The sequence below is a fragment of the Nicotiana tabacum genome, chromosome 17 (genome assembly GCF_000715075.1).
Source record: "Nicotiana tabacum cultivar K326 chromosome 17, ASM71507v2, whole genome shotgun sequence".
NCBI classification, from domain to species: Eukaryota; Viridiplantae; Streptophyta; class Magnoliopsida; order Solanales; family Solanaceae; genus Nicotiana; species Nicotiana tabacum.
This window is the reverse complement of record NC_134096.1, coordinates 136,558,140-136,630,228: the sequence shown is the minus strand read 5'-3', so window position 1 is coordinate 136,630,228 and position 72,089 is coordinate 136,558,140. Positions and strand designations below refer to the sequence as shown.

The 72,089-nt window shown below is 36.8% G+C and overlaps 6 protein-coding genes, 1 non-coding gene and 1 pseudogene across 10 annotated transcripts; 1 reads left to right on the top strand and 7 right to left on the bottom strand.

Annotated features, from left to right (window-relative positions):
- Nucleotides 1-6,465: 6,465 nt before the first annotated feature.
- LOC107799988 (uncharacterized) lies at nt 6,466-10,108 on the bottom strand. 4 transcript variants are annotated; one of them, XM_016623130.2, is made up of 4 exons: nt 9,751-10,108; nt 7,932-8,720; nt 7,643-7,690; nt 6,466-7,551 (listed from the first exon to the last, which is right to left on the bottom strand). In XM_016623130.2, exons 2-4 carry the CDS (start codon nt 8,547-8,549, stop codon nt 7,231-7,233), a joined length of 987 nt encoding a protein of 328 aa, XP_016478616.2. In that variant the 5' UTR covers nt 8,550-8,720; nt 9,751-10,108; the 3' UTR covers nt 6,466-7,230. The 4 variants fall into 4 exon arrangements, with proteins under 4 accessions (XP_016478616.2, XP_075091262.1, XP_075091263.1 ...); XM_075235161.1 differs by having other exon boundaries at nt 7,932-8,898; nt 9,894-10,100; XM_075235162.1 differs by having other exon boundaries at nt 7,932-8,860; nt 9,894-10,100.
- A 16,916-nt stretch (nt 10,109-27,024) lies between these two features.
- LOC142172133 (uncharacterized) lies at nt 27,025-27,678 on the bottom strand. The gene has a single exon (XM_075235910.1). The coding sequence runs from the start codon at nt 27,676-27,678 to the stop codon at nt 27,025-27,027; it is 654 nt and encodes a 217-aa protein (XP_075092011.1).
- Nucleotides 27,679-28,831: 1,153 nt separating this feature from the next.
- On the top strand, nt 28,832-47,007 carry LOC107799986 (uncharacterized). The gene is made up of 14 exons (XM_016623128.2): nt 28,832-29,317; nt 30,783-31,851; nt 34,071-34,289; nt 39,995-40,221; nt 40,936-41,010; nt 41,261-41,332; nt 41,410-41,508; nt 41,640-41,708; nt 41,784-41,898; nt 42,648-42,716; nt 44,862-45,204; nt 45,290-45,331; nt 45,502-45,619; nt 45,816-47,007. Exons 1-14 carry the CDS (start codon nt 29,198-29,200, stop codon nt 46,713-46,715), a joined length of 3,537 nt encoding a protein of 1,178 aa, XP_016478614.2. The 5' UTR covers nt 28,832-29,197; the 3' UTR covers nt 46,716-47,007.
- Nucleotides 47,008-47,826: 819 nt separating this feature from the next.
- On the bottom strand, nt 47,827-49,456 carry LOC107799985 (amino acid transporter AVT3C-like). The gene has a single exon (XM_016623127.2). The coding sequence runs from the start codon at nt 49,219-49,221 to the stop codon at nt 47,944-47,946; it is 1,278 nt and encodes a 425-aa protein (XP_016478613.1). The 5' UTR covers nt 49,222-49,456; the 3' UTR covers nt 47,827-47,943.
- Nucleotides 49,457-55,373: 5,917 nt separating this feature from the next.
- LOC107799987 (amino acid transporter AVT3B-like) lies at nt 55,374-57,123 on the bottom strand. The gene has a single exon (XM_016623129.2). It carries the CDS (start codon nt 56,848-56,850, stop codon nt 55,573-55,575), a length of 1,278 nt encoding a protein of 425 aa, XP_016478615.1. The 5' UTR covers nt 56,851-57,123; the 3' UTR covers nt 55,374-55,572.
- Nucleotides 57,124-61,237: 4,114 nt separating this feature from the next.
- LOC142172332 (U6 spliceosomal RNA) lies at nt 61,238-61,339 on the bottom strand. Its single transcript, XR_012701693.1, has one exon. It is a non-coding gene; the product is annotated as a U6 spliceosomal RNA (small nuclear RNA).
- A 346-nt stretch (nt 61,340-61,685) lies between these two features.
- On the bottom strand, nt 61,686-62,412 carry LOC107799989 (large ribosomal subunit protein uL11m-like). The gene has a single exon (XM_016623131.2). The coding sequence runs from the start codon at nt 62,394-62,396 to the stop codon at nt 61,851-61,853; it is 546 nt and encodes a 181-aa protein (XP_016478617.1). The 5' UTR covers nt 62,397-62,412; the 3' UTR covers nt 61,686-61,850.
- Nucleotides 62,413-65,771: 3,359 nt separating this feature from the next.
- On the bottom strand, nt 65,772-70,717 carry LOC107799984 (putative protein phosphatase 2C 47; annotated as a pseudogene).
- Between the last annotated feature and the right edge of the window lie 1,372 nt (nt 70,718-72,089).

Genomic DNA, 72,089 nt, shown 5'->3' with positions numbered 1-72,089 from the left:
GACTCCAATACTCTAATGTTGTACAATCTATCCTTGCACCGATCAATGAAATACTGGGGATCCTCATGTCGCTCACCCCCAAGGGCAGGAAGATGTAGTCTAGTCCATCTGTCCAAAAGTTTATGAGGATCAGCGGTTGCAACTGGCCTGGGCTCAAGTGTAGTTGTCGCCACTGGCAGGGCTCCACCCACGGGTAGTGCACCCTGGGTTTGATATACAGTAGTTGCATGTCCATGAGCCTGTGTGGTAGGGGTCTGTGCCACCCCGTCCGCCTGAGATGTGGCTGGGTCTGCCGGAAATAAACCAGCCTAAGTCATATTGTCCATGAATCGCAACATACGACCCAAGACATCATGAAATCCCAGTGCAGATGTGAAATCCACCGGAGCTGGCTCTGCCACAGGCACCTCACCCTATTCCTCAACAATGGGGTCCTCTGCTGGACCCACTGGCGTCATAACTGGAACAGTCCTGAGACGTCCTCGCCCTCTACCACGGGTTGGAGCCCTCCCTCGGCCTCTAGCAACTGGGGGAATAGATCTTCCCTGGTCTGGAACCTCATTAGAGCGTGTTTTCACCATCTGTGAGAGAATAAGAGAAAGATATTTAGTACTACATTAATTGCACGATGGAATATGAAAAAAAAACGTAGTTTCCTAACACCCTATAGCCTCTCGAAGATAAGTATAGACGTCTCTGTACCGATTCCCACGACTCTATTAGGTCTGCTCATAACTTGTAAGACCTATGTGAACCTAGTGCTCTGATACCATATTTTCACGACCCAATTTCACCTATAGGTCGTGATGGCGCCCAACACTACAGCTAGGCAAGCCAACCAGTAATTTAAAATAACCAAGAAAATAATAAGACACCAAATTCTACCAATGTGTGTGTCAAGACCTGGTGTCACAAATGTATGAGCATCTAGTAGATTATACAAAAACTCAAATATTGTCTGAAATAAAAATAGACAGAATGTAAATATAAGAAGAGACATTGGTAGCTGCAGAACGGCTCAGAAAGGTAGCTCACCACTATGCCTCTGGATAACGTGGGTGTAAGGTGGTAGGTCCCCCACTAGTACTTGCCTCAGGTCCTGCACAAAAAGTGCATCAAGTGTAGTATGAATACGTAAACAACGTGTACCCAGTTAGTATCAAGCCTAATCTCGAAGTGGTAGAGACGAGATGATCGACTTTGACACTCACTATGGGTCAATAATAATAATTAAAATAAAACTAGAATATCTAGATCAGCATGATTCACAGAATATAACAATAATTTATTTAACCAGCAGAAATAATTAAATTCCTTCAAATGCAACAATTCTCAATATATTAATTAAATTCCTTCAATTCCAATAAATTTTCAAATTTATCAATTAGTCTCATTTACAGGAATAACAATAATTCCTTAACAAGCAGGAATACTAATTCATTAAATTCCAAAGATTTTTAATTTATCAATTAGCTTCACAAGCTACAATAAACTATCAAAGTATCGTGTAATTATTATTATTAAGCATGATTTCTGCCGAGGTCGTACGGCCCGATCCAGAGTGTCGTGTATACTGCCGAGGAGCGTGCGGCACGATCCATAGATGTATCTATCCTTCTGAGTCATTCGGCCCGCTCCACAAGAAAGGAAGACATTTTCTTATGCACCTCCGGAAAGAGAGTATATTTATTATAAGATAAATTCAGGAGGAAGAATAATTTCTCTTAATAATTAATTAATTTAAACAGAAAATCAAGCATATGAGATTTTCATATATATATATATATATATATATATATATATATATATATATCAAATAATATTAATTAAACAAAGACTATAATTTACACAAGTAATTCATGCTTTGAGTGCTAAACTACCCGGACTTTAGCATTAATAGTAGCTACGCACGAACTCTCGTCATCTCGTGCGTACGTAGCCCCCCACAATTAGCAATAATTATTTAATTTAATCATCTATGGGGTAATTTCCTCCTCACATGATTAGACAAGAGACTTACCTCAATTTGCTCCAATTTAATCCACTAGAAGGCCCTTTCCTCGATTATCCAACTTTGATTGGCTCGAATCTAACCAAAAATAATTCGATACAATCAATAAAATTTATAGGAATCAATTCTATAAGAAAATATTACATTTTCAATAAAAATCCCGAAATTAATTAAAAATTCGTCTGTGGGGCCCACATCTCGGAATCCAGCGAAAGTTACGAAATCCGATAACCCATTCAATTACGAGTCCAACCATACCAGTTTCACTCAAATGCGACTTTGAATCGATACCGAAATCTCAAAATTTTGTTTCTATGAGATTTCTAAAAATTTTCCAAATTTCAATCTCAAAACACTAATTAAATGGTGAAAATAATGATATATTTGTGTATAATGACCAAATCCGAGTTAGAATCACTTATCCCAATGTTTTTCCTTAAAAGTATATCAAAATCGCCTCTCCTCAAGCTCCAATTCGTCAAAAATGGCAAATGGGGCGAAGCCCCCCTGTTTTTATAACTTACAAATTTGTCTAGGCTGACCTCAATCATGGAGTCCGATCCTGGACCTCGATCATGGAGTCTGATCATGGAGTCCGATCATGGGAGTCTGATCATGAGAGTCCGATCATAGAGTCTGATCATGGACCTCGATCATGGGCCTCGATCTTGGGTTCGATCTTGGGCTCGATCACAACCCAGAATTTCCAGCAGAAGAGAAAAAATTGCACCAGTTGTTTTAAGTCCAATTTTTGATCCGTTAACCATCCAAAACTCATCTGAGGCCCTCGGGACCTCAACCAAATATACCAATAAGTCTTAAAACATCATACGAACTTATTCGAAATCTCAAATCACATCAAACGGCAGTAAAATCACGAATTATGCTCCAATTCAAGTTTAATGAAACTTAAAATTTTCAACTTCTACATTCGATGTCGAAACCTATCAAATCAACTCCGATTGACCTCAAATTTTGCATACAAGTCATAAATGACATAACGGAGTTATGAAAATTTTCGAAACTGTATTCTAACTCCGGGATCAAAAAGTCAACTCACCGATCAAACTTCCAAACTTAAATTCTTGTTTTAGCCATTTCAAGCCTAATTTCACTACGGACTTTCAAATAAAATTTTGGTCACGCTCATAAGTCCAAAATCATCATACAGAGCTGTTGGAATCATCAAAATTCTATTCCGGGGTCATTTGCATATAATTCGACATCCGATCACTATTTGAACTTAACCTTTTAATTTTTCATCAAAATTTTATATCTCGGGTTAGGGACCTCGGAATTTGATTGCGGGCATACGCCCAAGTCCCAAATCACGATATGGACCTACCGGAACTATCAAAATACTAGTTCAAGTCCGTTTGCTCAAAATGTTGACCAAAGTCAACTCAATTGCGTTTTAAAGCTCTAATTCACATTTTAATCCACTTTTTCACATAAAAACTTTCCGAAAAATTTTGCGGATTACGCACGCAAGTCGAGTAATGATAAATAGTATTTTTCGAGGTCTTAGAACACATAATTAATTATTAAATTTAAAGATGATATTTTGGGTCATCACAAATATCATGTTACAGGAATTACTACAATTTTCATAAGATTTGTTTCCAAAGATATGCCCTTCAAATTAAGAAGAAATACGTGTTCTCCAATGGAAATGTGTATCGATCATTTTACCTTTTAAAAATAAATTTTAGAATTATTATAAAATTAATTATTTTCAAATATAACGACAAATAAAGTTAATCAATATTAGAATTATTTAAATATGAATTCCACTTGAATAATGATATATCGAAACTAAATATACTCTTTCAAATATAATTTTGAGTCATTCTCCATACTAGCTTACTTTAGTATTCTTTTTGAATGTCTTTTCTCATTTTCAGGACACTTTGATTTTGTGTTCATCTAAAATTCATGGATTATTAGTTGTTTGCTATATGTGTGAAGTTCTATCCATTATTTATGTTTTCAATGACTATGTGTACAACTGAAACTAAAAAGGAAGTATGCTAACTTTATTTATTAAAAAAGTGGTATAAATTTTAAGTTGAATTATTAACTAATGATTGAGGATTTCTATGAGATATTTTTTTCTTAATTGAGTTAGTTATACGTACAATGTCAATATTAATGACTATTGTCAAGAACTTATACTTTTATTTCATAACTCAAACACTCATTGAGATAGGATACGCGCGCGCGTACCCTGAACGATTTTTTAATTATATTGAACGTATAGTTCTTATTGAATAAAAATTATAATTATAATTAAATATTTAAAACTTGGGATGAGCTATTATTAAGATTTGAATCAACAAAAAAAATAACTTTAACGTTAAGAACAATCCTAATTAACCAAAAAAGGACTTTGATTTAACTAATTTGCGAAAAATTCAAGTCATTCTTTTCAAAATTTATAATAAAATAGATTATAATATAATAGTAAGAGTCAAACTATTAAAAATGCAAACGTTAAAAACAATAAGAATGAAATATTAGAAGGCAAAATATATTCTAAGTTAGTTGCCATTAATTAATTTTCTTTCTGGTATTCATTTAAATAAATGATAACTTTTTATATTTTTCTTTGTACAAAATTACTTATTTTAAAATATAAATTTAATGTAGACATTTTTAAAACTTAACATTTGATAATTTGGTTTACATATTCTTCATATACACATATTATATTGATTGACGCTAACCACATGTGTAACGCACGTATACTAAAGTTAGTAACTATAAAAACATACTAGCAGAATAATGCATTCCCTGAATTTCCATGTATACTACGTATTGATTAAGTAACTCGAGTATCCGGTTGCGTCTTTACATTCTAAAGATGATTTTTTTTTTTGTCGTCGAATCCTTTCTTTCTACTTTTTTGACTCTGGACCATTCCTACTCCCTAAGATTGGGTCGTGTTGCAGGGCATAAAACGGATATCTGAAAATCGACCGTACCGTACCGAGTCGATTTTTAGGTTTTTATTAATAAAATCGTAGATTTTTATATAAATCTATAACCGTACCGATAATTAGAATATGTTTTTTATTTTATGAAAATAAACCGAAAAAATATCGAACCGTACCAAATAAATTTACATGTGAAAAATATATATGTTAAGTTTAAAAATAATAATTAAATTTTTCCTTGGGCCTAGGAATTATGGAAATTATTACAAGCCAACAAGTAATTAAAATCAAAATCCTAATTCCCAAACCTAACATGCTAGTCTTAATGGAACTAAATTATTTCTAACATATTCACTAACAAGACACAAAGTATTCTAGCGTGTTATGAGTAGCAAACTACAATGTATTGAATATGTTTCCTTTCGTATAATTTAGATTTATCTTTTTGAATATTTAATTTTCTATAGACTTTATTCATGAGTCTCAACTTAGTTAATATTTTTCTACTCGTGTGATTTATCTTTTCTTTGTCTTTGCTTAGTTTCTTTTACATTGCTATAGAGTAGTTGATGGATCTATACTCTGGCCATCTTTCATACTTTCTTAATTCATCATCATTTAAACAATAAAATTGTCTAGAGCGTTTTGCTAAGTTCTATAAAAATATGTATGTTATGACATTCTACTTTTACTAATGATTTTTACATGATATTTTTAAAAATACCGAAAATCAACCGAACTGTACCGTTACCGAAGAGAAACCGACATGATTGGGACGGTTTCGAAAAGTCTAATTTTGATTATGCATAATAGAATAACCGAAAAATTAGTATGGTATAAATTTTATAAAATAACCGGCAGAACCGAACCATTACACTCTTATCTCGCACATGGCCGTAATATGATACTTACTATCCTTCTCCTCTACTCTTTTGGGCGTCCTCTTTCCGACCCACTGCGCACCGACACATACTACTACTGCTACGTTGTGCTTTTCTTTTAACCACGATTCTTTATAACAAATTAGAATTATTATTTTTGCAATCCTTTTGCTAAAAGAAAATCAAGCATGGTAAGTGATAAGCATAGTATTATTATAATATTGTTACCACGAAGAGTTTATGTTTATATCGACATATGCTTTCTTTTGAGAGAGTAAATACCAATATGTTCATATTTAAGAATATGGATAAAGCTGCATACACATTATCCTACTCAGATCTCACTATGTATGATTACAAGTCGGATCTTTTGCTGTTGTATTCATATCTAAGGACCTACCTAGAATGTTGCAATTCTTTGATATCTTTTCATGTTACGGATTTAATAGAACTATTGAGTCAACCGCATACATTTCTTGAACATCTATCTCACATGAGAAAATACTTACCGAATAGCTCCTGATGCTTTGTTAACTCTAACATAGAAAGTAAAAAACTCCTACATTCTGTAAGAGTAGGACGAAAAAATTAAAAGCCAATCATACTAAAATTATTTGTTTGATGTCGTTCTCTTTCAGTCAAAACCTCAAACGATATACTTACTACATTTTCCAAAGAAACAAGAGATGTTGAATACACATGACAAGTTAGATTCCTTAGCAAGAACCAATACAATAATTAGATTTAAAAAAAAAAAAAAAAAAGTGGAAACGATTTACAAAATTTCAAAATCTTGTATGCAGAATTTTATGATCTTTTGTCATAGGACCTCAACATGAGTTAGAAATCCTCTGCCGGATTTTAGGCCACTAACGTCCATTAGAAAGTCTCAAGGCTAATAAAAGATCAAGGATTCCACCTGCTCCTTCCAATGTTAAATATACAAAAGCAACCCCTTTTATTCACATACTTCTTCAGAGTGCCTCAAAAAAGCAAACTTTCTCAGGCAGCTAAAGTCTCGTGCCTGGGCAGATAATGCTGAGTTCTAATGCTGCCATATAGTCATTATGGAGCTTGCTTTGTTTCCCCAGGGCCCTTAAAAGAACACGGGCAACTGCTTTTTCAAAAGGGAATGAAGGAATCATTTCTTCAGTGACTGTCAATTTCACTAAAACAACCACGTGAAGCTTCAGCTCGGAATATTTAGGAGAGAGGTCAATTCCTACTTCAGATGTCATTTCCCCGTCATGATCATTCAAAACTACTAATACACAGCTAATAAATGAATCAAATCTAATTCAAAATTAAAACAATCCAAAAATTAAATCACAAGCGACACTGGTACAGGCTGGAGAGTGGGACATATGGCTGCACAACAATGAGAAGACCATCGATCCCTACATCACTTACCCACCTTAATCTGTAGCTTGCTCATTCCGACATTAACCTTTTCCAGACCTGATTCACTCTTCACCTCTGTTTTCTTAAGATTTTTAAAGTTGAGCCACGGGTGTTGCAAGAACTGCTCAGCAGTTGGTCGTTTCTCTGGCTCAAAATCAAGAAGAGGACCAAGAAATTCGGCGAACTCATGGGCATCAATTTCAGAAAACCTAAACTTGTCAACTAGCAATTTATCTAGAGAACCATATTTCAGCCTACGGATCCTCTTCAGATCTCCGTGCCTGTCAAAGTAATCTTTGGATCTAGCCCCACCAATGGCTATCTGCTCCACCAGAAGTTAGTAAAAGAAAATTTCAGCAGCTATTTTCAGAAATAGTTCTTAAAGGCCCACAAAAGCAATATAATGTGCTAACCTTCCGAGGGATCTTCCCTAGAAGCTCCATCATCATAGCTAGATGATCCTGCAACCCACCAAATAATAACAAATATAGTCAAATAAAGTTTTAAAATAATTCCTCTTCAGGAGGTAAAATTGATTAGACATAATTCTTTCTAAGGCTAGGTCGACTCCGCCTTACACCCAAAAAAACAGACCTCAAATCAGAAAGTCGCAATACTTATTCCAAAAAAAAAAAAGAGAAATAGCTGCATTATGCAGTGAAAGAACAGTTAATCAAGGAAACATAAATGAAATCGTCTTACCTCATCCTCATTGAAACCTTGTCCACCTTTGGGAGTGAACATCATCTCACCAGTAGCAAGCTCAAATGCAATACAAGCAAAAGACCACATGTCAGCAGAGAATGAATATCCAGATTGAAGTATAACTTCAGGGGATCTGTACTGCCTTGTTTGAATTTCTTGCGCAAACTGCTTATCAGCCCAGCATGCATTTCCAAAATCCACAACCTTGCACCTCAAGTCAATCCCATCAAGGGATCTATTTGATTTTGGAGTCCCTCCTACCCCACCCATTGAAGCCCGTCTTCCAGATATCCTAGCTGCTGCTCTCCTTGCCCTTTGCTTTAGCTTTTTCTCAATGATATTCATTGTTACTCCTCCATTAGGGTTCCCCTCAGGCCTTTCAAGGATGGGAGTCATTCCGGATCTAATGGGATCTTTTGTGGCATTAATTGTAGAAAGTAAAAGAATATTTTCAAGTTTCAAGTCTGTATGAATAATTCCAAGTCCCCTATGCAAATAATCTAAACCAGTCAAAACACATTTGCATATTTCCCTAACTTTATTCATTTCAAGGCCCTTATAGCGATTATATTTGACCAGCCTCAATAAGCTATCGCCAAGGAATTCAAGAACCATGCATAAGTGCTGCCCGTTAGGGCCAGTGTGCCTAAAATGGTCAATAAGTCGTACAACATATTTACTATTCGATGGATCACCATTGGCAATCGCAGAAAGGACTTCAATTTCATGAAGAGCTGCTTGAGCAAATTGTGGTGCACTTTTCTGGATCTTCAAAGCAACATATTCCTAGGAGAAAACAAATATAGCAATGACGTCAGCTGCTTGAGACATTTTAGTGTGAACTAAATGGCTATTTATCACTAAAAAAGGCCAAGAAAAGAATCCATGAAGAAGAGAAACTGCACGTGCTTACTCTAAATAGAATGCTCTCATAAAAGGTTGTTCTTGAACACACACAGGGCTGCTGCTCATAGATTGATAATCAATCTTAAAAACTCACTCTACCATCCACTCAACTGACTCCAAATCAGGTCAAAGTTGCTCCCCGAGACAAATGCTTTTGACCACAAACAAAGTAACCTCTACTTTATATACAAATAGGCATCTTGACATCTTAAAGTGCATTATAGGCCAGCAGAGCATCACCTATTTCCACAATTCCATTTGTGGATAAGCTCCGTGTTAATGTCATGTTAACTTCTTTGAGTCTTCAGGATTAAAGGGGAAGAAAAAGCCCATCAAAACTCTTGACATGTTACTTGGTCAAATTTTGAAAAAAGAAAGTCCAGGCTAAAAATTCAATTTTATTATTTATCTTCCCCTGATAGCCATATAACCATCACAATAACTCCTTCATTTGAATCCAATCACCAAGTAAAAAGCAAGTCAAGTAAAAAAGCAAAGTATCAACACATTGTAGCAAGTAGTCACTAATCAAAAAATCAAAAGGCAATGATACTTGAGCAAGACGATATCCAATTAAATTAATCATCTGGAAAAAAAAAATTGAAACCGGGTGCAAATGATAAATCATATTGGTGTTCACCAACCTTTTCTCGGATCATTGATCATGAAAGAAATGAATATAAAAGATAAAACTAAAAACGAATGATAATGATAATTATTTAACAAAAATTGTAAGTAATAATGATAATTACAGCAACAAAACTACTAATACACCTCAATCCTAAGCTAGTTGAGGTCGGCCAAAATATTGATCAAAAAATGAATAAAAATAAGCATACATTCTGACGAATTCACAGAAAAACACCGACAAGAAAAATCAAAAGAAATAATGAAGATGATAAAAACTCACGGATGAACTGAGTATCTTTTACTAGTAAAAATTGAAGAAAAATTAGAGTTTTTCACAATTGTTTAAATTAAGTATTTATGGTTGGCTTGTCTGACAGCGATGTCCGGCGCCATCACGACCCTTAGTGGATTTTGGGTCGTGACAGCAGGACATTATGCTTTAAGACTGAATCAAACAATCCTGATCTGAAAATTCTAATAGAATGTTCTCTTCTTTTATGAAATTTGATTATTTTTCCGATTTAATTTCGAGTATATCAAATCAATAGTATAGCTCAAGAAAAGGTTGATAGAGAAGCAACAGAAGACGAGACAGTGCGTTAATGGGGGAACATATGTGGCCTTCAATACAAGTCTCTCTCCACTTTTTCCTCTTTTTCGCTTTTGTTTTCCCTGCTTTTAATTTTTGTAGCCTTTTTTTAATTCCTTTCTTTTATTCAGAGATATATGACTTTTTAAAACTGTTGAGTTAGATCATCCTTTGCTTTACTAATTTACCCAATTATACTTCAATATTCATCTTGTTGGGTAATGTTAGGTGACATTTGGATTTGATTTTGATCTATAAATAATTAACCAATATATATTCATTAGATTAATGAACTCTCAAACTAAGCTCACCCATTTTTAGCATGTAAGAACCAAATCAAATAATTAACCATTTCTCAAGCAAATAAGGATGAGACAAAGAAGCTATCTAGTTTTTCGTGTGTGTTTAGATTACCTATTAAGGAAAATGTCTTTAAATAATTGTTGTGTCAATTTTTATAAAAAACTACGTTGGACTTTTTCTTTGTTGAAGAGTATTTTGGTTTGCTTTATGAATGAAAAATAATTTTGTAAAACTAATAAAAATATTGGTTAGTATGTAGAATCTTATGCGTTTAATCTTCTTGGTACGTTTTCTACCTTCTATATAAAAAAATATAAAAAAAAATTAGGGCTTGAGTTACAAGATTTCAAATCATAATTTGCAAGTAAACTGCAAAATCAAATTTTAAAAAATTGTATATTGTTTATCTTTAATTCACCGTTTGACGAACGTATAATAGATTTATCGAGAATTAGCATGTTTTTTAATATAACATTGATACATATATCTTGAGTTTACCTAATATCAAATTTTACTTTAAATTTAAAATTATACTCGTTATCAACGATTTTTTGATTATATATTTATTTTAGGCATGCAGCATGCTTTAGCTTCACATTGAGGTACTATCACTTGAATGTTTGTCACGTAAAGGTAAACCAATATCAAGGGATATTGTTTATATTAACATAAATAAATGTATCAAAACGTCCAAGCAATTAAATAAGAAGAGTCACTTATGACCATTGGGGCAATAATCTAATGTGAAAGAAATGATGTTGCAATTCCAATAATGAGAGGATCCCGTGTGTAATATCCAAAAGGCTAAAACATTATATTACTATATTACGTTTATGACATTAATTTAGTCTAGTAATATATTACATAATTTTCTCTAAAAACAATAATAATGTTACGTTTATGATGTATTGAATTAACCAACGTCGAAGCACATATTGAGTTCTTAATATCTAGCATCTCATGATACCCACACAAAAATTACTAGAGCCCTCTTTATATTGAGAAAAATCGGTTAAGAGAACCAAAACAAATTTGATGAAATCAATAAAAATAGAAAATATAGGAAGATAAACACAAAGAGATTAATGAGAAATTGCGACTTATAAAACGCATTCTCTAATAACGACCTATAAAATACATTCATGAACATCGACTAATAAATAGTATTAGAGAAATGCAGACTTACAAGTGGCATTCAATAATTACTACTTACAAATCGCATTCTATAACTGCGACTTAAAAAATTGTACATTGTTCGTCCTCGATTCACCGTTTGATGAACGTACAATAGATTTACCGAGAATTAGCATGTAGTTTATTATAATATTAATACACAAATCGTGAGCTTACCTTCAAATTTTACTTGTATCTTTAAAATCATACTCATTATCAATATTTTTTTTATATTTAATATATAATATTGATTACATATTTATTTTAGGCATGCAACATGCTCTAACTTCACATTGAGGTACTATCACTTAAATATTTGTCGGTGTAAAAGGTAAATCAATATCAAGGGATATTTTTCATATTAAAATAAATAAATATATCGATGTTGTTGCAATGTTAAAACGTCTAGGCAATTAAATGAAAATTTTTCTTTGGTGCATTGTGGACCATTGACATTAAAATTTTGATATTCCTATATGAGAAGGGTCGCCTATGGGATTGGGAATAATTTAATGTGAAATAAATGATTATGCCATTCCAATAATGAGAGGATCCATTCGTGTAATATCCAAAAGGCTAAAACGCTATACTACTATATTACGTTTATGATATTAATTTAGTTTAGTAATATATTACATCGTTTTTTTCTCAAAACAATAAAAATGTAGTGTTTATGATGTATTGAATTAACCAATGCCGAAGCATATATATTGGGCTTTTAATGTCTTGTATCTCACGACACTCACACAATGATTACTAGATCCCTCTTTATGTTCAGAAAAATCGGTTCAGAGCACATAGTTAATAAATCGATGTTTGAGAGTGAAGACCCGCCCCGCCCCGCCCCGCAACCTGCTTGAATATTTTTTAAAAAAATTAAAAAATTAAACTGTTCCTGCCTCGCATAGGTTCAAACTCGCCCCGCGCCACCTCATTGCCATTCCTGAGAGCACCAAAGCAAATTTGATGAAACCAATAAAAAAGAGAAAATACCGGAAGATAAACACAAAGGGATTTATAAACGGGAGCAATTGCGACTTATAATTTGCATTATCTATTTGAGACTTATAAAGCGCATTCTCTAACAGTGACTTATAAAAGGCATCCTATAAATCGAATTCATTAAATGCGACTTATAAAATTGTACATTGTTCATCTTTAATTCATCGTTTTGATGAAGGTACAACAGATTTATCGAGAATTACCATGTTGTTTAATATGACACTACTGCACGGATCGTGAGCTTACCTAATATCAAATTTCACTTGAATTTTTAAAACCATACTCATTATCAACAGGTTTTTGTTATTTAATGTATAATATTGATTATATATCTATTTTGGGCATGGAACATATTATAACTTCACATTGAGGTACTATCACTCGAATGTTTATCAGCGTAAAGGTAGACCAATATCAAGGGATATTGTTCATATTAAACTTAAAAAAATAAAATATATTGATGTCTTTGCAATGTTAAAATGTATAGGCAATTAAATGGAACTTTCTCACTGGTGCATTGTGGACCATTGACCATTAAAAATTTGATACTCCTATATGAGAAGAGTCGCCTATGGGGATTGTAGAAATAATCTAATGTGAAAGAAATGGTGCTGCCATTCCAATATTGAGAGGATCCCTTCGTGTAATATCCAAAAGACTAAAACGGTATACTACTATACTACGTTTATGATATTAATTCAGTCTAGTAATATATTGCATTATTTTTTTTTTAAATAATTATTATTATATTGAATTAACCAATGTCGAAGTATATATTGAATTTTTAATGTCTAGCATCTCAATAATCTCATAATAGCCAGACAAAGATTACCAAAACCCTCTTTATGTTTAGAGAAACCGGTTGAGAGCACCAAAGCAACATTTGATGAAACCAACGAAAACCAAAAAATTGCGACATATAAATTGCATTGCCTGGATGGCGACTTATAAATTGATAGTAATTAGTAATTATGAACCGTTAAGAAATGAGAGCACAATAGAACAATATACTAATGGAGATAAAATATATATGAGGGGGAGTGATTTTGTTACTTCTTTTCTTGGTGTGTTATTCATAGGGTCAAAAGTTCCCTATTTATAAAGGCACAAATATATTCAAAGGTTATAAGTTAGTGTACTTCTTAATTGAGTACATGAATACAAAGTATGTTAAATGGACAGACAATGCATTCCTCTCACTCACATGCATTTATCTCATTTATAACACTCCCCCTTGGATGTCCATTTAAAAGATAATGTGTCTCGTTAAAACCTTACTAGGAAAACCCAGTGGAAAAAAGCCTAGTAAAGGAAAAAGAGTACACATATCTTGTAATACGCATTGAGTGCTTCCTCATTAAAAACCTTACCATGAAAACTCAATTGGGACAAAATCTTGGTTAAGGGAAAAAGAGTACATCGCGTATTATACTCCCCCTGATGAAAACTTTATTTGATATCTCGGAGACGACGCATTCCAATCTTATGTCTCAACTTCTCAAATGTTGATGTTGGCAATGCCTTAGTGAATAAATCTGCTAGATTGTCACTTTAACGGATTTGTTGAACATCTATCTCACCATTTTGCTGAAGATCGTGTGTGAAAAAGAACTTTGGTGAAATGTGCTTTGTTCTGTCTCCTTTGATATATCCTCCTTTAAGTTGAACTATGCAAGCAGCATTGTCTTCATATAATATAGTTGGAATCTTCGTTTTTAAAGAAAGACCACACAATTGTTGAATATGTTGAGTCACTAATTTCAATCATATACATTCTCGACTAGCTTCATGAATATCTGTTATCTCTGCATGATTGGAAGATGTAGCAGCTAAAGTTTATTTTGTTGAACGCCATGAAATAATTGTACCCCCACAAATAAATAGATAGCATATTTGAGATCGGCTTTATGTGGGTCAAACAAATAACCTACATCTTCGTAACCAATCGACTGTGAATCGGATTCATAAGAATAAAATAATCTTATATCAATAGTCCATCGGAGGTATCTAAAAATATGCTTAATACCATTCCAGTGTCATGTTGTTGGAAAGAAACTAAATCTTGCTAATAAACTTACTGCAAAAGTTATATCTGGTTGAGTATTATTTGCAAGATACATTAGTGCCCCGATTGCACTAAGATATGGAGTTTCATCACCAAGAATCTCTCCATCATTTTCATGAGGTGGAAATAGATCTTTATTTATATCAAGTGGTCTCACAACCATCTGGGTACTCAATGGATGTGCTTTATCCATATAAAAACGCTTTAGGATCTTTTCGGTATAAGTTGATTGATGGACAAAAATTTCATCTTTCATATGCTCAATTTGTAACCAAGACAAAATTTTGTATTTTCAAGATCTTTCATTTCAAGCTCTTTTTTCAAATAGTCTACTGCTTTTGGAAGTTCCCTAGGAGTTCCAATAATATTTAGATCATCAACATACACATCGATTATAACAAATTCAGATCCAGACCTTCTTATAAATACACGACCTTCTTATAAATACACAAGGACAAATTAGATCATTCTTATACCCTTCTTTCAGCAAATACTCACTCAGGCGATTATACCACATTCGCCCTGATTGTTTCAATCCATATAAGGATTTTTGAAGCTTTATTGAATAAGTTTCCCGAAAACTTTTATTAGTTTCAGGAACTTTGAGCCCTCCAGGGATTTTCATATAAATTTCGTTGTCTAATGTGCCATACAAATAGGTTGTGACAACATCCATTAGACGCATATCAAGTTTTTCATGGACTGCCAAATTTATAAGATACCTGAAAGTGATTGCATCCACCACAGAAGAATATGTCTCCATATAATCAATGACAGGTCTTTGCGAAAATCTTTGTGCCACAAGTCGTGCTTTATATCTAACGACTTTATTTTTATCATTTCGTTTTCGCACAAAAATCCATTTGTATCCCACTGGCTTTATTCCTTCAGGTGTTCGGACTATACGTCCGAATACTTCACGTTTTTCAAGTGACACTAATTCTGCCTGGATAGCGTCTTTTCATTTTTGCCAATTATTTCTCTGTCTACATTCATTGACACATCTTGGTTCAAGATCCTCATCTTGTTGCATTATTTCAACAACAATATTATAAGCAAAATTGTTGTCGACAATAATATTATTTCGGTTCCACCTTTTTGCCGTAGAGACATAAATTATTAAGATCTCTTCATTCTTATTATTTTTAGGTACATGGACCTCTTCTGAGATCTTATCATTTGTTATGTCACATGGCTCTTTTGAGCAATTACCTCCATATTATGATCTCCTAGATCATTTGCTCCTTTTCGCTTTCGAGGATTTTTATCTTTGGAACCAATTGGTCTACCACGTTTCAAGTGTGTCTTAGACTCATTTGCATTTATAGATTGTCCAACCGGGACATCAATTCGAATATGAGCATTAGCAGCTGGAATATGTGACTTAGTCACCCTTGGTAGGTTAGTGAATGCATCAGGTAGTTGATTTACAATATTTTACAAATAAATTATCTTTTGAACCTCGTGTTCACATTGAATTGTTCGAGGATCTAAATGAGATAGTGATAGTCCATTCCAATCTATCTCCTTTTGCAACTGCTTATTTTCTCCCCCCTAATATTGGGTATACTGATCCATCAAAATGACAATCAACAAATCTTGCTGTAAATAAATCTCTAGTTGTAGGTTCCAAATATTTTATAATAGAAGGAGATTCATACCCAACATATATCATCAATCTTCTTTGGGGTCCCATCTTTGTGCGTTGTGGTGGAGCAATTGGAACATATACTGCACATCCAAATATTCTAAGATGGAAAATATTTGGCTCCTGACCAAAAGCCAATTGTATTGAGGAGACTTTATAATAACTTGTGAGTCTGATCCGCACAAGAGCTGCTGCATGCAAAATAGCATAGCCCCATGCCGAAATGGGAAGTTTTGTTCTCATAAGCATTGGTCTAGCAATTAATTGGAGGCGTTTGATCAATGATTCCCCTAGACCATTTTGAGTATGAACATGAGCAACTGGATGCTCAATTGTTATCCCAGTTGATATGCAATAATCATTAAAGGCTTGTGACGTAAATTCACTAGCATTATCAAGACGAAATGTCTTAATTGCATAATCTGGAAACTGTGCTCTTAATCTTATTAATTGAGCTAGTAACCTTGCAAAGGCCAAATTGCGGGTTGATAACAAGCACACATGTGACTATCTTATAAATACATCTATCAAAACCATATAATATCTGAATGGTCCACATGGAGGGTGTATTGGCCCACAAATATCACCCTATATACGTTCCAAAAATGCAGGAGATTCAACTCCAACTTTAATTACTGATGGTCTAATAATCAGTTTTCCCTGAGAACATGTAGCACAAGAGAATTCTTTAGTTTGAAGAATCTTCTGGTTCTTCAATGAATGACCATGTGAATTCTCAATTATTTTGCGCATCATATTATAACCGGGATGGCCCAAACGGTCATGCCAAATAATAAAATCATTAGTAAACTGTCACGCCCCGAACCTAGGAGCGAGACAAGCACCCCGTGCCTCACCTAACCTGGCGTACCAAATTGCGACTAAGGGACTCTGAACACATAATGTCATACTTTGGCCATGGGGCCACCTTGCAAGACAATTTGCGAAGCAAAATATAAAACTGAATGGAAACTAGCACTAACTAAATATCAATATAAAGCTAGGCCGACAAGGCCGTCATAGCTACTACAGCTGACAAACCACCAATTTATACAAACCCAACATACTGCACTAACTAACAGGATATGCCTACAAGCCTCTACTGATAGATGTACTGTGATCGGAACAGGGCCCCGACCTACCCATAACATATATACAGATATACATAAGATGTACACAAAACTCTAGTCCTGGCAACTCCGAAAGACGTGGAGCTTACCGATCAGGCGGAACTCGGAAAACACCTACTGAGGAGGTCTACCCGTCTGTCTGTCTGAACCTGCACGCATGAAATGCAGCGCTCCCAAAAAAGGGACGTCAGTACGAAATAATGTACCGAGTATGTAAGGCAATAAAATAACTGAAATCTGAAACTGAACTGATAATATGATAACTGAAATTAACTAGGAGTCAAAGATGATCTGGAGATATACTTACCTGCTGATACTGACTCAACTCCTTCAATATAGTAAGTAAAATAATTGTACGGCCTTATAAGGCTCGGTATATATAACTGCTCTACCATAGTAGGCTCGCTTATAGGCGCTCGGCCATACTAGGCTATGTATCTCGACCATGCTGGGCTCGCTCATAGGCGCTCGGCCACAGTAGGCTCGGTATATAACTTTCCATCTGATCAGAGGTTGCCCAATAGGGGCCTGCCCATCGATTATAGCTCGATGGTAATGAAAATACTGTAATACTGTATATATAGGCTTGCTGCTCTCTTGACTGGAAGAAGACAATACTAAAATTGAATATAGAGTCTCGATAAGGAATAATATTGTAACTTATGAGACTAGAATAGTGTGAATAAATTCATGAATATGAACTTCTCTTTTTGTCTCATTACTAACACATGTAGCTACGAGATCATGCCAAAATGAAGAAAGGCTTAGCCTTAACATACCTTATCACAATCTTTTCAATCACCAAGTTGAACTCACCTCTTCGCACCTTAATCTACAAGAATGATAATAATACTATCGTTAAGTTACGAAAGGTACAACTATCGCACAACGAACGACAAACCTATTTTGTATTAAAACGGGCAGCATCTCCCCTATAATATGCCCTTCCTCCAACTTCAAGATAACACCAACAATACAAGGACAGAACAATAACAACATATATACATCATTTTCCAGCCCTATATACACCATCAAATACTACAAAACAGCCCAACACACCCCAATCTCTTCGTACACAAAACGACCACCGTAGTAGTGTCAAACGACCCGAAAATGTTATGACGAACGACCAGCCAACCACCCTACATTTATATGGTGTTTATAAACCCCCTTCCTCCTCCAAAACTCCACAAAATAGTAATAAAACACGCAGCCCAACAGCAACACAAAACAGTCCACAAAACAGTCCGCTACAAGTGAATAACTCGAACTCACGGCTTCCGATCACCATCCCGTGAGTTCTTACAAGTATAGAACGACTTACCATGAATTTACAGAAGAAAAAATGGATGAAAGAGAGCAGTAAAATCACCTTATTTGTTGGATAACTCAGCTCCTATCTTGGTTCTTCAAACTCTAAGTTTTACCTCCAATTGGAACTTGAAAGGGAGAGAAAATCAATTAGGGTTTGTGGGAAATTTTGGGAGGATTCTTTGCAGAGCTTATGTCTGGTTATTATGCTCTATTTTAAGTCTAATATATGAAGAAAATAGGCCCTTAAAAGGCCTCTTTGGACGACCCGAAATGGCCCATTTTTGGGCTTTCATTTAAGCAAGTAGGTGACACACCTACTTGTCACCTAGCAGCTTGCGCAGTATCGCAAAAATGCACATATCTCTCTCTACTCCGATGTCGTATTGACAAATAGTTTAATGCGTTGGAAAATAGACTCATAGATCTTTAATTTGATGGGTGGAACACACCATAACTCTAAGTATATTAGGAGAAAATTGCAGTTACATTTGATCCAAAGTTTCAGTAAAACTTATGAATGTAACTTGTGATGACTTTCATCGACTTTTGTTCCACAACTCGCTTGACTTAAAAACATAACACACGGATGTAATACGACTAATATAAATCATAACATAATCTCTTTATCATGTTAATCACCCTAGTCTCACCCCAAAGGTACATGTTATAACATTCCCAACTTGTCGACTTTCGATGAAACATTGTTTTATTCAATTGCTTTAGCTTCTGAACTATCCAACCCTCTTTGTACTTGTTGTTCATGATCTTCAATATTTGTAACCTCAGAGGTAACATGATTAACTTACTTTATATACTTTTAAATATTATCTCATTTTTTTGTCCTACATTAGTTTGCTTACGACGCATTTTTACATACGAAAATATAGGGTGTAACATCACTCCCCCTTGGGAACATTCGTCCTCGAATGTTTACTCTTGGAGACTTTGGAAACTTTTTCCAGAGTATCCTTCGTACACTAGGTTAAAACCAACCTGCACGTAGCCAGAAACATACTATGCATGCCACACATGGCCAATCTTTATAAATAGCAGCAATTTGCCTCTGACATAATCCTGTCTCGTAGCCCTGCTACATCTGGAACACACAAACGACCCTTGTATCTGAGAACCCCATCTCCCTTGAGCTCTAACAATGGCTTCTTCTGCTGCGGAACTCGCTCTCTCAACTCGACCAACTCTGGGTCCTCGTACTGCCTTTCCTTGACTTCAGCTATGAGGGATGATTTTGCAGTGTTTTGGATTACAACTCCACCATCCTCAGAATCTACTAACCGAACCCCCAATGAAGCCAATTGATGAATATCTCTAGCTAATTGTCTTTTCTCGGGCTCTACATGTGCTAAGCTACCCATAGATCGGCGACTTAAGGCATCTGCTACAACATTAGCTTTCCCTGGATGGTAGAGAATGTTAACATCGTAATCTTTCAATAACTCAAGCCATCGCCTCTGTCGCAAATTCAACTCTTTCTGCTTGAAAATATATTGTAGGCTTTTATGATCAGTAAATATATCAACATGAACACCATATAAATAATGCCGCCATATCTTAAGTGCATGGACAACCGCAGCTAACTCGAGTTCGTGGGTCGGATAATTCCTCTCGTGCTTCCTCAACTGCCTTGAAGCATATGCAATTACCTTCCCATGTTGCATCAGGACACATCCTAACCCGACACCTGATGCATCACAATACACGGCATAACCCTCTAGACCCTCTGGAAGTGTTAGAACTGGAGCTGAGGTCAACTTGTTCTTAAGCTCTTGGAAACTCCGCTCACAAGCCTCTGTCCATTGAAACTTAGTTTCTTTCTGTGTCAACTTCGTCAATGGTGCCGAAAGGGAAGAAAAACCCTCTACGAACCTCCGATAGTATCCTGCTAAGCCTAGAAAGCTACGAACCTCTGTCGGAGTGGTAGGTCTAGGCCAAGATTTCACGGCCTCAATCTTCTGAGTGTCCACCTTTATCCCTTCATCTGATACAATATGCCCCAAGAATGCTACAGACTTCAACCAGAACTCACATTTAAAAAACTTAGCATACAACTTACGATCACGGAGGGTTTGGAGTACCGCTCGCAGGTGGTCCGCATGCTCATCCTCTGAACGGGAATAAACCAGAATATCATCAATAAATACTATCACGAACAGATCTAAAAATGGCCGGAATAGGCTATTCATCAAGTCCATAAATACAGCGGGTGCATTAGTCAACCCGAAGGACATGACAAGGAACTCGAAGTGGCCATATCGGGTCCTGAAGGCTGTCTTCGGAATATCTTTTTCCCGAACTCTGACCTGGTGGTACCCCGACCTCAAATCAATCTTGGAAAAGCATCTAGCTCCCTGCAACTGATCAAACAAGTCATCGATCCTTGGAAGTGGATACTTATTCTTAATAGTTACCTTGTTCAACTGCCTATAATCGATACACATCCTCAGCGAGCCGTCTTTCTTCCGCACAAATAGTACTGGTGCACCCCAAGGTGAGGTACTGGGCCTAATGTAACCTTTCTCCAGCAAATCTTTTAACTGCTCCTTCAACTCCTTCAATTCGGCAGGTGCCATTCTATACGGAGGGACGGATATTGGTTGAGTTCCTGGAAGCAAATCGATGCTAAAATCAATCTCTCGCTCTGGAGGAATACCTGGAAGCTCATCTGGAAACACATCTGCATACTCTTTGACTATGGGAATAGACTGAAGTGTAGGTATCTCAGCATCTGCATCTCTAACTCGCACAATATGATAAATGCACCCTTTTGCGATCATTTTCCTCGCCTTCAGATAGGAAATAAACCTACCTCTAGGTGTTGGTGTATTACCTACCCATTCAAGGACTGGCTCACCCGGAAAATGAAATTTGGCTACCTTTGCTCGGCAATCAACTGTGGCATAGCAAGCTGCCAACCAGTCCATGCCCATGATAGCATCAAAGTCCATCATCTCTAGCTCAACTAGGTCAGCTGAGGTCTGACGACTACAAATTGTCACCGTACAACCTCGGTAAACCCGTCTAGCAATAATCGATTCTCCGACCGGTGTAGATACCGCAAAAGGATCACTTAGTATTTCAGGCACTATACCAAACTTCCTCGCGACAAATGGGGTAATATACGATAAAGTAGATCCTGGGTCTATCAAAGCATAAGCATCGTGAGAGCAAATGGTTAATATACCTGTCACAACGTCTGGTGAAGACTCCTGGTCCTGTCGACCCGCTAAAGCATAGATACGGTTCTGATTACCACTTGAACTGGAACCTCTACCTCTGCCTCGACCTCTACCAACCGAAGACTGAGACTCACGCCTTGAAGGATGCACGGACATAGACGATCCTGTTGCTGAACTCGCTGGTTGTGCCATTCCCCCAGAATCTCTATTTGGGCAATCTCGCATCATATGCCCCGGACGCCCACATGTATAACAAGCATCAGAACCTGCTCGGCATTGACCCAAGTGTCCTCTACCACAGATGTCACACCGCGGAGGAAATGACCATGTCTGCGCAGAACCTCGTTGTCGCTGCAAACCCGACGCCCGTGAGCTCTCACCTGGTCCTGACTGAGTATAGCGGTCATACCCGTAACCCTGTAACTGAGGTGGCGGAGGCCTAGGTGGCCGTCCGAAGTACTGGGTCCTATAACTACCCTGAGATTGCTCCTGAGACCTGGGAAATCTCATCCTCTTACGTTGCCCTTGCTCAGCCCTCTCTGTACCCTGCTGCCGACGCCTACCCCTTTCTATATTCTGGGCGAATGCCTGAATCCGGGAGATATCCATACTATCCTGCAATGCAGCGGTGGCACATGCCTCGGTTAACTCTGGGGCTAACCCTGCTATAAACCTGTGAATCCTGTCCCGCATAGTAGAAACTATGGATGGTGCATATCTGGCCAATGAGTCAAAACGGAGACTATACTCTCGAACACTCATATTACCCTGCTTGAGGGCTAGAAACTGATCGACTCGAGCCTGTCGGATCTCCCGCGGTAAGTACTGGTCAAGGAAAGCATCTGAAAAATTCTCCCAAATAGCTGGAGGTGTATCACGTCCCCTGGACCTCTCCCATCCCTCATACCAAAGGATGGCTATATCTCGGAGTCGAAAAGCTGCTAGCTCAACTGCCTCTTTCTCCGTGGCATGCATAACACGAAAGATCCTGTGAAGCTGATCTATGAAATCCTGTGGGTCCTCCCTCTGATCTGTCCCCGTGAACTCTGGGGGACTCAAAGCAATAAACTCTCGGACCCTTGAACTCCCAGACCCCTCAGAAGTTCCTGCACTAGCTGATGCCCTAGCATGTTGCTGGGTAGCTACCAACTGTGTCAACAAATGCACCGCACTCCTTAAGTCCTGATCTGATGGAAGTGGAGGGGGAACTGGATGTGCGGTTTCCCTAGGAATCTTCGTAGTTGGTGGAGGAGCCGGTAATGGCTGAGTAGGGGTCTCCCCTTGAGCCTCAGACTGGGCCCCATCTACTGGGGGTACCCTGTTGGTCCCCTCACCTACTACTGTATCTCTCCTCTGGCTAGCCGTAGTCTTTCTAGTCACCGTCATCTGTGCATGCAAACACCAACACATAAGTTTAATTCAAATTTCCTATAACTCAGTTCTATAACACGATTTAGATTTCAAAGAAGTGTAACCAACTCCTAAATGCCCTGTAGTTCCTTGCTTATATAATGTGGTGCACAACACATCTATAAACAAGACCCTACTAGACACGGCTTGTAGACTCCCTAGGACAGAACTGCTCTGATACCAAGTTTGTCACGCCCCGAACCTAGGAGCGAGACAAGCACCCCGTGCCTCACCTAACCTGGCGTACCAAATTGCGACTAAGGGACTCTGAACACATAATGTCATACTTTGGCCATGGGGCCACCTTGCAAGACAATTTGCGAAGCAAAATATAAAACTGAATGAAAACTAGCACTAACTAAATATCAATATAAAGCTAGGCCGACAAGGCCGTCATAGCTACTACAGCTGACAAACCACCAATTTATACAAACCCAACATACTGCACTAACTAACAGGATATGCCTACAAGCCTCTACTGATAGATGTACTGTGATCGGAACAGGGCCCCGACCTACCCATAACATATATACAGATATACATAAGATGTACACAAAACTCTAGTCCTGGCAACTCCGAAAGACGTGGAGCTTACCGATCAGGCGGAACTCGGAAAACACCTACTGAGGAGGTCTACCCGTCTGTCTGTCTGAACCTGCACGCATGAAATGCAGCGCCCCCAAAAAAGGGACGTCAGTACGAAATAATGTACCGAGTATGTAAGGCAATAAAATAACTGAAATCTGAAACTGAACTGATAATATGATAACTGAAATTAACTGGGAGTCAAAGATGATCTGGAGATATACTTACCTGCTGATACTGACTCAACTCCTTCAATATAGTAAGTAAAATAATTGTACGGCCTTATAAGGCTCGGTATATATAACTGCTCTGCCATAGTAGGCTCGCTTATAGGCGCTCGGCCATACTAGGCTATGTATCTCGACCATGCTGGGCTCGCTCATAGGCGCTCGGCCACAGTAGGCTCGGTATATAACTTTCCATCTGATCAGAGGTTGCCCAATAGGGGCCTGCCCATTGATTATAGCTCGATGGTAATGAAAATACTGTAATACTGTATATATAGGCTTGCTGCTCTCTTGACTGGAAGAAGACAATACTAAAATTGAATATAGAGTCTCGATAAGGAATAATATTGTAACTTATGAGACTAGAATAGTGTGAATAAATTCATGAATATGAACTTCTCTTTTGTCTCATTACTAACACATGTAGCTACGAGATCATGCCAAAATGAAGGAAGGCTTAGCCTTAACATACCTTATCACAATCTTTTCAATCACCAAGTTGAACTCACCTCTTCGCACCTTAATCTACAAGAATGATAATAATACTATCGTTAAGTTACGAAAGGTACAACTATCGCACAACGAACGACAAACCTATTTTGTATTAAAACGGGCAGCATCTCCCCTATAATATGCCCTTCCTCCAACTTCAAGATAACACCAACAATACAAGGACAGAACAATAACAACATATATACATCATTTTCCAGCCCTATATACACCATCAAATACTACAAAACAGCCCAACACACCCCAATCTCTTCGTACACAAAACGACCACCGTAGTAGTGTCAAACGACCCGAAAATGTTATGACGAACGACCAGCCAACCACCCTACATTTATATGGTGTTTATAAACCCCCTTCCTCCTCCAAAACTCCACAAAATAGTAATAAAACACGCAGCCCAACAGCAACACAAAACAGTCCACAAAACAGTCCGCTACAAGTGAATAACTCGAACTCACGGCTTCCGATCACCATCCCGTGAGTTCTTACAAGTATAGAACGACTTACCATGAATTTACAGAAGAAAAAATGGATGAAAGAGAGCAGTAAACTCACCTTATTTGTTGGATAACTCAGCTCCTATCTTGGTTCTTCAAACTCTAAGTTTTACCTCCAATTGGAACTTGAAAGGGAGAGAAAATCAATTAGGGTTTGTGGGAAATTTTTGGGAGGATTCTTTGCAGAGCTTATGTCTGGTTATTATGCTCTATTTTAAGTCTAATATATGAAGAAAATAGGCCCTTAAAAGGCCTCTTTGGACGACCCGAAATGGCCCATTTTTGGGCTTTCATTTAAGCAAGTAGGTGACACACCTACTTGTCACCTAGCAGCTTGCGCAGTATCGCAAAATGCACATATCTCTCTACTCCGATGTCGTATTGACAAATGGTTTAATGCGTTGGAAAATAGACTCATAGATCTTTAATTTGATGGGTGGAACACACCATAACTCTAAGTATATTGGGAGAAAATTGCAGTTACATTTGACCCAAAGTTTCAGTAAAACTTATGAATGTAACTTGTGATGACTTTCATCGACTTTTGTTCCACAACTCGCTTGACTTAAAAACATAACACACGGATGTAATACGACTAATATAAATCATAACATAATCTCTTTATCATGTTAATCACCCTAGTCTCACCCCAAAGGTACATGTTATAACATTCCCAACTTGTCGACTTTCGATGAAACATTGTTTTATTCAATTGCTTTAGCTTCTGAACTATCCAACCCTCTTTGTACTTGTTGTTCATGATCTTCAATATTTGTAACCTCAGAGGTAACATGATTAACTTACTTTATATACTTTTAAATATTATCTCATTTTTTTGTCCTACATTAGTTTGCTTACGACGCATTTTTACATACGAAAATATAGGGTGTAACATAAAGTCACTTACCAATAAATTTGGAAAAAAAGGTCTCTTGGAGTGTGGTATAATCCGGAGGAAAATGCGAGAAGTTTTTCAAGCACATACTTCTTTTCGCTTTTATTGTGGTAATATAAATGTATTCAACCTTTTCTTCATTAGTGGTCTCAATATGATAGCCATTTTGGCGAATATCTTTGAAACTCAACAAGTTTCTTTGAGACCTACTACAATATAATGCATCATTAACAGCCAATATAGTTCCTCCTGATAGTAATACAGTCGCTCTTCCAGAGCCCTCAATTAATTTTGTACTACTAGATATTGTTATGATATTGGCTTCTTTCATAATTAAATAAGAAAAATATCTCTTATCGTTTAATATGGTGTGCGTCGTAGCACTATCTAGAAGACATATTTTTTCTTTATTATTCATACGGCCAACTGGAGACTGTGAAGTTTTCATATTCTTCAAGAATAAGAAAAAAAATACATCATAAATAATATTGAAAAATTTAAGAACAAAAGAAACTACATTTATGAAATTAAATACTGACAACATAAAAAGTTTTTTTCAAAATATGAACTTCATAAAAAGATATACATTTATTCTTATAATTTTTTTCCAATAATAAGTCTTCAGTTATGATGCTCAAAGAAGTCTCCAGCTTCTAAGTGAGTAATATGTGCAAGACCTTCAAAAATATCATCTTTATAGGCAAGATTTGCTTCAACTTTATCATGATTATTCATAGGGCCCGCCTCAACATCATTTTGAAAAGTCAAGTGAATCTCAACTTTATTTTGTTTCCCTTTTATAGATGCCTGATAAAGTTTGATAAAATGTTCAGGTGTACGACAAATTCGTGCCCAATAATTTTTCATACCATATCGGTGGCAAACATTACCTTTGCCTTTTGAAGGATTATTCTGAGAACCCTTATTGTTCTCTTGTTTATAACGACCACCACCATGGCGATTATTATTTCGCCCTTTGTCACGCCCACGTATATTTATACGACCACGATAATTATTTTGCTTTTTCAGACTTTGGATCTATCGTTCCCAGATTCGCTTCTGGAAATGGAGATGATCTAGTGGGGGGGGATTCAGTGGGGCGGACTTCATGATTTTTCATTAAAAGGGCATTATGTTGTTCAGCCAACAAAAGGCATGAAATTAACTCAGAATATTTCTTAAAGCTCGTTTCACGGTATTGCTGCTTTAACACCATGTTTGAGGCATGAAAAGTAGAAAAAGTCTTTTCCAGCATGTCCTCATCATTCATAGGTTCCCCACATAATTTTAGTTGGGAAATTATTTTATATACAGCAGAATTATATTCACTTATGGTCTTATAATCTTGTAGCCGTAAGTGCATCCACTCACGACGAGTTCTTGGCAATACCGTGGCCTTTAGGCGGTCATATCGTTCCTTCAAACTAGTCCATAATTGAAATGGATCTTTCAAGGTTAAATATTCACTTTTTAACCCTTCATCGAGATGATTGCGAAGGAAAATCATGACTTTCGCCTTATCCTGACTTGATACTTCATTTCCTTCTTTAATAGTGTCACCAAGACCTTTAGCGTCAAGGTGAATTTTAACATCAAGTACCCATAGTAAATAGTTATTCCTAGAGATGTCAAGTGCCATAAATTCAAGCTTTGACAAATTCGACATAGTGAAAACTATCATAAAAATAAGTGAATTAGAATGACAAGAATTATTATCAATTCAGTACAGTACATAATCGTGTATTAATATTCTATATGTAAAATTATCAAACAAATAATTACGTACAGTGCGATGATAAATTAGTATTTAATATTACCCATAAAACTTTAGACATGTAAGTATATTTTCATAGAATAAATAAGTCGAATTAATATGTACTAGTATAATTCTACTCTACTTAGAATGCGTTTCAATAAGCTAAGTAGGCATAAAACTAGATGATATCAATTCCGACAAGTTTCAACATTCAATACGATTCATCTAATAGTTAAGTCGTTAATCTTAAATTCATTAATTAGTTTGTACACTTAGGTGATAAATTTATTGAAGACACATTTAAACCTTTTGTAAATTTTGCAAGAATTCCTTCTAAATGCATATTCTGTTAGAATATTTGGATGTGGGCTTAGTTAGTCTAATTATTGTAATTCAATTTTAATACTTATTTATTTATGTGTAGGATTAAACTTCTTCGTAGTTTATATAATGAAATAACAATTTAACCGAAACTTATTATTTTCATACAAATGCAATTATTATAATCATATTCAATACAAGTTATGCATATGATAATTAAATTGTAGGTTAAAGAAGATTCTAATAGGAACGTTATAAACATAGGAATGTATACCTGAATCGAAAAAGAAACTGACTACCTCTTTTAGGAAGAAGATAAAATTCGAATGAAGTAGATAGCCTCAGTTGGTTAGAACCTCGTGCTGATAACGTGTTAAGAAATGAGAGCACAATAGAACAATATACTAATGAAGACAAAATATATATGAGAGAGAATGATTTTGTTATTTATTTTCTTGGTGTGTTATTATAGGGTCAAAAATTCCCTATTTATAAAGATACAAATACATTCAAATGTTATAAGTTAATGTACTTCTTAATTGAGTACATGAATACAAATTATGTACAAATGCATTCCTCTCACTCACATGCATTCATCTCATTTATAACATTAATTTATAAATTTCACCCATCAATTGTTATTTATAAAACGCATTCCACAATTGCAAAGTGATAGTAATTAGTAATTATGAACATATAATCAATTGTTATTTATAAACCGCATTCCACAATTGCAACTTATAATGGCATTACGGAAGAGAGATTACCACGGTAAAGGCTACTTTTTGTCGGGAAAAAAAAATGCTACTATGTGCTTTGTGCTGTACGAAGCACAAAACCCATCAAAACTTGTGACATCACCTTTCTCGAATTGTCACTACCAAATCATCCTCAATCCTCCGCCTGTCGATCCCACCACTGCCCACTACCTCCCCCCCTCCTCCCGCACTTCCGGGCGGCGAATCACGTTGGATCTTCTTAAATCTCTCAAATTCTCTGCCCTAATTCACTATCACAATTCCAAATGATTCCGTAACGAGTCGCTTACTCACAGATCTAATTCAAATTTGTTAAAACCAATTGAATTAATTTGGATCAAAGTCCGAATATGGATCAGTTCGAGGCTTATTTTCGAAGAGCAGATTTGGATCAGGATGGCCGGATCAGTGGCGCTGAGGCTGTTGCCTTTTTTCAAGCCTCCAATTTGCCCAAACCGCTCCTTGCTCAGGTTCCCCCCATTTCTCTACTCCCCTCTTCTTTTGTATATCCACTACTTCTAGGGACAAGAAAGGAAATTGATCCTAGTTTTTGATGGATTACTAATTTATCACAATTCTGCTAGCTGGTCCTATGATATGAGTCGTTTTTCTGTGATTTGAATTGTTGTAAGTCCAGTTGCTATTATTACTTGTTAAACCATGTTTGCTTCGAATCCGGCTACAACATTCAGTGGGAGCATAATTAATCGACATGCAAGCTAGCTGGTTTAGGCACAAGTGTTAATTTAAAGAAAAAAGATTGTTAATCCAAATCTGCTTTAGTTTTTAAAATTCCTTGTTAAGTATTGATTGGGTTAGGAATTTAACTATATGGCTAAGAAGGAAAATTCGGAGTGTTTGTCACAGTCGATATCAGCTTGAGGCTGTTTTTCTGCTGCTTTTCCAATTTACAAGTGAAGGATTAACATCTATTAGCTTCAATTTACCCTTATCTCTTTGCACACCATTTCTTCCTCCGACACAGTAGTTCTAGAAACTGCATACTTAGTTTCTACCTTCATTCATGGCGATGTTCTTTATCAAAGCACAACATTTCACTTACGTGATGAGACATGTTCTTCACATGCCTAATCTGCCTACATATGGATCTTGTCATGCATCACTTGTCATTGCAATGACATGCCTTTCTACCTCTTCTTCTGTCACTTCATTTATTGTCTATGATTACCTGTTCGATGTGCTAGCTGCTGTGGAGTGGTCTCGAAGCATTTCGGTCAGTTGAGCTTGCAAACTCGTTGCAATGCAGCAGAAAAGGGGTGGAAAGACATGGTTCGGTTCAGCAAAAAAAAGAGAGGAGAAACTTGCAATTGTTGCATTAGATGAGTATTTAGCAACTCAACATAAACAACCTTAAAATGAGTAGCAGATATGAGATGCCTGAAAAGTTTATTTAACGAGTATTAGTGAAATGGCTATGCGGATTATAATTTTAGAAACCTCCACCTTATGTCTTGTAATACAACAAGGTGAATAACTGTCTGGTAACTTAGAAAAGAAGATAGTCTGTTGTAGAGTTGAAATTTAAAACTATAATTACCACTAAAATGTGTTAGAGCCACTTGAGAATGTAAAAGAAGTTGCAGCTTTATCAAAAATATGTAAAGAACTTGCAGATAGCTTTGTGGTTCAGGCTGTGAGAGTGGTAAGGCCCAGACATTACTGTTGTTGATATTTGATTAAGTAGTGCAACAACAATTATGATGCTTGCCAGAAGACAGCTCTAAAAACAGATTTCAAGATAATCGAGATATGGAAGAAGCTTTTAGTTCGTAAATAGTCCGTCTGCAACTCCTGTTGGATGTCTGGATCTATCAATTAACTTGTGTCTTCTCACTTGTTCTTGTAAAATGTCTGGATCTATCAATTTCCTAGTGTTTCTCAGTACAGTTCACATTCTCTTTCGCTTTTATGCAGATATGGACATATGTTGATCAAAGTCATACTGGTTTTCTTAGCCGCCAAGAATTTTTCAACTATCTTAAACTTGTTACAGTGGCGCAAAAACGAGAGTTGACCCCTGAAATAGTGAAAGCTGCACTATTTACCCCAGCTTCAGCTAAAATTCCTCCCCCCCAGATAAACCTTGCAGCTATACCAGGTCCTCGTCCAGCGAATAATGTTGGTTCTGCAGTCCCTCCAGTCAGTGGTGCTCCAGTGCCTCCAGTTAGTGGCGCTGCTCCATTAACAGCACCAAGTTTTGGCATTAGGGGTCAACAGGGCTTACCAGCTCAGCAAAGCCAGTACGTGAGGCCTCCTCGACCACCCATTCCGAGCTCCACTTTTCAGTCTCAACCAGGTGTTTCTGGTCAAGGAATGCCAGGTGCAGGTACCATGGCAGGTTTTAGTCCTGCCAATTCCTCTGGTTGGCTTGCTGGTAATGGTGGTTCCCAAGCAGCTGTTACTTCCCAAGCTCCTAATGTAGGTATCAGTTCTAGAAGTCAAGATGGATTTGATCATGCTTCTCCACAGCAGAACCAACAAAAGACCACTTATTCGGCACTACCAGGTTCATCTAAAGCTGTTCCAGTCTCAGGAAATGGATTTGCATCTGACTCGCCTTTTGGAGATGCCTTTTCAGTAGCATCAATTCAACCAAAACAAAACTCTGCACCAAGTATATCTTCTGCTAGCAGCTTACCAGTCTCACCATCCATCGTCACTGCATCTGCAGGGCTCCAACATCCAGTAAAGGCCCACTCAGTTGATTCACGAGTTGCACTTCCACAGCAACCAGTAAACCAGCATCAGCAAGCTCAGTTGACCGGGAGACCAAACCAACAGGTCTTAGTGCCAAGCTCTGCTGCAAATCCTAATGCAGCCGGAAATTCTCTGTCTGGTCAGTCTCAGCTTCCTTGGCCAAGAATGACTCGGTCTGATTATCAGAAGTACAGCAAAGTATTTATGGCTGTGGACACAGACAGGGATGGAAAAATTACTGGCCAGGAGGCAAGGAACCTGTTTCTAAGTTGGAAGTTGCCTCGAGGTGTGATTTGTTTAATGCAATACTGCCTTGATCTAGTTATGAAATACCATGTTCCTTCTGGTTGTTTTCATTCTGAGATAGATCATAGATATTATATTTGGCATGTCAAATATCTATCGCTCATTTCGTAACCATCAACTGAATGTGTTATATATTCTTTAGTCATTAAGTGACTTGGGACATCAAATAATTGTTACTGTTCTTGCAGTTAGAAGCCTTAGATTTTGATGATTAGGACTCTGGGACATGGAATGACTCTGCGGTAGCTTGTAAATTTCAGAAAGTTCCTCTATGAGTTCTGTTCTGTTTGTTTCTTCTTTTTGGAAAGCGCAAGCCCTTAAAGCCCCCTTAATCTTCTAGAACATGCTATTTTCCCTTCCACTCTGGCAGCTGTGTTATTCCACCATTCCATAGCTTCATGTTTAGTCTCTTCGTACAGCTCTAAAAGTTGAGGTTGAAGTAGGAGGCAGTTGGGTAGCCTTGGAGCTCTTGGTTTATTAACTAGAAATAGACATTGTCTATGTAAGTGTTGCTTGATACCCTTATTTTACTTAAATTTTAATTAGCTAGACACTTGAGAGCTCAGTGGGTATGTTAGGTTCCAATTAAAAACTGTGCAAATGTCAAATGAAGCAGCTTCCAGTTATGACTTAATAAGTAAATGATTGATATCATCTACTTTGGTGTACATTTACAGGCTTTTATAAAATTGGTTACTTCTTTTGAACTCTAATCCTTATTTTGAAGAGCTTAAACCATATAAATTATCTAGTTAATCATGATTTCTCCCTGTGAAATTGGGTATTTGAAGTACTTCTAATTGATACACCATATTAATCAAATAGTGCAACTTGATTAGGTATCACTAAATCTAGACAGTAATCACCCAATTTAGAAGCCAATACGTTTTTATGGCTATGAGACAGAAAGTAGTTCACTTTTTTAATTATGATATGATTGTTACTTCACTCGGCAAGTTCTTGCATTTAAAGGGTTGCAAAAAAATATTTTGCCAATATTAGTTAGTTTTAGGAGTTTTCTTTTGCTTTATTGATTTTCAACATCAATAGTTAGCTGCATACTGCTCCTACCGTCCAATTTTATGTTGTGTTGTACTTTGGCTTATTAGTCTACTTGTAGAGATAAACCAGAATAATGTTGTACTTTGTCTATGAAGTGGGTTGTGTACATACTCCATCTTAGTTGTGTAAGATTGAACCATTCAAATATTTGAGCTGCTGATACTTGTCAGTTGTTGACTTATATATTTTCTTTTCTTGGGATAGAAGAAAACAATGTTGTGCTTTGTCAACGAAGTAGATTGTGTTGGAGTGTTAAAAATTTAAGTTGTTGGTTGGTCGTGTATACACTCCATCAGCATTTTCTAAAGTTGAACTGTTGAACAATTTAAGTTGCTGATACTTTAGAATTGTTGACTTGTATATAATTTTTTCTAGAGATAGACAAAAACAGTGTTGTGCTTTGTGAACGAAGTGGGCTGTGTCGGAGCATTGAAAATTTCGAGTTGTTGATGATTATCAGTGGTTTATATTACAGACAACTTGATGTAACACTCAATACTGAACTCGCAAAAGTAAAAGACGTTGGGATTTTCTTTTATCATAGGATGATTAGGGGGCTTGATGTAACACTCAATGTCGGAGCATGTTCTTTTAAAAACAAAGTTATGAAATTCTTGGTAAGGTAGTATTGCAGCAGACTAGTTGAGTAAGAAGATGGATTTCATCACCGAGCATACTTCTTGCCGGCCCTAATATTTTCTTGCTTATAAGGGCTTTGCCTCTTTGATTCTTAGGCTTCTGGAAACTTTAGTTTTTATTCAAACATCTAGTAGCTTTGCTAAAATTTGGAATATGTGGGGACACTTTACTTCTTAATAGTTCTGGTAGAACGCATCGGGACTCTTTACCTCTTAATAGTTCTGGTAGAATGCATCGTGTTATGTTTCGTCGGGGTTATGCACTTCATACATTCATCAGGCAACAATTTTCTTACAGGCGTTTTATTTGCCATGAAGTCATGTGAGCTTTGGTCATTCGTCCTTTAAGACATTGTTGGTGCAGTGTATTATGACCTGTGGGTCTGTGGCCTTGCATCTTTCTTGCTCATGAGATCTCATGTAGAATTTTCTTTCTGTCGCCAAGCTGTTGGTCTTTTGGTCCTTTGAGACAATAATATGGTATGCTTTTGTTTGTCAGAGGTGCTGAAACAGGTGTGGGATTTATCTGATCAAGACAATGACAGCATGCTGTCTTTAAGGGAATTCTGCATTGCTCTCTACCTGATGGAGAGACACAGGGAAGGTCGACCTCTTCCTTCAGTCCTTCCGACCAATCTTATTTTTGACGAGTCATTATTGCCTGCTTCTGGTCAGCCTACCCCATCACATGGTGCTGTTGCTTGGAGACACACACCAGGTAAATTTATTTCCTCCCATTTATAATATTTACTAGTCTCTCTGAACGTGCAACGCACGTTTATCTTATATCATTATTGTAAAATTTGTATTGCAGAATACTGAATTTTTCTCATATGCATACTTTACAATTTTTTCTTAGTTATAATTTGGACACACATTATTTGCAATTCAATTTTTATTTTATAATTTTATCTATTATTTTATAAGGGTGAGGAAGAGGGTGTCTATTTCCGAGAACCAGTTTGGGTTTATGCCGGGGCGTTCGACTACAGAAGCCATCCACCTTGTTTGGAGATTGATGAAGCAGTATAGGGAGAGAAAGAATGACTTGCATATGGTGTTCATCGACTTAGAAAAGGCGTACGATAAAGTTCCGATGGAGGTTTTGTGAAGATGTTTGGAGGCTAGAGGTGTACCTGTTGCCTATGTTAGGCTGATTAAGGACATGTATGATGGAGTAAAGACCCGAGTAAGGACGATGGGTTGGGACTCAGACCATTTTCCTGTTATGATGGGGTTGCATCAGGGTTCGGCACTCGGTCCTCTTTTGTTTGATCTAGTGATGGACGTACTGACGTGCCACATCCAAGGGGAGGTGCCGTGATGCATGCTATTTGCAGATGATATTGTATTGATTGACGAGACGCGAGACGGTGTGAACACGCAATTAGAGGTATGGAGGCAGACCCTGGAATCTAAAGGTTTTAAGTTAAGCAGGACCAAGACAGAATAATTGGAGTGTAAGTTCACTGGCGAGACTCAAGGGGGGAAAGGGAGGTGAGGCTGGACTCGCAGGTCATCCCTAGGAGAGGGAGTTTTAAGTACCTTGGGTCTATCATTTAGGGGGATGGGGAGATTGATGAAGATGTCACACATCATATTGGGGCGAGATGGATGAAATGGAGACTTGCTTCCGGTGTTTTATGTAACAAGAAGGTGCCACCGAAACTTAAGGGTAAGTTTTACATAGTGGTGGTCAGACTAACGTTGTTGTATGGGGCTGAGTGTTGGCCAGTCAAGATCGCTCATGTCCAGAAGATAAAGGTAGCAGAGATGAGGATGTTGAGATGGATGTGCGGGCGCACCAGGTTAGATAGGATCAGAAATGAGTTTATTCGCGGCAAGGTGTGTGTGGCTCCTATTGAGGACAAGATGCGGGAAGCGCGGCTTAGGTGGTTTGGTCATGTGAGGAGGAGGAACACAGACGCCCCGGTGAGGAGGTGTGAGAGGTTGACATTGGAGGGCCTACGGAGAGATAGAGGTAGGCCAAAGAAAAGGTGGGGAGAGGTGATTAAGCAAGACATGGCGCAATTTCAGCTGACCGAGTATATGACCCTTGATAGGAAGGTATGGAGGTCGAGGATTAGAGTAGTAGAGTAGGTAGTCTAGAGTGTTCATAACAATAGTATTGGCATACAGTCTCGCTTTTTGTGGGCAGTAGGTTTTTATGACTAACCGTTGTTTTCTTTCATTGTGGATTACCTTATTACCTTGTTATTTTTATTCTGCTTTTATATGGTTTTTTGGTACTGTCCCTTCTCGTCTATATTTTCATCAATGTGGTGCTTATGTTTTCCTGAGCCGAGGGACTATTGGAAACAACTTCTCTATCCTCACAAGGTAGGGGTAAGGTCTGCGTACACACTACCCTCCCCAGACCCCACGGTGTGGGATAAGACTGGGTATGTTGTTGTTGTTGTTGTTGTAATTTTATCTATTATTTCAAATCAATTTTAAATAAAAAAAATTTGAACCTAAAAGTTTTGTTTGAGTATCTCAAAGGAAGTAATGTTTCACTCACAAAAGTTCTAACATCTTCTCTAAGTGAAATTCTTGTCAAACACAATTTCAACTTCAAATTTAACTCAAAATACTAATTTTTCTAACGTCAACCAAATATTGTCCAAATAGAATCATTTAAAATGAATAAGTTATCAATATATGCAGTTAACAATCGTAAAATGAATTTCTTTTTTGTTGGTTAACATTATAGTATGAAGTTTTCAGTGTCATACAATAACCAATAAATAAATAAATCAGAACTCATAAAATTATGCATAAAAATTGTCAAGAAATGAATCACAATTCAAAGAAAGACTAAAGTTTTTTCCTGAAACGACATAAATATTGTCATTTCAAAATCAAAACTACCACATTCTCCCTCAAATTGGAACAAATACTTTTCTAACTCTTCAATAGACCTAGTTAGTGTCAAGTCGATAAATGTATCTTACCTCAAGAAAGCAAATATAGATCGAATGGTTCTTCCTTGAGCTGTAATGCCTCTTTCTAACCAAAATAGTAGTGACTCAGTGGCAGAATATTATCAGTATGTTTCTATTAAACGACATCTACGTTTTTACCACAGCTTGCATAAATATTGTCGCTAAATATGTCGTAGAAAATTTAAAAAATAATCTAAAATAGTAAAATTTTGCAAGAGAATTTCAATGAAAAATATGGCAAGAATGTAGATGATGCTTTTCAAGAAAACTATCTTGAGGATAGTAATTTTCCACTCTATGGAAATGGTTTATTGAAAAATCGATACCCAGGATACAAAGCCTACTAAAGAAATTAAAGTTGCACTCTTTAATTTTTTTCTATCACAAAAACCCAACCAAAAAAAAAAAAGAATTTTAGAATCGGAATATAAGATTTCAGAAACTCAATCAATGAAAGATGCTTATGAATGCCGAAGTTTTTGCGGAGTTGATAAAGCCATCAACAAAGTCTGGAGGATGATCCCAGCTACTATTTTTGGTGTTTATGGAATGAAAGGAACCACAAGATGTTTTGATGGAATTTCAACTCCAACACACACTTTGAAGGCTATCTGATTAACCAACCTATACAGCTGGTGTACTCTTCCCCCTGTATTTTGTTAGCTCCTTAAACTTAGCTTAGCAACCATTGTACTGGAGCTAACAGCCTAACATTATCTAATCTGCATCTACTTGATGCCTTTCAATGATATCTCTCTTGCTTCATAAAAAAAATGATTTCAGAAAGAAAAATGAAAATATTCTTCAACATTAGTAGAAGGAAAATTACACAGAATGTGTTTAAGTAGAAATACTATTGCCTAATGTTGAAACCAATAAGCCGTTACACTTGAATTACATTCAAATCAGTAAGAAGTACTATTACCTACTGTTGAAATTAGTTTACGTTGGATAAGTTTGCCCAAGGAGTAATGAAATCATTCGGATTCTTTTCTCATAGTATATTTTATTTACTTCAAATGGGAGCCTTTAAATAAATAAGGCTTTGGTTTTTAAAAGTTATTTTGGTAATCTGAAGGAACACAACCCTTCAAATCAAGGCATTAAACTTTTTATAGTAGTTCTTTTGTAACGGCCAAATAATTTGTTTAAAATTAGTTACTAATGAAAGAACACAACTATTTAGAAAAGACACGATATGCATTAATATTTTCTTGGTATTTATTTAATTATTATTATTAAATATAAATATATATTATTAAGGGCATTTTAGTAATTCAACTTTTTAGTTTTGGGCTTCCCACTTTTAATATAGTATAAGATAGATTATGCAGGACTCATGACCAGTTGTGCACATATATGTGTGGGTAACATATTTATTAGCAAATAGAACAGCCGATTCTTTGATTTGAATTATATTTAAGTATATAATATTCCACATGCAGTATATACATGCATCTAATGGGGTCTTGAGTAACTCCATCCATAACCTTAGGTTTTGGACCGCATACTTAGACTCTTTCACATGATATCATAGTCAAACCTTTGGTAAACCCATTCTCATACTCGTTAGTCGCATTAAAGTCCTTATAAAAAGTCTGCATTCAAGTCATAGTGTGAAGCCCAAAAATCAAGTCACAATTACCGAGGGTGCTGAGTTGTGTATAATATCCCACATCTTATATATGGGCATCCGAAGTGGTTTATAGAGGTCTTGTGCCAATCAGCCATAACTTTAAGGTTTTGAGTTGGATGCTTCTCTGCATAAGCATTATAAGCATTTCATCTAATGATAACTTTGTATATGGAATGTGTCCAATTCATGATTTACAAAAACTCGAATTACAAAATACGAGTAGCTATATTTTGGTCAGTAATAGTATTATTTGGTTGTGGAGAAACTATTTTGAGGCTATCATTTACTCGAGAGCATGTCAAAAAATATCTCCTGTGTAGTGGTAGTTATGTTGGAATGAGAGGAGAGATTAAGAGCTGTCATTTTTTTTCTTCACATATCTGGGAGTTCATTGTATGGCCAGTTACAGTCTGTTGTCATCTTTGCCGCTTTCAGTAATATATTAGCCACCAGTGTGTACTTATGTGGAAGTTCTGGTCCTCGTGATCAGAATCTGGGTTTCTATAACGTTCGTATTGAACTACATGATTAGGTTGGCTAGTTGAAGCAATATTTTGATTTTATATTCATATCGAGCATCTCTTAGCTAGTTAATTAACCATTTTAGCTCCAACCTCTCTTTCTCGGGTCCCTTATCAATAAGCTTCTTTCTGGAGTCTTAAATGGACCACATAATCCAAAATGATGTAGTTATGTTACTTATAATCATTATGGATTAAAACATATAAAAACATCCATACTACAGTTGGTTATATCATAATTTTGGTTTAAATTTGTCTGGGCAATACTCCCTTGTAAACTTCCTCTATCAAAATTAAGTTAATCCTTGTTCCTTTTTGGTCTTTCTTGAAAAGTAAGTGCTTTTACTCCTATTGTTTGGAACCTCATATGGCATCTTTTCAGCTAACTACGCTGTTGTTTTACATTCCAGATTGTTTTTGTAGATTCAATTACACCTTATTCAAAGATTTTACGTTTTAGCTCTTTGTAGGTTAAAATGGTTCTATCTCGTTTAAAGTCAGGAGAATCATCAAGAATATTATGTGTAGAATATTCTGAATGACTATAATATATCACAAAATATTCTTAATAATTAGTACTCCCTTCGTCCCAATTTATGTGTCATTGACTTGGCATGATATTTAAGAAAAGAAGAAACTTGTGGTTTGAAATGAGCCACACACATTTGTATGGCTATAAATCATCTCACTAAGGGTAAAATGAGAAATTTAAATTTAACTTTTTTCTAAATAAAGGTGACATTCTATTTGGGACATACTAGAAAAGAAAATGTCCCACATTGGCGGAGGGAGTATATGCTATTCTTGAAAAGTTAACAGAATCATTAAGAATATCATTTAGTATATTTTTAAATGATTGTTTCATAATACCAAGAATCTCAACTTTTTATATTTTTGTAATAAGAAGAGTGTTGTCCCTATATTTCTTCTCCCTTTTGGCACAATTAATTGGGACTAAGGTTGTATATTCCATTGAACAAGTACAAATATTAAAGAACTTCTAATTTCTGGTATATTTCATTGTCTTTTCTACTGATTGATGTACAAACGTCTGTCTATGTGTGTGTACATATACATTTATGTAGTTGCTGTTGCTGTACTGTAGCACATAATACAAACAAACCATAAAGCTAGCTATGCTGAGAATATAGTTTGACCTGAAGCAGAAAGTTTTGGCTTTATCACATCTTTTTGAAGAGAATGCAGCAAATGGTAGAAAGAGAAATTATAGTTTGAATTTTGAACTGAAGCAGAAAGTTTTGGCTTTCCCTCCTGTTTCTTACCTTTTCAGTTAGTCTCATGATTCCTTTTTTTTTTCCAGCTTCCCAGCAAACACAGGGGCCAAGGGGTGCAGGACAGGTGGCTTCTGGTGCTCCAGGGAAGCCTCCACGCCCAGTTCCCATTCCCCAGCCCAATGAAGTTGTGCAGCCTAGTCAACAGAAGCCTAAAGTTCCTGCACTGGAGAAGCATCTTGTCGACCAACTTAGCCAAGAGGAACAGGATGCATTGAACTCTAAGTTCCAGGAAGCAACTGATGCAGAAAAGAAGGTGAAATTAAATTGTTCTTTCAGCTGCTATTTTCTGTCCTGACTCTTTATCAGTTCTTCCATTACTTTCGTCATTTTCCACGATTATCCAAATTTAAGTTTCATGAATTGGGTCTTTAACTAAACCATGAGAAAAGGAATGGTAACTTGACAATGGTCTTGAACAGTATGTATCTACTAGTGAAGTGTGTGAATACGACCAAAGTTGCAAGACTTGCAACAGAATGCAGTTCTCACTGCAGGAAACTTAATATGATTTCCTGGTCTGTTCTGTGTTCTTTTATTTCTACACCAGATCTGATACTCTGGAAGACAAATGGATACTTTTCTTTATGAACCAATTGACAAATGGTTTGTATGATGTGTTAAACAACAATGCTACCATTTTTGCTTCAGAATGTGAATTATATGCACGGTCTGGATAGTGTTTTGTCTGGCCTGTCATAATTTCCGTGGTTGATGGTCATCAAAGTTATAGCACTAACTTTTTGTTATTTCCCAGTGTTTAGACCAAAGCATATTTGGCAGTTACTGAATTTCCTTAATTGTAATTTGATGCTATGGAGAATCAAATGCCGATCTGCATGTTTGCATTTAACTTAATTCTAGTGAAGCCTCTTCTTTTGTCAGTTGATGCTTGCTTACTTCCAAGTGCTTGTAACTGCCAAAAATTATTAATTCAGTTTTTCTTTACCTCTATGCTATAATGTTGCAGGTCATGGAATTGGAAAAGGAAATTTTGGACGCAAAAGAAAAGATTCAGTTTTACCATGCAAAGATGCAAGAACTAGTGAGTGTCTATTCTTTATGCACCTCAAGTTCAATCAATTATATTTAGAGATCTATATATCTATGTGTCTTTCGTAATGCTTTAAGCTGAGGGTTAAATCTTACAAAGTCCTTCACTCTCCTTTTGGTCTGTTTTCTTTGAAGCAGTGAATGTTGAGTATTTGAGTGGTGGCGTGTCTTGTAAGAGCGGTATATGATTTTGAATTACGATACTAAAATGGTCTGCCTTCCGCTTTTGTTTCTTTTACCAGATTCTATACAAAAGCCGATGTGATAATAGACTAAATGAGATCACTCAAAGAACTTCTGCTGACAAAAGAGAGGTAAAAACTTATCTGAATATAGGAAACCACATATCTCCAATTATATGTTGTTTAACTTAAAATGGAGAATTTGATAGGTTGAGTTATTGGCTAAAAAGTATGAAGAGAAATACAAGCAGACAGGAGATGTTGCTTCTAAATTGACAATTGAAGAGGCAACTTTTCGGGATATTCAGGTATTTGTGGATTTTTTCGTCAAATGTATTGGTGTAAAGTTAACTTTCCTCTTCTCTTATTCTTTTTGTAAATCGTGTGAAATTGGCTGAGCTTGCAATTAAACGTTGTTATGTTGCTGAACCTTTTATAGGAGAAAAAAATGGAGCTATACAAGGAAATTGTTAAAATGGATCAAGATGGCAAGACTGATGGTATCCAGGTTGATATATTGTTTCACTAATGGATTTGATAGAGATATTAGAACTTTTCTGAATCAGAAGTTTTTCTTTTATAGGATCGTGCTAGCCATATCCAGACGAACCTTGAGGAGCTAGTAAAAGCACTGAATGAACGATGCAAAACTTATGGTTTACGAGCTAAACCAACTACACTGCTTGAGCTTCCATTTGGTAATTGTACAAGTCTTTGTGTATTTTGTTTAATGATATAAGTTTTCATTGGGTTGTCAGTAAAATCTAATAAAGAAGATTGCTTCGAAATATAACTCCAATCCCTTGTTATCTTTTTGCGCTGAGTTGTGACTGACTAAGTTATTGTTCGTGAGAGGAATTTTGATAATAAAGAACTGTTTCCTGGAAGAAATTGTGGATCTAGCGGAGATCGTTTTGTTCTTAAAAGTGCCATTTGAGTTTCACTTTTCTTGGCTAATAATATAATGAGCTGGACCGGGGGGCGAAAAGTATTTGCCATGAGGCACTTTAGCTGGTAATTCTCCTTTAACAGAAATTTAAACGTCACTAGTCAATCTCAAGCTGAAGCCTTCATTTTTTCAGCCAATTTGAGTGTGCTAGTTATTGGGACATTAGAAATAACTTGTTGCCGACCGTTTATGATTGGCTCTTTCGGCCAGTAATTCTCTAAAGAAACCTCCAGTTTAAGATACAAGGTCTTCCCTCTTTATACTTATGTCATGTCCATTTAGTTCATGATATGATGCTGATTTTTTCTTCGAGGATCCATGTGTGTTCTCAGTTGGTCAGTGATTTGTAGTGTCAAGTAGGTGGTGCGTGATGTATGACTGGCCATTGTCATAAGTGTCAAATTTTGTGTTACCTAAGCTCAAGGTGTTTCTGGTTTATAATTTTCATTGGTGTGGTTTCTTTCAAATGCTTTCTCATATTAATTCTATTTTCTGAAGGTTGGCAACCGGGCATCCAAGAGGGTGCAGCAGATTGGGATGAAGAGTGGGATAAGTTTGAAGATGAAGGTATGTTTTCGGAATTCAGCTTTATTTCTTCTTTGGGCCGCTTTTGGACGTGAGGGCTGTATACTACAACAACAACAACATACCCAGTATTATCCCACGGTCGAGTCTGGTCGGGTCTGGGGAGGGTAGTGTGTACGTAGACCTTACCCCTACATTGTGAGGATAGAGAGGTTGTTTCCAATAAACCCTCGGCTCAAGATATTATAAGTACCACATTAATGAAAATATAGGCAAAAAGGGACAGTATCAAAAAATCATATAAAAGTAGAATAAAACAACAAGACAGTAAAGTGATCAACAATGAAAGAAAACAACGGTTAGTCATAAAACTCCTACTACCAACAGAAAACGAAACTGCGTGCCAATACTAATGTTATGAACACTCTACACTACCTACTCTACTACCCTCATTCTCGACCTCCAACCTTCCTATCAAGGGTCATGTCCTCGGTCAGCTGAAGTTGCGCCATGTCTTGCCTAATCACCTCTCCCACCTCTTCTTTGGCCTACCTCTACCTATCTGTAGGCCCTCCAATGTCAACCTCTCACACCTCCTCACCGGGGCGCCTGTGCTCCTCCTCCTCACATGACCAAACCACCTAAGTCGCGCTTCCCGCATCTTGTCCTCAATAGGGGCCACACCCACCTTGTCGCGAATAACCTCATTTCTAATCCTATCTAACATGAGCTATCTTGACTGGCCAACACTCAGCCCCATACAACATCGTCGGTCTGACCACCACTCTGTAGAACTGACCTTTAAGTTTTGGTGGCACCTTATTGTCACACAAAACACCGGAAGCGAGTTTCTATTTCATCCATCCCGCCCCAATACGACGTGCGACATCTTCATCAATCTCCCCATCCCCTGAATAATAGACCCGGGGTACTTAAAACTCCCTCTCCTAGGGATGACCTGCTAGTCCAGCCTCACACCCCTTCCCCAGCCACACGCAGTCCTCACTCGAGTCTTTACTCCATCATACATGTCCTTAATCAACCTAACGTAGGGAACGGGTACACCTCTAGCCTCCAAACATCTCCACAAAATCTCCCTCGGAACTTTATCGTAAGCCTTTTCTAAGTCGATGAACACCATATGCAAGTCCTTCTTTCTCTCCCTATACTGCTCCATCAATCTCCTAACAAGGTGGATGGCTTCTATAGTCGAACGCCCCGGCATAAACCCAAATTGGTTCTCGGAAATAGTCACACTACTTCTCCCTCTTAGCTCTACCACTCTCTCCCAGACTTTCATAGTATGGCTAAGCAACTTGATACCCCGATAATTATTGCAATTTTGGATATCACCCTTGTTCTTGTATACGGGAACCATCGTGCTCCACCTCCACTTTTCGGGCATCTTCTTCGTTCTAAAAATGACATTAAATAACCTAGTGAGCCACTCCAAGCCCGCCTTGCCCACACTCTTCCAAAACTCCACCGGGATTTCATCCGACCCGGTCGCTTTGCCCCTGCTCATCTTACGCATAGTACCCTCAACTTCATCAACTCTAATCCGCCTACAATACCCAAAGTCACGACTCCCGGAGAGTTCCAAATCACCTAGTACAATGCTCCTGTCCCCCTCCTCGTTCAAGAGACTATGGAAGTAGGTCTGCCATCTCCGATGGATAAGCCCCTCATCCAACAAAACTCTACTTTCTTCGTACTTGATACACTTCACTTGGTCCAAGTCACGCGCCTTCCTTTCTCGCGCCTTGGCTAACCTGAACAACCTCTTATCCCCACCTCGGCCCTCGAGTTCCTTATACAGACGACTAAAAGTTGCACTCTTGGCCGCCGTAACTGCTAGCTTAGCCTCTTTCTTAGCCAACTTATAATGCTCCCTATTCGCCCTTTTCTCCTCGTCTACACTTTCCACTAGCTTCAGATACGCTGCTTTCTTGGTATCCACTTTTCCTTGCACCTCTCCATTCCACCACCAATCTCCCTTGTGACCACCAGAGTAACCCTTTGAGACCCCTAATACCTTTCTCGCGGCTTCCGTAATGCACTGCGCAGTCATGGTCCACATAGCGCTTGCGTCCCTACTACTCCTCCAAGCCCCCATAGTCACCAGCTTGGGCTGTATAAATTTATTAAATTCTTCTCACTTTATTTTTGGATCTTTGTCTTTTCCAGGATTCACCTTTGTGAAAGAGCTCACGCTTGACGTGAAAAACGTCATTGCCCCTCCTAAACCAAAGTCTTCATTGGTTCGTGAGAAAGCATCTCCTTTAGATGAGGATGCTGGAAAATCATCTGCTGATGCTGGCACTGATGCGAAGATAGATAAGGTGCCAAACCATGGACAAGCTAGAGAAGTTAGTGACACAGAATCTGCGCATGGACATCAACAAACAGCAAGAAGTCCAACTGATAGTCCGTCAAGAAGTAATGCAGTTGAGAGCCCGTCCAAAGAATTCCACGAGTCTATGTATGGGAAGGATGTCAATTTTGATGGTTCACCCCATGCTGGCCCAAGGTAATGTGGTCCTCTGCTTTTGGCGATTTGGTCTATTATGCTCTCATGTTCTCCAAGTAAAGAGTTCTAAGAATTTTCTGTACAGGAAGGACATTGGTTTTGATGGTTCACCCCATGCTGCCCAAAGGTAATGTGGTGGTTTTCTTCTTCTTTTGGGTGATTCAGTATACCATGTTCCTCTGTTTTCCAATGATGACAACTGTCTAGAATACTCAATTGTGAGGGGTTCCACCTTCTACTAACTATTGTACAGTTTCCTAGAAATCTGAATTTCTTCGTTTAAATTTATGAGTACAGTGAACGCTGGGGTACTGAATCTGTGTTCTCGGACAAAGGTTTTGATGAATCTGGCTGGGGTACGTTTGATACCAACTTTGACACTGATGCCGCATGGGACCTCAATTCTGTTGCAAAGGTAAATGGATGCGTTTTGCATTTTCTTTTTAACTTTTGCAACTGCCAGGTTAGATCAAGACTTTTGCATGTTGTAGCACTTCACTGTCTAGGCAACCTTTTACTCGTTTGCAGAATTACCATTTCGAAGAATACCTTTGACATTATTTTAAAGCTGAAACTCCACATCATATTGCTTAACTTTTTTGTTTATGCAGGACACAGATCGTGACAATCATAAGGAAGCTTCTCTTTTTGGAGCTGATGACTGGGGTCTAAGCCCTATTAAAACGGGGTCCAAACAGTCTATCGACACGCTCCCGAAGCACAGTCCATTCCTTGATTCTGTTCCTAGCACCCCAAGTTACAATGCTGGGTTAGACAACACTTTCCCGAAGCAAAGCCCGTTCTTTGATTCTGTTCCTAGCACCCCAAGTTACAATGCTGGGTTCAGTTATTCAGACAACACGTTCCCAAAGCAAAGCCCTTTCTTTGATTCTGTTCCAAGCACCCCAAATTACAACTCCGGATTCTCTCAGACTGATATGTTCTCGAGGCAAAGTCCCTTCTTTGATTCTGTTCCTAGCACACCAGCTTATAATTCAGGCGGCTCCCCAAATGCAGATAATATGTTCCAGAAAAAGAGTCCATTTGCCTTTGGGGACTCAGTTCCGAGCACACCTATGTACAGTTCTACAAACTCACCTCGAAGATCTAGTGAAGGATTTGAAGAACACTCCAACAGATTCTCCAGATTTGATTCCTTCAACATGCAGGATAGTGGCCCCTTTGGCACTCGTGACTCTCTTTCAAGATTTGATTCAATGCGCAGCACCAGAGACTCTGACTACGATCAAGGTTCATTCCAGCAGCGGGACTCGTTTGCTAGGTTCGATTCATTTCGCAGCACCGCAGACTCTGACTATAATTTTGGGCAATTTCCTCCCCGCGCGTCACTAACTAGGTTTGATTCCATCAGTAGCACCAGGGACACAGATCATGGTCATGGCTTCCCATCTTTTGATGATGCAGATCCATTTGGGTCAAATGATCCATTTAAGACATCAGTGGAGAGTCAGGCATCAAGGAGAGATTCTGATAGTTGGAAAGCGTTTTAATGGGGTAATGGAGTACTAGTACGAAGTCATTTTATATTCTATTTCATTTTATCTTTGGCCAGTTTGTTGTTTGTAGGTATTGTGGCTAGATAAAAATTGTGTGCGGCATGAGTTAGCATCGCGATAAGCTGTATTTCCTTGTATTATGTTATTAGCTTGATTTTTTATTTTTTTCCTTGTGAATTTTGACCTAGTCTACCACATTATTTTATCAGACTTCATGGTGGACAGAACTTTTGCGGATTCACCCATATTGAATGTATAAAACGTGCATAACGAACATTTTTTGTTAGTTGGTTTTGGAGAGTTCGTTTGGTTGAGAGTGGATTTGTTACCCAGGAGCTGAGTAATTTTTTTTTTTTGTGGGTATTTCCAAGTTCGTGGGATAATACTGGTTATGTTGTTGTTCCAAGTTCGTATTCATTCTTTGGCTTTCTAAACCGTGCACTTTGTGCTCAGTTGTGCTGCATTGCTGAAGTAAATGGAATTATGGTTGTGTAGACTGGTAGTAAAAGAATGAAGTGAATCTATTTTATTTTGTTGGTTTGGTTTTTTGTGTGTGTGTGTGTGGGGGGGGGGGGGGGGGGGGGGGGGGGGTAAATTTCCAACGTAGAATATTGCATTATACACCTGGCCAATTTAATATGTTAACATTGCATATTAAATGTGACTTCTTGATTGTGATTGAGAAAGTTTATACATATAGTATAAGTTTACTTTCTAACTTTTGGGGAAGATAAAGTTTATGCATATATAAGTTAGGATATGTAATTTGCTTTTCGCTGTCTAGTGTTTTCGTGCCTCTTTTATTTATTTGTTCATTTTCTGTACAAGTAAACACCCTCAGATTTCCTTATTGAGGAGAAGCAGTGGGTTTGTTTCCACTTCGTTTAATTGACAATTGAATCCTCAACCACATGGCTGAAATAGAGGGCATTTTTCCAGTAAGCCATTCTCCCCTTGTTCTTCATTCATTCGCAACTTCCTAAGTTGAGCATTATTATAAGTTAGTGAAACATTTTGTCGTTTTGGTAAACGGGCAATGCAAGGTTAGAGTCCATGTTGCTTTTAGAAGTGCAGAATCAAATTAACGTTATTACTAGTAAAGAAAGAACAAAAGTGAAACTTTTTTGCCATTAAGAATTGATTCAAGAGCAATTTCAGTCAATATATTAACCAGAGTGCATAATATGCATTTTATGAAATTCTATTCACAGAAAAGAAAAAGCTAAGCCATTTTTGCAAAGATCTTTATCAGTGTAGAAGAGGTTCCATAGACTGCAAAAACTGTGCCCATGACAATAAATGCAGCATCAAGAAACAAACTACACCAGCCCAATTCATTCTTGAATGCAATCAGATGAAACAAAGAAGGTAACACAAACCCCAGAACAACACACACACTGCTCCCAACAAGTGACATGAAATCAGCAAAATTGGGTACCATCAACGCCACAAAAGACACTGCTAAAACCACAAGCCATCTCAGCCACAAGCAGTAGCTACCTTCACAGAATCTCCTTTCCATCACTTCATAAACTGGATTCATCATCAGTGGGAAAGCAAAGAACAGGTCTATGCACAGGCCAAGTTGCACCAGGCTGCTTAGCAATCCCTGCCCAAAATTAGTAGTGATTATATCTTTGGTCTCTTCCCCAAATGCAAAGTAACCCAATGCTCCAAAAGTACCATATACCAATGCTACAAAGGCCACTGACAAACCCAAGATTTTCCCAAATTTTTCCTTGTCTCTTATCTCTGATTCCAAAGGCAAAATCATTGACATTCCTTCAAAAGCATACACAGCCACACCAACACCATAGAACAACACACTGAACCCACCAAACATCTCCAAATTAGGCCTGTTCTTGATGCAAATCATCACATCCTCAACCATCACTACACCTAAAGCTCCTAAATCAACAATTTCAGCAAAAATACTCAAAGGGGCTAAAAGGGTCAATGTAGGAATTGAATTCAACCCCAACTGAAAAGGCAAACAGCTCCAAATATACACTGATTTGGGTGAAAATCCAAATATCTTGGACTCTGGTTGTGTGATAGAATAATTAAACAAGTAAGCTAAAGTATTAGCAATAAAAATCATGTACCCTACTGAAAAACATGCTTGTGAGAGAACAATCATAGAATCAACAGCAAAACGACCTATTGGTCCACACACAGCAAAACCCAAGTCACCAAAAGATGAGATTTTGGGAGCTTCACATTGGGATTCAAGCTTACGCCTTGAATAAACAAGAAGCATCATACAGTAATAGGTAAGAACAGCTACTGAAATAATCAAGAGAAAACCCATTACCCATCCAGTTCTTTTGAAAGTGTACGGAAGTCCAAGAACTCCAGCTCCAACTAAAGACATGAAAATATTAGCAAAAGTCTTTGAAGGAGAAGACAGTTTTTGAGTCTTGCCCATAAGTGGTGTATCCTCTCTTGGGATTTTCAAAATATGGGATGAAGAACTTGCTTCGTTTGTCTTAAACCCCATTGTGTAATCCTCAAATCAAGAATTCAATCCAATAAACTGCGAGTTTTTAACAAACCCAGAAAAAGATTTTTAAAAAATTCTCGATTTGATTGAGATTGTGGGAGAAGCACTAACAGCAATAAGATTAAGATTGATAAAAATGAAATCTTTTTTCCCCTTTTTGCTGTTTGTGGGAATTTCTTCTTTGAGGTATGTTGATGGATTTTCCTATGCTAAATTTTAGTGTTTAAACGTGGATAGGATTTTAGGACTGTGTCGTAATGTGGTGGGGTCCTGCATATGTAAGCTACAACTGATTTGACCGGATAAAGTCAAAAATATATTCTTAAAAAAACAAATTGAAAGTGACATTTCACCTAAGACTTCTCTGTAACAAGTAACAACCATAGTCCGTCATTATAAACGTATAATATTATATTATAATATATATTCTTTATAACATTACTTTAACAACAAAAAAAAAAAAAATCAAAATAAACGAGACTGTTATCGAAAGGTTGGTTGTATATCTTAATTTTACTTGTACTTATGCTTGTCCCATTTGAATTTTGGGGTATTACCTATAATTGGAATGATAAAGAAAGTAATTATAACTAATACACACATCCCTTCACCTTTGTCTAAGTATCAACTTACCTTCCCAATTTGTGTGTTAGATTACATAAGCTTTCCAATTTGCAAGATTTTGTATAGTAATACCATTAAAATACCTAAAAGGAGGCAAATAGCTATTGAATATAGGAATTTACCATGTAAGATAATTGCTTAAATAACATCACGTCTATTTTCTACAAATATTTGGATGAAGTATTATATTGGATGAAATAGATACGTGTATTGATGCTTTACCGTGGCTAATTACTTCAACTTTTCAGATTCTATTTCTGCATATATAGTATGGTTTAATGTGTGCTTTTGGTTCATGAACTTATTCATATCTCATTCCATATAACTATAATGCTTCAATCCCCTGCCAGTCAAGGTAGATGTCACGATCCAAAATCTCACATGTCGTGATGACGCCTATTTCAATACCAGGCAAGCCAACAATCTAAATAAATCACCATATCTTTTAAATTAGAAAATAAAATAATTAAATTCAGCGGAAGAAATCTCACAAATACGAATATAACACTCCCAAAATTCGGTGTCACTGAGTACATGAGCATCTAATATGAATACAGTGTCTGACTGATAAAAATCACTGTCTGAAAGTATAGAACAGTATAATAACTGAAGGAAAGAGAAACAAGGTTAGCGGACGCCAAACATCTACCCTGATAATCTCCAACTGGTAACATCCTGAGGTCTAACAGTCGCCGTGTCCGGAAGCACCTGGATCTGCACACAAGGTGCAGAGTGTAGTATGAGTACAACCAACTCAATAAGTAACAAGACTAACCTCTGGGCTGAAAGTAGTGACGAGCTCCGCAGGTACAGTCCAATATAAATAATGGTACAAAATGTAGTCATGCTTTCAAGTTCAACAGTTAAACTCAGTACACGTGAAATAGATCAATACTGTATGATATGAGGAATATGACATCCTAGTAGAAAGACCTCATGTAAATACTGGTCATAAATTATTCGGTCACTCGATACAGTTTATGGCCAATCCAGCCCAGGGGTGTTCCAACCCGTATATATATACATATCGACTGGCAGTCAGTCACTCAGTACCGTATAAGGCCAATCCAGCCCTGGGGTAATTTATCCCCAAATGAAAATGATATGGACAAGATCCATGTCCAGGTAAATTCATTACAATATAAATAAGTAAGGCAAGTCCATGCCCTTGAAAAATTCATCACGAATATATATATGATCATCGTAAGTAAGGCAAGTCCATGCCCTGGGAAGTCCATCCCGAATATATATAATCATCTACACTCACTGGAGGTGTGTACAGACTCCGGAGTGGCTCATTCAGCCCAAGCGTGATATAAAGCCGATATGGCCAACTGCACGCGGGCAGTCCCTATCCGTATACTAATAAAGCCAATAAGGCCTGCTACAAGCGGGTAGCCCCGATCCATTATATAATAAAGCCAATAAGGCCTGCTGTAGGCGAGCAGTACCGATCCATTATATAATAAAGCCAATAAGGCCTGCTGCAGGCGGGCAACCCCGATCCATAAAATAGTAAAGCCTATAAGGCATGCTGCAGGCGGGCAACCCCGATCCATAAAATAGTAAAGCCGATAAGGCCTACTGCAGGCGGGCAACCCCATCCATAAAATAGTAATGTATAAAGCCTATAAGGATGCTGCAGGCGGGCAACCCCATCCATAAAATAGTAATGTATAAAGCTATTATGGCCTGCTGCGTCGCGCAGCTCAATCCCATAAATATTCTCACAATGGACAAATATTACTGAGTGTGAAATGTATATTTTGGAATAATTAATTCAACAGCAACACGACCCCATGGGTCCCAAAATATTGGCACGTAGCCTAAACATGATCTTTATTAGGAGCCTCAACTCAATTTCTCTAACACGTGGAGAATGTTCAGATAATAACATGATTCATTAATCTTACAACTGCACAGGATTTATTTAAGACACAATTTATATGGTGCATGTCCACATGCTCGTCACCTATCGTGTGTGTCACCTCCAAACAATTTATATCATACCAAAATCAGGGATTCATACCCTCAGAACTAAAGTTTAGAAGCGTTACTTAGCTCAAACCGTGTAATTCTTTACTCCGCTATGCCTTTGCCTTGTGAATTGGCCTCCAAACACCTCGAATCTAGCCACAATTAATTTGATTCAGTTAATAAAATTTATTGGAATTAATTCCATAAGAAAATGCTAATTTTCCATAAAAATATGAAATTTAGCTCAAAAATCGTCCATGGGGCCCACGTCTCGGAATCCGGTGAAAGTTACGAAATATGAACGCCCATTCAACCACGAGTCTAACCATACCAAAATTACTAAATTCCGATAACAATTCGGCCCTCAAATCCTCAAATTTATCCAAGAGGGTTTTCAAACTTTTCCAACTTAATTCACCAATTAAATGATAAAAACTGTGATGGATTTGGGTAATCTAACCAAAATTGAGTTAAGAACACTTACCCCGATATTTTCTCTGAAAATCTCTCAAAACTCGCCTCAATCCTAGCTCCAAATCGGTAAAAATAGAAAATGGGACAAAGTCCCATTTTCAGATCTTAAACATTCTGTCCAGGTTCACATTTGCGGACAAAAACTTCGCATTTGCGAATGAACAGTATTTTCGCAATTGCCATAAATTGTTCGCAATTGCGAATGAACAGTGTTTTCGCAATTGCCATAAATGGTTCGCAATTGCGAATGAACAATGTTTTCGCAATTGCCATAAATGGTTCGCAATTGCCATAAATTGTTCGCAATTGCGAATGAACATTACCTCACCAGAAACCAGCAAACACAAACTTCTCTCAAATGATCCGAAACCACCCTAAAACTCATCCGGAACCTCCCTGACACAAACCATATATGAATTTCAATCATAAAACATGCTACGGACCTGCTCGCGCACTCAAAACGCTGAAAAGAGATCGTCTTAACCCGATATTGACCATGGTCAAACTCTCAAATTTCTTAACTTTACTAGTCTCTCAACCAATGATCCAAACAAATACAACCAAGCCCATCGGGACCCGTCAAATCATATCAACAAGTCCTAAAATATCATACGGACTTAGTTGAAATCTCAAATCACATCAAATAACGCTAAAATCACAAATCACACCCCAATTCAATCTTAATGAAACTTAAGAATTTCCAACTTCTACATTCGATGTTGAAATCTATCAAATCAAGTCTGATTGACCTCAAAGTTTGCACACAAGTCATAAATGACATAACAGAGCTATAAAAATTTTCGAAATCGGATTCCGATATCAAAAAGTCAAACCCCCGGTCAAACTTTCCAAAAATTCAACTTTCGTCATTTCAAGACTAATTTCTCTACCGATCTCCAAATAATTTTTCGGACACGTTCCTAAGTCCAAAATCACCATACAGAACTATTGAAATCATCAAAATTCAAATCTGAGGTCGTTTTCACATAAGTCCACCTCCGGTCAACTTTTCTAACTTAGGTTTTCAAATATGAGACTAAGTGTCTCATTTCACTCTGAATTTTCTCCGGATCCGAACTAACTAACTCAATAAGTCATACAACAGCTATAAAGCATAAATTGAGCAGTGAACGGAGGAACGAGGCTGTAATACTCAAAACGACCGGACGGGTCGTTACAGTAGATTATATGAATTCTTATCATATTTTTCTATTTAATTCCATCTCATGCTAATATTATATAAATAAAATAAAAATGAAAAGTACTAGAATTTTTTCACATTTTCTACTCTTTCGTACGTATATTGTTGCATACCGGACAATATTTCGGGATCCATTACCATACTCCATCAGACGCGGATTTATAGTCCAATATATAAGGCACGTGAACCCATGGTCTCTCCGCAAAAAAGTATAGGCTAAATGGTGCACTTGGTTGAATGCTGGGTTATTTACCTAGAGAAATAAGGATCAATTTTCACTTAATACTTACTTTTTTATCCTTTCTTTAGTGGTGCACCCATGTTATAAAAATTGTAGATCTGCCTCTATACTTCATTAGTTGCCAATATCACTTTAATTCGCATCAACATGCCTCGTATTAATAATTAATTAAATAAAAAGTTGAAAATAAGGAAGATTTTCTATAATAATGGCCACATAAAAGAGGCAAGTGTGATATATGAAAGCATTTTTATAAGGAAGATTTCTTCTCTCTTTTTTTTTAATAGAATTTCCCAGGTTTCATGGGGTGTTGTATTTATTTCCAAAACATAGGAGGGGGATGTGAGCCTTACCTCCAAGGATTACAACACACTATATACATCAAACAGAGGTTGTTACATTAGTTTGCGCCTCTGTTAAAGTACAAGACATTTACTACTTAGCTAACAAAAAATTTGCTTTGTCATACTTAAGCCTAACAGTAGGCATCCGGTGTTTGTCAAGCACAAAAGAATCTTTAGTTCCTTTTGGGAGTTGTTGGAAAGAAATGTATACTTTGGCTTCAGAGTTAGTAGTCGCCAATTTTGCTAGAGAATCTGCTACTTCATTTGCCTCCCTGAAGCAATGCACAAGGCTAATATTGGCCTGGTTCATCATATGTGAAGTATCCTTTATGATCTTCTTCAACCTATAGTTGTTGGTATCATCCTTATAAGGAAGATTTCCACTCTCTTTTTAAAAGCATTTGTAATTGTCAAGTTTATCTTTCAATGAATTAAAATAACTAAAAAGCTAAAAAAGTTTATGGTTGGAACAAGAAAAGTAACATCTGCGTCACTGCACCAGAGAAAGATTTTGTCACAAACCTTGATAGAGAAGTTCAGTAGAGTGATATTGTAGTTGGAACAAAATCTGATGGCAGTGTCTAATGCAGCCTCAAACAGTGTTAGTTTATTTGTTATAAACTTGTAAGTGAAATTGGGTGTAGGACTATGTTGATTTTAAAGCATTATTTCATGCCTTCACTTGATATTTACTTTGTCATAAGTGGATCTCACCTTACCAACACGGGTTGTAGTGGAGTGGTAGGTACTCCTTCTTCCTTAAGCAGAAGTCTCGGGTTTGAACCCTCAGTATGGAGTCGCCTTTGCTAGGAAGTACTTCACCTCCAAGGTGGGACTTCCCGATGCGAATTGAGATTTAGTCGGGTTCCAATGTGGGTACCGGACACCGCTTCTCACCTTGTTCAGTATAAGAATAAACTCATGTACTCATGAACATTTATCAACTCATCAACTCCACATGATAACTTTCAACAAGCTAATGTGTTCTGCTTTGCTTATTTCTCTGCTGCTATATTTTCAAACTCATAAGAGCTTGAAATGATCTTGTATTTCTATCATAATCATTCCTAAGCAAAGATGGAGAGGAAACACAAAGAAGCTTCAACCTTAAACTTCAAAAGGGAACCAATAATTAATCAAAACTTCATTTCTAGAAAATAGAGATTATCAAATGTGGTCAATTCCCATAGCATATTATATATGCATAACATAACAAGTACCAAGTATTAAGAAGAGAAAACCAAATTGGCCAATTAAGCAATATAATGTCTTGCAATAAATAACCACATGAATATGAATCTCAGACCCCTCACACCAATCCTTTATATCATTTGTGAAAGGATAGCTTAACAAACTTATTACTAATAAGAACAAAGAGTGAGCTTACTCTTTGCTTAGGAATGAAAATAATCTCTTAAAAAAGTAATCTGAACTCAATCTAAACCAAGAGTTCATAATATACATCTTCTGAAATGCTATGGGAAAAACTAAGCCTTTTTTGCTAAGATCTCCATTAGGGAAGAAGAAGTGCCATAGACTGCAAAAACAGTGCCCATAACAATAAGAGCAGAATCAAAAGCCAAACCATGCCAGCTCAGCTCATCCTTAAACACAATCAGGTGAAACAAAGCAGGCAAAACAAACCCCAAAATAATACACACACTGCTCCCAACAAGTGACAAGAAATCAGCAAAATTAGGCACTACTAATGCCACAAAAGTAACTGCCAAAACCACAAGCCATCTAATCCACAAGCAGTAACTGCCTTCACAAAATCTCCTTTCCATTACTTCATAAACTGGATTCATCATCAATGGGAAAGTTAAAAATAAGTTTATGCAAAGGCCAATTTGAACCAAACTGCTGAGCAAACCTTGCCCAAGATTTGTAGTGATTATATCCTTAGTATCTTCTCCAAAAGCAAAATAACCTAATATTCCAAAAGCACCAAACATCAATGATATGAAAGCCATTGCTAAACCCAAGATTTTCCCAAATTTGTCCTTGTCTCTTGTCTCTGATTCCAGAGGCAAAACCATTCCAATCCCTTCAAAAGCATAGACAGCTACACCAAGACCATAGAAAAACACATTGAACCCACCAAACATTTCAAGAACTGGTCTGTTTGTAAGGTAAATCATCACATCCTCAACCATTACTACACCCATAGCTCCTAAATCAACAATATCAGCAAATATGCTCAAAGGGGCTAAAAGGGTCAGTGTTGGAATTGAGTTCAACCCCAACTGGAATGGGAAACAGCTCCAAATATACACTGATTTGGGTGAAAATCCCAAGATTGTAGGATCTGGTTTTGTGATAGAGTAATTAAACAAATATGCTAAAGTATTAGCTACAAAAATCAAGTAGCTGATACAAAAACCAGCTTGGGATAGAACAATCATAGCATCAACAGCAAATCTCCCAACAGGTCCACACACAGCAAATCCCAAGTCACCAAAAGATGAAACTTTTGCAGCTTTGAGTTGGGATTCAATCCTACGCCTTGAATAAACCAAAAGCATCATACAGTAGTAGGTAAGAAAAGCAACTGAGAAGAGCATAATTGAACCTAAAACCCATCCAGTTCTCTTAAAAGTGTAAGGAAGACCAAGAACTCCAGCTCCAACTATTGCTATGAAAACATTAGCAAAAGTTTTTGAAGGAGAAGAGAGGTGTTGAGTCTTGCCTAAAAGTGGTGTATCTTCTTTTGGGATGCTCAATACATGGGAAGATGAACTTGCTTCATCTTTCTCAAACCCCATAGTCTTATCTCCAAATCAAGAATCCAAACCAATCTAATGCAAGTTTTACACAAACTCAGAAAAAAGATCAAAAGTTTAGATTTGATATACAAGAACAAAGGTCAAGATTGAATCTTTTTCCTCTTTTCTTGCTCTTTGTGAATCTTCTAGAGAGATAGAAAACAGAGAGATAGAAAACTTGGAGTGTGGAATGGTTTTTTCCTGAGCTATATTATAGTCTTAAGGCAGCCGACGGCTGTGGGAGCGTGTTGAATATGTGGGGGGACCTGCGGAGCTGTAAGATTTCCAAATTGATCAGAGCAAGTTTAAATTATTCAAACACGGACAAAAATGAACAGTGACGACAATCGGATATAAATAAAATACATATTCAAATAGTACATAAATTTCTCTTATTTTAATTTTGGTCTGACGAGACCATTAAAATACCTAAAAGATGGGAACTTTAATTTATTGAATTTAGCCCTCAAGAATATTGTTTATATCAGACCAAGTATCCAAGTGAATTATCTCTCATTTTTTTCAAAGTTTTGTTTTAGCAATAAATATTCTAGGATAAGATGATCCTTCATTTAAATGTCTCTCAAATATTAAAAATATGCTCATATTTTTAGGGTGTTAGTTGATCACTAGTACTAATTCTTCTCCTGATTGTACATGTTATGACTTATGACTTGACTCTTACTTTATTCGTTTTAGATTTATTTATCTTTTACTTATACATGCTAAATGAAAGTCAGATTTGAAAGTCGAAAGGTTCAAGATTTTGATAATATGCTTCATATATAACAGACAATTTGCCAATGATTAGGGTAGAGTTGGTATACCCTTAGAAAACATGGCCTTAATTTAGACAAATTTAAATAAATAATAGAGATTTCTGTAATATAGGAAACATCAGAAAGGTAAGTGTTACATAACCAAAAATTGCAGGAGGATTGCTTTCACTTTTTTCTTCTTTTTTCGTTCTCTCTCTTAGGTTTGTGGTTGAACTAAAAAGATGATAAGAACGTTGCTTTCACTCTATCATGATTCATGAAAACTGGTAAAATGGTCTATAAAGGCTTCGCTAACAGTGACTTGTCTACCAACAATTATAATTAAAATAAGTAAAATGCTAAAAAAATTGTGGTAGGAACAAGAAAGCAACACCAGCTTCACTGTGGAGTGTGGATACGTTGCACCGTAGGATTAAAAAATGGTTTTATTATAAAGACCTAATACAATAAGATTTTTAGCAAGGAGAATCTAAATATAAGAAAGTAAATATATGAAGAAGAAAAAAGAATTCAGCATATAGTACATGTTTATAAAATATTTTTTTTCACCTATCTATAATATAATTTTAAAAAATGTATATTTTTAGCTATTCCCAAAAATAATAGCAGACAAAATGTATATTGTTTATATATACATGTTTTGTATACAAATTTTATATACTTTTTGGCTAGCAAATACAATTTATTTTGGCGGATTGACCAATTTTGTATTTTGCCCTATATTTTTTGGGCGAAAGAATATTAATCGTATATGTATCACTAGAAATTCACTTTTATTATAATCTTCCATGAAGTTCTTCTGCCTAATACCCATATAAACGAATCTAACTATGTATTTATGCTTTTTTATTGATAAGGTAGACACTAATTATGTATTTATGTTTAACCTTCTCATTTGTGTGCTCAAAAGTTTGCAGGATATATTCTACAGATGTGTTAAGCCATTAGTACTCTCCAATTCACGATAGCATTGGCAGGTAACATAATAATCCTAGAGTCCTACTTTACAGGACTTGTCGGGAAAAATATCTGGAGTTTTGATGGTAAAAACAAAAAAGTAGATTCAGTGATATTTTCCAAAAAGAAAAAAAGCATTCAAGAAAACTCACAGCAACTCATTGAATATCCAAAAGCATATTGAGAATTGATTTATTTTTCTCTTCTTTAGTGGAGTACTATTTTTTATTTAAATAATCAAGTAAGATTGCCTTTTTCTAGGTCATCGTTCGTTTTTTCAATGTCTTATCGTCAAATCAGCACCTCAAATTTTTTTTGGCTGATCACTTATCTTCCCCTTTTGGATAAGGGATTCTGTCCTTTCAGACTTTTGCTCTTTTAAACTCTTTTTTGGGACGATGGGGCGACTTGCCCTGGCTAAATCCTAAATATTGTCCTTTCCCATTAAGATACAAGAAAAAGATTGAGAAAGCAACTTGAGACCTTGGGGATAATGCCACTGTTCCTTTGCAATGATCTGGACACAATCCTTTTTTATGTAAACGTCGCTTAATTTTGCAACCACAAATTAGACTTGAATATTTAACACTGATGTTATATTGCACCCAATTTGTTAGTTTTGCAACCACAAAGGTAGCTTTTAGAGTCTGGAATATTTGACCCTGGTATCATATTGAACCAAGATGATCCCTGAAGTTTTTTTTTTTTAAAAAAAAAACCCTTTATAGCGTCAAAATGTATTACTAATATTCACCTTTGAACAGTTTGTGTATTCTTAGTTGAACTAATTTGCTTCATAAAATATAAGAGCATCGCAAAGATATGCGCCATTCAATCCATAACCTAGTCAAAGTCATGTCTCTAGAAAGGACTGGATTTGGCTTATTGCTTTCTAGCCAACTCCATTTTTTAAATTTTTTTTTTTGTTAACATGACAGAAATTAACAATGAACGGTAATCAGGAAAAGTACCATTTTTACGAAATACATAAACAACCCCTTTAAGATTTCTCCAATAAACATCAAGCCTTTTATAATGCACATCAACTAAACATCCTACTTAGTCAGCCCACCTCGCGCGTGAATTACAAGTAGCACTTTGTTGTATACATTTGGACCATAAATGCAACTCACTCAACAATTTCTTTTCTTAAATTTTCCATATGACATAAAAAAATAACGAGATAGGAAACATCAGCAAAAATTATAAGTCTAAACAACCAGCTTTCAAGATTTCAGAGAAACTGAGATGCACTTCTTTAGGGAACAGCTATCTTAGATTACAAGTCTGAGAAACAGCTTTCAAGATTTCAGTGGAATTAATACACCTCGGATTATTAACCTCAAGCAGGGTATATCATTCCTAAAGAGACAGAAACCTCATTCGCACAAACATGAATATGGACTAGCAACAACCACCGCTGCCAATAACTACTATCGGAAACATGCTACTTTTGCAAGCACAAAGGTAGTGTGTGTTTAGAGTCCTTTTTCCCTTCTTCACACCAGAAGGAAAAGTACTGACAAAAGTGGGTTGTTCTAGTGGTGAGCACCCCCCACTTCCAACCAAGAGGTTTTGAATTCGAGTCACCCCAAGAGCAAGGTGGGGAGTTCTTGGAGGGAGGGAGCCGAGGGTCTATCGGAAACTGCTTCTCTACACCAGAAGGAAAAGTGAATTTTACCATCTAACACCAGTGTTCATGATACAACAATACATTCTCCTGCTACCCAAAGTAAGATTTGCAAAATGCAAATCTTTCCAGGACTCTCTAGGTTAACAAAAACTAGTACCACATAAAACAGTAACTTCAAATAAAGCCATAAAACTCAAACTCAACCCACCACGTCTTGCTATCATAGCATGAAGAATCATTCCTTCATGCCCTATACTAGAAGGAAAATGCAAGACACATAAACATCAAAAGTCAAGATCAGAATTCTTCGTACCCAATTAAATACTTATGCTGACAAGGTCGGTCAATTAAAACCATCAGAGTTCTCTCAGTTAGTCTGCCTATCCTCTTCATATTGTTAAACAGAAGCCATACTTTCAGCTAAGGTGCTTAAATTTGTATCTGATACTATAAAAGAACTAGCAAAGTTCTGGCTTCAGCTAGTTTGGTTTTTTGTTTGCCTCTTACTATGATGCAAGTATACATAGTTAACGAACAACACTAATGGAAAATGGCAATCAATGAGCAAACCTGACAACTGGCTTACAATCTCCTGCCATGAAACTTAGATGCATAAAATGAGGAAAAGAATAGAATATGGCAAAGAAAATACACAGGCAGCTATGGTTTCAACAGCTTAAGGATGCTAAGAGAACAAAAGACAGACATCAAGCTCCCAACTCGATGCAAGAGCTGGCTATGGAATCTATACTTACATTAGGGCATTAAAGATATGGTCTATTTTAGAAGAATAAGATTAGAGACTACCTCCAATGGAGGAGTAAAAAAAATTGTGAAAACGCAAATGTAGAAATGGAAGACTTGACCAAAAAATTGCACGGAGTGCTTTCTAGATGAATGCCAAAACTAACAGCAGAGAACTCATCAAACTTATCAAATAAACGAGCTAAATTTCAAGGAAAAGAACCCGTGAGAAAACACTACAGACCCTGTCTTATTCTGTGATAAACGCATGCAGTTACTGTTGAACCTTTGCCCTTTTTGTAGGTGTCATCATTGAGCGGGAGTCATGCTAATCTTCTCTGTATATTCCAATTCTGGCAGGCATACCCAAAGCAACAGCCAAACACAGCCAGTTACTTGAACATACAGTTCAAAAATCCAAAATAAGTTGTGACAACATGCACCAAGTATGAATCAGTATGTCTTAACACCACTCTAGTAACCACTATTCCTCAGCTACATCCTTCTTACTGCACTAACCTAACAAGGAACATTTCCCTAAACCAAATTGCACATATGAGGAATATTATCATGGTATCAGGCCTTGTATCAATAGCAAAATGATAGGCCTAATTTTCCATCCTCGGCTCTATCTACGAGAACCGACATAGGTTATCCCATTCTTCTCGATTCACTATAACAGTATGATCAAAAAAGCATTAGGCTTGCTCAAACAACTCTAATGAACTTCAAAAAAAGCTATCTTTATTGCTAAGAAAACATCCATAATCCATATCATGCTTCCTTAAACAGCAAAATCATTACTTCAACCAACTTTACTACTCTTAATTTCCAAATCTTAGTACAAAAGCTACAGTAATAGCAAAAAGACAGTTCAATAGTTTCATTTAATCCAGCTCTTTCTGAACTTTAATCCCCATAGAATTCGCCGTCCCAATAATAGACTTACAAATCGACTCCAAAGGCATGTACTGGCAAAACGGATCACTCTGTTTGATTTTAGCAATTTCATAAACGTGCTTTAGGGTTAGAGTTGACGCCGTTACATGACCAGGGCGGCCACTTCCCAGCTCAATTCCAGCAGCCTGCTTTAGGTACCAAGTAACTGACGGAGACTTAACGGTGAACTCGAAAGTCCCGTCCTTGAACGCCGATATGGTGACGGCCATAGGTGTACCGGGCTTGAACTTCTGGGTCCGAGCATTGAAGTCCTTGCAGAAAGCCATGGAGTTGAGCTTGTATTGACCCAGGGCCGGTCCTACTGGTGGGCCGGGCTTAGCTGCACCTGCATCGACGGTGAGACGGATCGTGGCTGATAGGGGGCGGCGCGTTAAGATCTCTTTTAGTGTCGCCATTCTGCAAAATGAGGCGGCGTAAGAGTGGGGTTTCGCTACTGCTTTAGCTGCGCCGGTGATTGGAGGCATTTTGTTCATTTGTGGTGCTTTTTTAAGTTATGGGCTTATGGCCCATATTGTCAATAAGAAGTAAAAAAAAACGGGGCTTTTGCATCTATACCCGGTTTTGGGGTCACAATTGAACCTATAACCACTTTGCAAAAAAGTTTGCAAGCGTACCCACTTTACGTTCAACTTCAAACTTATCGGGTCTGAAGTTATAAAAAATTAGTCTGAAGTGAAAAAATTGCACTTCAAATACACTTAAGGCCAAATAGGTCTGAAGTGCAACCAATGGTTTCAGGCACTTAAGGCTAATAAGACTAAAGTAAAAAATTTCACTTCATATGCACTTAAGGTCAATAAGTCTGAAGTGAAAAATTGCACTTCAGATGCACTTAAGGCCAAAAAGTCTAAAGTGCAACAAACATTTTCAGTCACTTAAAGCCAATAAGTCTGAAGTGAAAATTTGCACTTCAGGTGCACTTAAGGCCAAATAGGTCTAAAGTGTACCCAATGGTTTCATGCACTTAATGCCAATAAGTCTGAAGTGAAAATTTGTACTTCAGATGTACTTAAGGCCAAAAGGTTTGAAGTGCAGCAAACGTTTTTCTACACTTAAGGCCAATAAGTCTGAAGCGAAAAATTGCACTCTAGATGCACTTAAGGCCAAAAGGCCTGAAGTGCAACAAACGTTCGGCTACACTTAAGGCCAATAGATCTGAAGTGAAAAATTGCACTTCAGATGCACTTAAGGCCAAAAGGTCTGAAGTGCAACCAATGATTTTATGCACTTAAGGCCAAATAGGCCTAAAGTGCAAATTGCCCAGAAACAGAAATTTGTTCGTCGAATTATAACAATCCAATATACGACTTAATACCTAAATCTACTCCAAAAGAGCTCAAATTTGAAACATAACCTCCAAATATCATCATGAACAAACCCAATCATCAATTTATCAAAATCTAATGAACCCATTTAGCAATTAAGAAAAAGAAGAAGAAGAAATCCTAAGCAATAGTAAAAAATAAAGCGTCATAACAATTCACCATTATAAAACATCATAAACTACATTAAAATATGTTCACAATCACCATATAAAATCATTGAAGAAGAAGGAGGAGGAGGAGGTTGAGGAGGAGAAGAAGAAAACGAACGAGGAGAAAGAGGCCTGAAGTTGTTTAAAAAGTGGGTATAGGTTAAATAGGGGCGACCAAATAGGACGTCCTGCGTAATTTTTACAAAAAAAACAGTTTGAAGCTTTGAGTTGCCTCTTTCATTTAGAAAATTTTACACCCTATAGCTAAATAACACACCTTATTTATTATAAGCCAAAACACTTTAAAAATATTATTATTTATAGCCACTTTTTATATTTTATAGAAAAGTACAAATATATACAACTGATCCCTCAATTTTTCCCTCAACCCTCTCTCTTTTCCCTCAACCCTCTCTCTTTTCCCTCAAATCTCTCTCCTTTTTCCATCTCTCTTCGGCAAGGTCGCCGTCTTCTCCGACGACTCACCGCAATGGCCAGATCTGTTCATATTTTCGGCGACTCTACTTCAGATTTTCTTCTTCTCTGGCGACTCTGCTTCAGACTTCCAAAAGCTCAATCAGTAGCCATAGCCAGATCCGTTCTCCTACTCCCTCTTCGCTTCAAATCTATTCTCTTCGCTTCAGATCTATCCATGGCGCGATGGAAGAATTGATACACTGTATTCAATTTACTCAAAACTAAAAGTTTCAGATCTATGTATCATTTCAAAAGTCAAAAGCGCTATGGAAGATAGATGAATTGAATATAGTGTATACAACTGAATTGAATAGAGTGGTATACACCCTATTTTCTTAATTTTTTGTTGTTTGAATACAACTGAATTCAATATAGTGAAATTGAATATAATTTAATATTGTGCTTTCCGTTATTAAACATCTGCAACCCCTATTTTTTAGGCGGATTACCTCACTGTATTTATAAATACAGTCGCATTAATACATGGAATATAGAATTAAACAGATATAATCCCTATTTTTAGGCGGATTATCTCACTGTATTTATAAGTACAGTCGTGCGAATAAATGGAATACAAAATTAAACAGTTGTTATCCCTATTTTTAGGCGGATTACCTCACTGTATTTATAAATACAGTCGCGCGAATACATGGAATACAACATAGTAGCAACGAAACTGTAGCTACGACTAGTAAATATGGATATTGTAGCAATAACACGTTAATAGCCACTTAACTATAGTGGTTTCTAAAAATTTCTCTTTCATTTATAGCCTGTTTGGCCAAGCTTCAAAAATTAGCTTATTTCGAGAAGTGTTTTTCTCAAAAGTACTTTTGGTGAGAAATAATTTGTGTTGGCTAATTAATTTGAAAAGCCCTTATGAGCAACAATTTAATGTTTAGCCAAGCTTTTAAAAAGCACTTCTAACTGTATTTTTCTCAAAAGTGCTTTTCAAAAAAGTGTTTTTGGGGAGAAACTATTTTTTCTGCTTCTCCAAAACTGCTTCTGCTTCTACTCAAAACTTTTTTCTTCTAAAAGTTTGGCCAAACACTTCAACTTTGGGAAAAAAAAGAGCACTTTATTGAAGAAGAAAAAAATGCTTTTGAATTTGGAGAAACTTGGCCAAACCGGCTATTAGCCCGTTGGAATTTAGTCTCTTATAAAAGATGATTTAAGTTTCATGTTAGAGATCTTACCAGTTTCTGATTTATTCTGTAACTATTGAGTTCTGTTATATCTTAATTCAGGTTAAAAAGTTGTGACAGCTTGTTTTATCTTAATAAGAGTGGTGCATTCTAAAGTGTGAAGTGGGAGAGAAGGGTGTCATGTTCCTTATAGTTCAATTTGAACTAAAAAGAATTTTTTTTTATAGTTTTATACAAGAACTATTCATTTTAAGATTGAAAATGAATTTGATAAAATTCAACATAATCTAAGAATTGTCCAACATAGAAATGATTTATGAATTGTGCTTTATACAGAACTGTTCATTTCAAAACTACTACTAGCTATTTGAGGCTTCATTACTCAAGTGTGCATTTAGAGAAGTTCCACTTGTACAAGTGAGTAGATTTGTTATGCATGTGCAGCACATGATGTGCTATTGAGCTTGTGTGGAGGATGAAAAGCACATAAATCGAGTAGCCTACAGTTCATGCTAAGGCTAAATTCTTGAAGACCAAAGGGTCTGTTCCCTTTTTGGCAAGTTATCCAAAACACAGAAGCTATGTAACAAAAGTGACATACCAAGAGCATCCATCTTGTTTGCATGCTCAGCTTTACAATCATTTTGTAGAGAAAGGAAACCTTTTACTTTTGAGTTCTGGAGGGGAGGAAAACACAATCCATTCATTTAATAGATTATGGTCAGTCCCTTCACAAGACCAGACTGAACCCCTTTGGCTATGAATGGATCTTGCATCTTATAATGATAATAATCAGCACATAACATTCAAAGAATAGTAAGAGAAAAAGGACAAACATCGAGTTCCTTGAGGCTCCAAGGTTACAGGAGCTCTGTGTTTCTCAGCAAGGATCAATATGAACCACGGACAGCAGAAACTCAGAAAAATTGCTGACCTATGGTGTATGCTAAGTTATCTCTATAAACAGTTACCAAAGTCTCCTTTTCATATGTCACTCAACACCCCCTTTAAAAGATCCAGTCCTTCAGCTGATATACTTCTCCTCCTTGTAGTTCTTGGTATTTCAATTCGAGGTGGCGGATCATGAGAGAAGCAAATTACAAGAGCGGTTAGATTATCACAACTGTTACGCTTTAGTGCCTCCTTGACAAGAAATTTTGAGCATTTCTCGGGATCATTATGCAGCATGAGCTCCTTTCTTACGATTGTTACTGCGTATTGGCTACTCATGACATCCCATAAGCCATCACAGCCAATTATTAAGAACTCATCCTCTTCTGACAGGACCACCTCTTCGAACTCCGGCTCTGAGCTTAAGGGGCCCTTTGAACCTTTGGTGCCCTTTATGTGCCAGTCACCCAGTGCTCGGGCAACTGAGAGCTGTCCGTTGAGGTAGCCATCAAAAATCCCCCTAGTTTTTCAATTCTCAATTTCTCGGAAGTAGCATTTGGCTTGTGATCTTTTGACAATTCAATTGCTCTTCCGCGCTTCCCTAGTACAGCTCGAGAGTCCCCAGCATTAGCTATCAGCATGGTCCTGTGTATTACAAAAGAAAATATAACAAATAAATGAGTGCAAGTTACAATTTGAGACAACTAAGTGGGATACGCAGGAAAGATAAATGTAATAAATTCATGGATGTAAGTCCAAATGTGTCATTGTAAATGAAAATCATAACTAAAACGTGAAAGGTTTGCCCCTGCATGGTATGTAATTTGAAGGCCGAAATCAATAGGAAGATCACTTTTGCACGATGGACTTACACATTTCAAAGCAGTAATGCCATTTACTCGGCCATGAACTTCAAATATATAAGGGCCTATCGCATGTTCAAACTACTCTCATCTCGAATCAAATAAAAGCCTTGTCAGCTGTAAACTAAAAAGAAATTTGGAGAATCCCTAGAAAAAGTTGCAAAACCGATATGCCAAAAGAAAAGTCGACTAATATGTGGCCATTCCTTACGAAGCTAAGGAAAAACAAGTATTGCGATATGATTTTCGGCTACACTAATTTTATCATCATTTTATCTTCCAATTTTTCAACTTGCCTCTATTTCATTATCGACATTCCCCAACCTGATAAACTTTGTGTTTAGGTTTCGGTGATGCCTTTCCTTTCAGTAGAAAGGTATTCTACCATTTGATCAGAACACAGACAATAGTCCAAAATATTCATAATTTTGCTTAAACAATCACGTTATTGTCAGTTTCCTGCTTAAACTATCCGGTGTCCCCAAAAACCTCCTAAACTATATTTTCCTTCATATTGAGACACCCTCGTTATATTTCTAATAGTGTGTGTGTTACACGCTCCAAATTATCAAAAATATTTGCCATGTGGCAATCCATGTGTGGGGTTAATTAGCTTAATCTAAAAATTGACTTAATTAGTTATTTTAAATAATAATTAAGTATTATTAGAGGGATATTATCCGGTTAGAAACAAAAAAAAGAGGGGTAGGATAAAATTATTTCCGTCAATTCCCCTTTTCTCTCCTCTCTTCCGATGATGGATACTATACCTCTCAGTAGCGATTTGCTCCATTAAGCTTGGTTGTAACCTTGATTTCCTCCCAATAACCCTCCATTGCTCAGTCTTATTTTGTTTTTGTTTCGATATTGGGGATTAAAAACTAGGGTTTGCTTAAAAATCTAGGGTTCATTGGAGTTCTGACTGAGTGAAGATTATTGGTAAAACTTCGAGCTGCTTTGAAGAAGATAGCTATGCACAGGTACTAATTCTTTAAAAATTAATAGATATGCACATGTACTACTTCTTTAAAAACTAACTTCTTTGTTGCAAAATTATTGTATAAATTTGCTGGGTAACTTCAAGTCAATTTTATCAAAAAAAAAAAAAGAGATCTTTTTTGTGAGTTGTTGAATGAGTGTTTCTTCTTTCAAATAAATTCGGGTAATAAATGAAAGAAGAATAAAATGAGAAAGATAAAAAATAGATCCAGTAATAACAAGAGAGGGAGAATTTTAGATGGAACCAGATGGAGAAAAGAAGAAGAAAGGTGAAAAAATGGGGAAGAATGGTGAAAAAAAGGAGGAAGAATAGTGAATAAATGAGGAAGAAAGGTTTAATTAGTTGTTACATGCTGTCAGGTGGGGCCCTTTTGATAGCTTTGTCAGCCATCACGCACGCAATAGCAAGTTATTACACACGGTTTGCCAGAAATATAACGAGGGTGTTTCAATATGAAGGAGAATATAGTTTAGGGGGGTTTGGGGGATACCGGATAGTTTAAGCAGGAAACTGACAAAAACGTGATAGTTTAGGGAGGTTTTAGGGTATTAACTCCCAAAATATTCATAATATTGCATAAACAATGTTTAGGGACAGTAATGGATTCACTACCTGTTGCTCCCTTCCGACATGAGGAATTAGAACATAGGACTGAACTACACAGAAGCAGATCAATGTCTTACCTTCCTAAAATAAGTGCGACCAGAGCAGTTGTTCCAGAGGTACTATCAAGAGACTTCGTATCAGCTAGCGCATTATCAGCTTTTGCAAAAGCATTCCTGACAGCTTTTTTTACCATCGATGGAAAATGGGAATCATCTACAATAAATTTAAGGAGATTCTTCTGAGTGAATGATGCAGCATCAACGCCACCATGGCCATCAAACACCTGAAAGTACAAAAACAACAATCAGACAAGTAATATCCAAGGAGTTGATTTTTCAAGTTAGCACATTTCTTGTTGATATCATATAACTACCAAAAACTAGATAGAAATCTTTGAACCCAATAATATATGTTTTTATTAAAAACACCAGTGCTCATTATATTCAGCTTTCTAATTTTAATCCTGAATTTTTAAATTTATGACTAGTACTAGAATTCAATACAAGACAGTCAAAGAACCTAGTGACATCAGGCTGTATCAGTCAAGAATCATCTTTTGACATTACATACAGAATGTAACTTTCAACAAATTATGTGGCATTTTAGCTCTTCCTCAAAAACTGACAATTTGGATCAAATAAGAAACAACATACACCATAAAATGCTCCTTGTGAAAGAAGACCTTTGGAGTCATCAGCATGTTCCCGAAGATTATCAACACGGATATGTTCATCTTCCATGTACGTTTTGGGTCCCATATCAGAACAGCTTCCTGAGCGAAAGATGGGGACATAAGCACAATTGTCACTTGATGGTGATCTCAGACCGATCATTACTGTATTTGGTTCCTAGAGATTTGATAACACAAAGACAACTTTCAATCAGCAAGCAGCATAAACACACACTGACAGATGAAAAGCCTCTCCAGCTAAACAACCTACAAGGTGATATGCTTGCAAAACAGTCATCGTGCACAAATTCATATAGGCAAGGCTAACTGTTGTAATGCAAATAAATGACAGTTCATCAACAGCTTATAATTCATGACGCGACCTACAAAGTCATTGTTGGCATAATCATGGTATTAAAATCTTGAAAGTTGAAAACGGTTGCCAGAAGTTAGAAAATCTTTTAACAGTTCACTTAGAGCAAATCAAGCTACTCAATAATGAAGAACAATGTCTGTACTGGGATCTCCTTTTCACTGCTATTAGCACCAAGATACTTCTCCTTGGAAGAAAGATTTAAAACCAGAGATTACTGATAGTTGTTAGCAAGTAATTAGGATTGCCACTAGTGAACAATGACCAGGAACCACCGCGCAATAGACACAATTTTAACAAGTAATTATCCGATCCAATTTTCCTTTTTTGTTTTTGAAATAGTTCATTTCCACAAAAGGAATACCATACAAGTTTTCACTGATCACCTCAAGCAATTGATACAAAGTCCTGCTAAAGGATATAACTTTAGTACATAACATGCATCACAGAGACTATGGAAAACAAAGGACTTGGTCACTTATACATAACTGAATTACTTGAAAACCTACAACATAAGAATCTCAGTTTTAAGTAAACCAAGCAAAGATCAAACTATGATGTTTCGGCAAAATGAGTCTTTTGAAATTGGATCCACTTACCAATGCAGCAGAAGTACCTGCCAAGCTAGCTTGGCTAATACAATGCCTCATCCCTGGATTGTTTCTTGGTGGCTTCCCTGCATTTGGCTGATTCAAATCATCAGATATTTCTTTATTCTCTTCAATTGCTGACATATTTCCTTTACAGAATCCATTCTCTACTTCCCCATTACAGGGTAACATACTGGTGCCTGGTGCCATCATTTCTTCCATTCACTCCATCAAACATACAACAGATCCCTTATTTTGTAACCTTTAAACCAGAAATAGCAAGTTCAAAAATGTACATTCACTTTCCTTATTTTCATGATTTCCCTTGATTATTTTTTCTTGGTTTTGAGGCTTCACATGGACAGCTGTGTAACTGTTCCTTGATCACAGCTCAGAAACACCACAAGAACCCACATTTTTAGGCAAAAATTGAGTATGACAGATCCTTCTTCTGATTTCAGAAACAAGCAAAGTCACCCACATGCCAAGATGCAAACTTTACCAAAATTTCAGATTGCCCATGGAAACAAGAACTGAGAAAGATTATGATAGAAGATCTGGTTAAGGATAAGATAAGAATGTTAAGAGTGATTAAACCAAAAAAAGAACCTAAGTGAAAAAAATCAAAGCATTGTAAAATGTGTAGTAAGAAAAAGGAAGGGAGTTAACATAGATGAATGTATAGAGAGGGGGAGTGGCGATCCCAGCTTTGAGCTTTTTCATGGCCGGCATTGTAGGTTTGTGGGGATTGGGAGATTGGGTTTGTTACACGTGGGACAGTTATTTGGATGGCAGGTATTTTAGTTGACCGCACATCCTTGTATATTTTGTCATACATATGGGTTAATCAAGAACAACCCCTAAGTAGCCATGATTTTGAAATTTGCTGATCTTAGTACTAATTATTTTCTTTTATGGACGAACTAGTTTAATGTGTCTTTAATTATATACGGTTGAAGAACATGCATTGATTTGTGATAATAGTGAGGGCTTCATTGTGCTTATACCTTATATATATTCTCAACTCTATTATATTTGTGTCTTAATATTAGTCAGACATCTAAAGATTAACAGCATAACTATTACTTTGCCAATCATAAATTTGTTATCAAAATAATTATATTATGGATATTCATTTATTACTCCGCTATAGATAATCTTCCTGAAGAAGATTATCCATTAAGTACTCTGTTGAAGTTTATCTACAAGCAGCTGATGCAGGCAGGTTGCAAACAGTTCAATGAAATGATTTGCAACAGCTTCTTATTAAACATGCAGGTTGCAAACAGCTCATGTAGACAACTTACAAGCAACTAAAGAAAAGTCTTGCAGCTGCTTCCTTTCTTCTATAAATAGAGGAGTTTTCAGTTCATTATGTACATAAGTTTGAAGTTTGAATAATATATCAGTTTCTCTCTTTACTTGTCTTTACTTTACAGTTTTTATTTTATAACACGTTATCAGCACGAGACTCTGCCATCTCGAGAAAATACTTTGAAAGTATTAGAGGTACGAACTTTCTTTTTCTAAATAATGTCAAATATTTCTAAACTTGAGTTTGTAGCCCTGGATATATCGGGCAAAAGCTACATGTCTTGGGTGCTTGATGCCGAAATTCATCTTGATGCGATGGGTCTGGCAGACACCATCAAAGATAAAAATCAGGCATCAAACCAAGACCGTACCAAAGCAATGATATTCCTACGCCATCACCTTGATGAGGGCCTGAAAATGAAATATCTTACTGTTAAAGATCCAGTCATACTGTGGAATAATTTGAAAGATAGATTTGACCACCTGAAGATGGTCGTTCTTCCACAGGCACGTTATGATTGGACTCATCTAAGGCTACAAGATTTTAAATCTATCAGTGAGTATAATTCTGCTATGTTTAGAATTATTTCCCAATTGAAACTATGTGGCGATAATATTAATGATCATGATATGTTGGAGAAAACTTTCACCACTTTTCATGCCTCGAATATGCTCCTGCAGCAGCAATATCGAGAGATGGGATTAAAAAGTATTCTGAACTTATCTCACATCTTCTTGTAGCCGAGCAACATAATGGGCTATT

Coding starts and splice junctions, on each gene's coding strand:
- LOC107799988 (XM_016623130.2), bottom strand. CDS start 8,549: ATGGTTCTTGAATTCCTTGGCGATAGCTTATTGAGGCTGGTCAAATAT. Junction 7,691..7,931: donor AAGGTTTCAATGAGGATGAG/GTAAGACGATTT, acceptor GGTGGGTTGCAG/GATCATCTAGCTATGATGAT. Junction 7,552..7,642: donor TAGGGAAGATCCCTCGGAAG/GTTAGCACATTA, acceptor CTGGTGGAGCAG/ATAGCCATTGGTGGGGCTAG.
- LOC142172133 (XM_075235910.1), bottom strand. CDS start 27,678: ATGTCGAATTTGTCAAAGCTTGAATTTATGGCACTTGACATCTCTAGG.
- LOC107799986 (XM_016623128.2), top strand. CDS start 29,198: ATGGATCAGTTCGAGGCTTATTTTCGAAGAGCAGATTTGGATCAGGAT. Junction 31,852..34,070: donor AAGTTGGAAGTTGCCTCGAG/GTGTGATTTGTT, acceptor TTTGTTTGTCAG/AGGTGCTGAAACAGGTGTGG. Junction 45,332..45,501: donor TCACCCCATGCTGCCCAAAG/GTAATGTGGTGG, acceptor TTATGAGTACAG/TGAACGCTGGGGTACTGAAT.
- LOC107799985 (XM_016623127.2), bottom strand. CDS start 49,221: ATGGGGTTTAAGACAAACGAAGCAAGTTCTTCATCCCATATTTTGAAA.
- LOC107799987 (XM_016623129.2), bottom strand. CDS start 56,850: ATGGGGTTTGAGAAAGATGAAGCAAGTTCATCTTCCCATGTATTGAGC.
- LOC107799989 (XM_016623131.2), bottom strand. CDS start 62,396: ATGAACAAAATGCCTCCAATCACCGGCGCAGCTAAAGCAGTAGCGAAA.